This window comes from Diceros bicornis, chromosome 9 (genome assembly GCF_020826845.1).
Source record: "Diceros bicornis minor isolate mBicDic1 chromosome 9, mDicBic1.mat.cur, whole genome shotgun sequence".
NCBI lineage: Eukaryota > Metazoa > Chordata > Mammalia > Perissodactyla > Rhinocerotidae > Diceros > Diceros bicornis.
Genome location: NC_080748.1, coordinates 59,629,571 through 59,701,659, shown reverse-complemented (window position 1 = coordinate 59,701,659; position 72,089 = coordinate 59,629,571). Strand labels below are relative to the sequence as shown.

Here is a 72,089-nt window from a genome sequence, read left to right as displayed (position 1 = left end):
GAAAATACTTTTATATATTATGAATGATTTTTCGACTATTGAAGGGAAACAAGGACATTTGATGGCATATCTGGATTAAACAGCCAAACAAATATTTTAAAATACCAAAAGGAAAATATTTGTCATACTGCAACAGTTAGGGACAACGGGAAAACTAAGCTTGTTCTTATACAGTTTTACAGAGCTGTCTCTAAGCCAAAGTGTTCTGGGCAAGTTTCAGAACTTTTCAAACTGTTTGTAAACCGAACAAACAGAGCTGCCCAAGTCCATTCACAATCGATTCCTCAGTCTCTTTTCAGTGCTGAAGAACAACCCTTTCACAAGCTTATCTTCCACAGCATGCGAAAGGTGACGCCAGCTGCTTAGGTGGTGTCTAAACAGTAGGATTCCAAAGTGGCTGGTAAATTCATCTTGAACATTCAAATATTAAATGAACACTGTTTATAGACAATATGGAGAAATGAGAATTCAGTTAAATTTTTAAAAAAATGCGTGCAAAATGTGATTTTTTTCTCTGCTCTTGTTCAATCTCCACTTTGCTTTGTAACAGTCCTGATATTTATTCAAGAATCAACAGACCTAACTATAAGAGGATGATTGGCTTTTTGTATAGGTCCTTCTATTTTCAAATTTGAAATAAGACTTAAGTTTGTGAAATTATTATTAGAATTTACCTGCTCCGTACCTCTACCTTATTTCAATAGACCAGAGTCTAAATGGGAAATTGTACGTGTGATCACATTCTCTCTAGCAAATGTCTATATGAATGGTAGGATGCCAAATATGGAATGGGTGGTTATGGATCTGGAGGAGGGCTGAGGTTTTCTGTGCACTTAGGAAAAGAACAAACCAACTCCCCCATCATTAAATTTTAAGTTCCCTCTGGAAACATGTAATTATATTATTCATTAGAGAGGGAAAAAAATCCTACAGCCAAGCCTTGATAAGTCATAAAATGATTATCTAGCTTCTGCTTTATCTGTGCTCTTTGCCTCTTTCCATCCATCCGGCAGTCCAAATGTGTGTAAGAAATCTGTTAATGTTGCAGTTGTCTTAAAATGTATGCAAGTTTAAAATGTACATGTAACTAAATTCCACATATTGAAATATCTACATATCCGTATGGTATATACAGATATTATTTTATACTTATATATAATGAAAACAGTATATGGTATATGTAATGTAGTATATAACAATATATATTAAATATTGTTGTATGTTATAAATAACATATTATAGGAATATACATGATATATTAAAATATTTATATGTTTAAATATGTAAGATTCCTACATTTACTGTGCTCTCAGTAAATTTTTATTTTATTCAAATTGCATCACCTTTCATTTCTTGAAATAGATATTTATACTAGGAGTATAATGCATATTTATAATGTTCAATAACATATAGAATATTAAACCACTGAGAACAAAAGTGACTAAAACTCACAAGGATCCATGCAAAAATGGAAAAAAATGTAAAATAATTTCAATTTCAAGTTAGCATAAGCATATATTTCCCCATGAGGGGTTAAGGGAACTGTTCAGGGCTAATTCTGCTCATATCCAATTCTTGGATCCATTGCTATGTGGCCTAGGACAGACTATATAACTACTATTAGCTCCAATCCTCCCCAGTAAAATAGAGATAATAATGTATATACTCTCTAAACTTTTTGAGGATTAAATGAGATAATGCATGCATTATGCTCAATTAGATCCTAGTAAGGAATCCCACCAAAAGGTGATGAAAGTCCAGGTTATGAATAAATTATTTTGATTCTAGCCAATTACTAATAATTGAAGAATACGTCAGTTTTTGTAAAAGCCTGGTACTACAAAGGCCTAATATTAACAATACAAAGGCTTAGTATACAAATAAAATTGTATTTAGAAGAAAAATGTTATTTTCTATCTTTTCTCATTTTCTGTGAAAGATGATATTTTTCTCCATAGGTTAAATGGTTATGAATGAATATATTAAATATATTCATATACATATATGATGGCATTCTTGTGCTTCTTATTCCTCTTATTTTTCTGTTACTTCAGCCATCTGCTTTATATTGCTTCTTATTTACTGCAGTACTCTAACAGGAAGCTATTTCAACTTATATAAATTTTTAAATAACTTCAAATACTGAAAGCTCTGTGCTGATTTTATTAATGATGTAGTAGGTCATAAAATATCAAAGGAAGTAATGCTCATGGACGAGTTAGCAACAAAATCTTTCTCCATATACATTTTATGTTTCAAGATGGCATGGGATTGGGAAAGAGCAGCATGAATCTGAAAAATGGAACAGAAAATAAGTGTTTATCTGCTTCTTATGAATTATAAATTCTTTTTCTTTTAGAATCAGGCTTAAACTTGACTTGACTCCAATGATGTGGTAAACTGCAAATAATCCACAAATTTCTAAAAATCTTGCAGGCCAAAGTATTTTTCCTTTGTTCTGTGATTATCATTTATTCTAGAAACTCAAAAGACTAAATCTATTTCTCATTTATTTTATTTGAATTTTTAGTATTTATTTGAAATATTTTCAACTCACTCACACGGTGCAAGGGTAGTACAAAGAATTCTCATATACCCCTCACCAAGAGGCCTCACTGAAATTTTACCAACTGTCCAATTATGTCTTTTATGGAAAGGATCTAATCTTCAATCATTACACTTAGCTGTCATTTCTCTTCAGCATCCCTCACTTTGGAATCGTTCTTCTGACCTTTCTTGATCTTCATGAATTTAACAATTTTGAAAATTACTGTCCAATTACTTTGTAGAATTTCTCTCAATTTGGATTAGTTCAATGTTTCCTCAAGTATAATTTCAGGTTACGCATTTTCTGGTAGAGATCACAGAAGTGATGCCATATTCTTACTCCTGTGAGGTAGTCCATGATATCAAGTTGCCTATGAAAGTTATTTCAACTCTGATCACTGGAATACTGATGCCGGCCTTCTCCAACGTGACTTAACTCTTTTCACCTTTGGAATTTTAATTATTTTGGAGGATCTAATTTGAGGCTGTGTGAATATTGCACTCCTTATCAAAACCATATACCCTAGTTTTAGAGTCCCTTGATGGATGCTATTTGAATTAATTATTAATGATGATTGTCACATGGTGATTTTCTAATTGTATCATCCCTTCAAAATTTGTTAGTTCACATTCTATTTTAAGGAAGGCATTTTTCTCACTTTTTTTTTTTTTTTTTTAGGAAGGCATTTCTTGTCACATTTTTTTGCTAATTTGATCTAGATTTGACCCTTTACCTATTGGTAACTCCCATTTCGAAGAATGAGAAACGTAGCCTAACTGCTCCAGCTTCGTGAGTGCTACTGGCCCTTAGCTCTCGGTCCTCTTGAAAACTTCCCTCCACTGTAGATCGCTGCCCTGCTCATGGCCATGCCTACTTCTTGGAGGCAGCCTGCATCCGTTGAGTGGTAGATGAAGGAGTATAAAAGGCCGGTCTCCTTGCCACAACTGAAGGGCCCAGCCTGGGTTCAACATACTTCTTGAGGTAGACGCTGAGGTCTCTGTTGTGGCTGCATCAGAATCCAAATTCTCCCTCTCACTAAGTCTGTTTCCACAGGTGGTGTTACCAAGAGTACTCCCTCATAGACTTCCTGCAGGGCAATCTCTGACTCAGAGTGTGCTCCCTGGGGTTCCCAGCCCACAACAGAGTATATTTACATTTCAGTAATTAATCATTATGTTGTACGGTATTAAGGAAATATAGAAGTAGATTAATAATAAATACCTATATAACCAAAGCTATAAAATCTAAAATATCTTATTAGGATTTAATATAATTACTTCTGGAGTCCATACACTTACAGACTATAGGTGAATTTAGTACAATATTGTGTATATATATATATTTTTTAATTAACTCCAATCTAACTTTTTCTAATGAAATTGACAATTCTTTCATTCATAAGTTTGGTAAAAAAAAAATTATAGATAGAACTCATATTACCATGCACAAATTAATACAAGTGCTTCGTGAAAGGCTAGAAAGGAAGACAGTGGGCATTTTGGATATTATCTTCGGATTTATAGCTTAATGTTGAATGATAAGCGTGCTGGAGGCAGACCGCCTGTGTCTGACACTACGTTAGGTATAACTGTGTGATCTTGGGACATTACTGAACCATTCTTATCTTCGGTCTCCTTCAGCAGATACCAGTGATTGTCTCTTTAGACTATTCAAAGGATTAAGTAAAAATAATGCATGCAAAGTGCTTGCAAGAGTATGTGGTAGGTGTCAATACATGCCATCTATTATTATTGTTTGAAGCACCCTCACATCAGGTACAGGCATTGTTTTCATGTTACTAGCAGCTCCAGAGGCAGCTGTGATGTGGTGCAAATAGCACTACACTTGGAGTCTGGAGAATGTGCTGAGGATTTTGGCTTTTACACTTACTATGTGATCTTGACTACATTTTGCTCCAGTTCTCTCATCTCTAACACGAAGAACATTTTGCATTTGCAGAACATTATTATAAAGATTCAATAGATTAGTGCTTGGGAGACCCTCTAATGTCTGACACAGGAGGCATTCAGTAAGTGGGAGGATGAAAGAATGGGGAGAGGTAGCACAGTCTTGATATTTGCTTCACAAGGATATTGGTGAATTGTTCAGGTAGCAAAGATTATGTGCATGTCTTAGTACTCATCTGTGTTTTTACACAAAATAATCACTTCTGCATTGTCTTCTGACCTGTTTTCATTACTCACACTAGCCCTTATCAAGCTCGACACTGCTTGTGTCTATGCCAATACAATCATCATGGTGTTCTAACTTCTTTGTCAAAAATTACTCTAAACCTAGTGATTAAAGTGTACAATTTTCCTAAAAATACGTTCCAAGCCCTCAGATTATTTCTATTTTTATGAGCTTGTTCATAAACCTATGAAAACATGAAGGTGCCATCTCGTTCAAGACGAACATCCAGGTGATGATGACTTCCACCAAATGCCCTGCTGCAGAATACCCACAAATAAAAGTTAATGCCTTCTGTGGCTGAAGTGGAAATTTTATGATGCTCAGTGGCTTTAGGCTGGCAACAAAAAACTTTCTACTTACATAGGCAGGGAAATGTATCTTGAAATATTAATTATCATGCTTTGCTTTTTTTGCATTCCCATCTCATAGTCACTCGGCATCATCCACACTGCCTGGAGAAGAGTCAATATTATTAGCTTAAGCATAAAAAAACCCCCCAAACAAACAAACAAGACTCTTTTATATTTCACAAATATGTTTTCTAGAATCAAAAGGGAAATGCTGGAGGAAAGCTGGGGACAGAGGTCAACAATAGATTAAACAGAGAATCAGTGGAGCAACACCACCTGTATCTGCTCCTTGGGGAGATGAGATGAAGGTCACCTACAAGGGAATAGAGACTATGTCCTTAGAAGGGTTATAGAGGCCAAGAAATCAAAGGGCTTGCCCCGGGTGAGTCCTGGAGAAGGGAGTGGGGTCAGAATTAACAACTGCTGAGCACCTTCTCTGCCCACCCAGAACAAGGAAGTCTGATGGAAGTAGGCCAAGGTCAGTGGACCATCTCTCACGATCAGTGTTGAGGGACCTCAGGGCCCCATCAGTTGCCTTCTTGTTGTGGTCCATTCAGAGCCTCCCATGTTGAACCTACATTGTCCAGCAAAAAGTGAACTTGTCTTTTCTCCAACATTCTTCCCGAGCCACTTCTAACTACCTCACACAGACCACTCACGTCTTTCCCTTGATCATCCTTACTCTGGTTCAAGACAGAAGAACCAGGGACAAAATAGAGTTCTTGTTACCCTAGTGGTCCAAGTGGGGATGAAGGGAAGACTATCACTGGCCCTTGGATAGGACAGTGGAGAAATTCATTCAGATTTCAAATGTGTGTAAGATTTTCTCTATCATCACTCATCCTTGACTTCAAAAAGTAAGACTATGGTAGTTAAAGTAAAAAATTGCTCATGCATTGCTGTTCCAGAGTCTTGCTATGCAAAATTATGTCTCCTACTTACTTATATGTAAGAGATTAGATGGAAATAGAGATAGAAAGGTAAAGCAAATATATGTATTTCTAGATAAATGCACATAATTATGGTATACTTAAGAAAATTACTAATTAACAAACAATAGGTGTGACCTAGATCTCTTAACTAATTTCTTATTTTAAAATTGTTGAGATTGTGAGGAAAGGAGGGGACATGATAAGCTGCAAGATACTTTCCAATTTTAAGTTCTCCATCAGTGATTTAGGATGTAGGCTTTTATGGGAACTTACAAGATTTTAAACTATATTTTCATCATATAAATTTAAGAAACTAAGCAGTATATACCTGCTTTATTTTAAGGAATCTTAGAATGTATAAAACTTGAGTAGCCGTCTGAACACATAAAACAATAGAAGCCATTTGTCTTTAATAACTGGATACAAAAACTTTGCTTATAGAAACAACACATTGCAATATTGGTGATTATAGCTGCTTTAAAGGAACAGCATGAAGTGTATCCTGTGCAATAATTCTTGATTTAGTCAAAGAATTATAGGGGAATATTTAGTCTGCCCACGTGTCCTGAACTATTCATTTCCTGTTACTTTGCTGGAGGCAGAAGCCAAAGTCTTTCAGTTTTCCTGTCTTTATTATACATCTGCTGGTTATTGCTATTTAAGCTGACTTGGTTCCTGATGACCACAAGGTGACTTGCTATAGTTGTTTTGCCAAAAGACATTAGCAGCAACACGTGTTTCTAAATGCATTCAATGTTGTTTTGAGACTTTTCAAATAACTTGGGAGCAATCAAACGTAGACTACATACATGTAACCATAAGTTAATGTAAACTTCTTTAGAGAAAAAGGACATAGTTGGTTTCAATCTATAAATTGCTTTGATTTAAATTTTTTTATTGAAGTTATATTTCTACATTGCATTTGGATTTGGATATGGTTTATCTCACTCTCTATACTTTTCAGAGCACGTTACTTAAACGTTTATATCAACTACACAACATATCATAGCATTCTCCACAGAACTTTCAATAGACCGTGCACATGTTGCCTAGATTACTTCTTTATCTAGATTTGCTAGAGAGAACACCCACTTACAAATGTACAATGATTAGAGCCCAATTTTACATTCAGAGAAGAATTAATTTACTCCACATTCAGTGTTCAATAATATTTTAGTACATAATGTTTGATTTGATAAAAGGAAGCAGAATAGTTGGAGATTTTTCAGCATTCATTCAGAATTTAGTTAAGAATTTTATCTTTCTCAGTTACACTCAAAATTTTAAATGCACCTTTTGTATACATATATATTTTTTGCAGCTATAATATGATCATTGTTGCCGTTATCAACTGTGCATGTCTCTGCTCAGCATTGTGTTGATCCAGGTTCCTTTTCAGAGCACATTATCCCCTCAAGCCACTTAAAAAGTAAGGGATTTATCTGAGGATATGAGAAATAGACTCCAGGTTGAGTGTTCATAAATGATTACCAAGCCACGGAAGAGGCTACTGTCTTTTCTACAACTGATAACTGGACAGGGAATTGGGCAGCTATTCCTTCAGCCGCCAGCTGCAGAATCAGAAGGCCACTGCTACAATCAGGAATCCCATAACAGCTGAAAATCACCATGAGCAGCTATTGCCACCAGTTCCAGACCATGCTACCCTTTGCATACCTTTGTCACCAGTTTCACCTCTACCTCTCGTCATACACAAAGCCAGTGACTTTATACTGCACTTCTGCTAAGACTTCCACAGAAAAATCAAGGATCTCCTGGATAGTGGATAGCCCAAATTTCACCAGCAGCAGAAATGTGACCCCTCCTTCACTTCTGCTTGTCAAATATTGAGCGCCTCTGGGGTAGCCAAATTTGCATCATATCCAGATTTTCAGGAGTGACTGAGAAATCTAGTTTCAACTTTGCAGCCTTTGCGAGACAATATACATTACAAGGAAGTAGAAAGCCCATGTCCTGTATGACCGCAGATATTTAAGTATATTGTCTTACATCCACATAAAAACACTATTAGTCAAATTACTCCATTTGGCCCACAGGGAAACTAAAACTCAAGTCGTTTAAATAATTTGCATACAACCAAACTTTTGTGATTTCCACTACACTCTAATTTTACCTCCGCCTGAATTCTCCTTTTTTAAATGACTGATATTTTTCCCCTGCTCACCATAAACAGATAACTTTTGATAGACTGCACAAATTACTTAGGCTCTTCCTTATCTGAACTTACTAAACAGAGTACAATGATTAGAATCAATTTTTAAATCTTTTTCTCTTTATTTAGCCTCTTTAAAAGACAACAGAGCATATTTATTAAAATGTATTGTTAGTGAATAAATTTGTGTCAGTTCTTCTTGTTGTGAAGATAGTTAAGTTAAATATCCTACACTTATCTTTACGAAACAGTGAAAAATCACTGGTTTCGTTTTATTTCAGATTTCTATTTTTTTCTTATAGAATTAGGATTAAAAAAGGAACAACGTTATCATGGTAAAATTTAAGAAAAGAAGATCTGTGAACTTGAAAAGGCTGAAAATCCACAAGAGGACAAGAAGGAACGATTATGATACTTGAAGATATTGTAATTTCATCAAATACATTTTGGGAAAGTTAATGTTTTCTACTTTTTCCTTTAGCTAAAAGATAACAAAGGAAAAAATATTTTGTTCTTTATTTAAAGTTATCATTTATTCTTTTTTTTTTAAAGATTTTATTGTTTTTTCCCCCCAAAGCCCCAGTAGATAGTTGTATGTCATAGCTGCACATCCTGCTAGTTGCTGTACGTGGGACGTGGCCTCAGCGTGGCTGGAGAGGCGGTGCGTTGGTGTGCGCCCGGGATCCGAACCCGGGCTGCCAGCAGCAGAGCGCACGCACTTAACCGCTAAGCCACGGGGCCAGCCCTATCATTTATTCTTGATACTTGTCTTTAATAAGGTAAGTATGTTTGTTAAGGAGAAGATTCAGCAAGTCTGGTTACAGGTGTCATAACCTCCACTGTCCTTCAAAACCTCTCCCCAAATTGCTCATGAGTAAAGACATCCAAAATTAAGTATGAGTATGGGTCCTGTTAGCATTTAATTCTCTTAATGCCTTTTCTTCTCTTTGTACTAATTCACTACTTTCATCTAGAGTAGTTCAATTCCTGCTTTAAAATTAATGTTATGAATTTGCCATGACCTTTTTTCATTGACTATTCAAAGCTGAAAGAGTAAGCAGGGACATCTTAATTATTTTGACTTTATGTAGATTAAGTAGATTACATGGATTAAGAAAAGAAAGGAAAGAAAAAAGTGAAAGTAAGTATGATAGAATAGTAATATATAAACCTATAAATATATAGTAATAGTCTTTAATTAATATATGGTAATAGTTTCATCAGCTACTTGTTTGACATTAAATACTTTCCCTAATTGGAAATAATAACACAGACCATAATATACTGTCATATCTCAAGATGGCACTTCTACTCACTTTATATATTTTGTTATGAGGAAGATTTTCTTACATTTTTATGGGTCTTTTAAACTACAATTTTGATCATTTCTTCTTCCAGTCTTTATAAAAAATTGATATCTGTTCATTCTCCCATAGGTGAAATTTCAAGTGTTAAGAAGTCAATATAACATTTATGAGGAAACTCGCAACCAGCAAGATTAAAATAATCATGTGTGTTGTTTGGTGAACCAGTATGGAATAGGCTAACTATGTTAGTTCTTTGATATCTTTTGATCACCCATATTTCATTTCATCCTCTCCAAGCAGCAGGCATATTTCCTTTGATGTAATTCTCTCCTCTACTGTGTGGGATAGTAAATCCTTCTATTATGGATGCCAAAGGGTCAGATAGATGCTTTCTTTCACTTGGGACAGAGCCAGAGGTTGATCCTATAACTAGGCTCAGCCAACTGAATGCTCTCTTTTGGGTCTTTCCATGTTGAGCAAGTGACACACTAACCAATGTTTAGATTTTTTCCTTTTTTTAAAAATGGAGCCCTAACAAGATTGCTCCCGCTATGAAACATTCTGAATGTTCCATCATTCTCTTCACTTAGTCCTTGTTCTTGTTGATTTCCAAACCTGGATTCATGGTCTTTGATTGAATTTTTTTAGACTTCTAATAATTTCCTTTTTTTTTTCCAAGAAGTTAGCCAGCGTCAGTTTAAACTTGCAACCAAAGACCCATAAATGAATCAGATATGAATGTGAGAGAATGGAATATTAGCAACAGATCTTCAGAGAATATATAGTGTTTGGAATTACCTGTTCAAGAATGGGTGAAAGGAAGTATCTTTCATTCATTTTCTAGAATGGAAAGTAACAGCATAAATCACAGTGGTGAAATAATTAATATATTATTTACTGGAGCCACAAGTTTCTGCCACTATAGAAGGCTATACAAAACAGCCTAGGGATCAGAGGACTACAAGACAAGGTAGCTACTAATAGTAGACAGAGGTGAATAACTTGAAACAGAGACAAACAAGTCCCTAATTGTACAGACAGAAAATCAAGGGATTTCTGTGAACCTGCTGCAAAGGTCTCTTAAGCCTTGTAGAATAGAGCTAGGGTTGATGAAAACAAAAGAAAATCTGATTATCGTGGTATGGATTGACATATTGCAATACTAGTGAAATTCACAGTATACGAAATTACAGGCTTGATTAAGAAAGAGTGAAATAATTGAAGTGAGAGAATCTTTGAAAATTCCAAAGTGTAGGAGTAACACAATTTTTTTTTAACCCTTTTGAGTCACCCACCAATAAATTTCTGGACAATATTAGTAAATGCTGTGGCAAAGATAATAGGAGGACAATATCTTGTAGGCCTTGTGAATGACTACAAATATTTTGACTTTTACTCTGAATAAGATAATTGAGAGTAGAGAAATGATGTTACTGATTTACTCTTTAATATAATCTCTCTTATTGCTCTGTTGAAAAAATTGGAGGAACAGAGTGAAAGTAAGGAGACCAGTTAGGAGACTTTTTAATAATTCATGAAAGAGGTAATAATGGTTTGAATCAAGGTGATAGCAATGGAAGTCATGAAAAAGGGTTACATTAGAATATATTTTAGAGGAAAAGTTAACAGGTGAGTTGATGGGTGTGAGTTTTGAGTAAAAGTGGTGAAGGATGATCTCAAGGTTTTTGGTCTGCACAACAGCACAAATGGAATAGCCAATAAATAGAAATGGGAAACCCTGCTGGATGAGCAGCTTCTGTTAGTGGGAAGTGGAACTATGAGGTTCCATGTTGAACTTGTTAATTTTTGTAATGCTTCTAGACAATCACATGACCATGGCAAGTGGCAGTTGGATAGATGAGTCTGGAATTCAGTTAAATGTTTCAAGATAGAAATAGAAATATAGGAGTCATTAGTACACAGACATTTGATACAAATGATAAAACACTTTGGGACTGGGTCTCCACATCCACAAACACAGTAGTGAATGATGTAACAGGAGTGTCTTCATCTGCATGATGTGGAAAACCTTCCACTGTAGTCAGAAACCAATTTATTTATTTATTTCAAATAACAGGAAATCATAAGAGAGGGCATTCTAGCACAGATTTGGCTGCTTGAGAAAATCTCAAGGACTCAGAATCCTTCTTGCTTCACAAAAGTTATCCTTATCATGCAACATTCGTCCTTGTGGTTGTAAGATGTTCACTCCCATTCCAACCTCTTATTAAATTCCAGGCAAGAGAATAAGAAATAAACGTAGGGTCAAATTCAAGAAAGCACAACTTTTTCAGAAATATCCACAAGACTTTGACAAATCTTATTCACTAAAAATATGTGATCTGGCCACCTGTACCCGTAAGATAACCTAGAAAATGTAGTAGTTTAACTGGAGTTCACATATTGAGAAAAAGGATGGAACTAGATGCTGAATGGATAACAACTACCAATAGTTCCACAAACCACAGCAGTGAATTTGAATGGTGAGTGAGAGGGAGTCATGATCCCCTGGGAGTGAGAATCAAATTCATCTGAAATAGTTTTTCACACTAAGTGCACATACACACACACTCACTGATATTGAGAGTTACTGTTCTGGATGGCATTCTTCCTTTTTGAAACATACTCAAGCCTCAGGCATATGGAGACATCAGACATATTATGAACCATTAAACTAGATGATCTCTAAAATTTGGGATAGTGCAAACTCAAAAAAATCCCCCATTGCATGATTTAGAGCAAATAAATTATGTTTTTAGATACTTTTACTGTAATAAATGCCCAAAAGAATCAACTTCTACCTGTTGCTAAGCATGTCTTCTGTTCCATCTGATATTCTTGCTGGAAGCACATTTTCACACTGTCATTATGTGCCCTGTGATTATATGATGCATATCCCATACAGCTGCAGGAAGATTTTTCAACCTAGTATTAGAAAAGGCAACACCCTGGTTTTTAGAAAAAAAATCAAAGCGTCTATTCTTCCAAATTACATAATCTTCTTGAATTGCTTCCTTATAGCACTCACATGCACAGGCACAAACACACACAAGCTGGAGGTAAACTTTAGATTCCAAAGGAAGGGATTATCACAATCATAAAGGGAAATGCACCTTGTAGAAACTTGCCTGGACGGACCAAAAGACAGAATATTGTATTTTTTAAGTAGATTTTCTTTCCGTCAATGAGTGATCAGATGACCTACTTCTCAAAGAAAATATGAAGTTTAACTAGTTAAGAAAAAGGAAAAGAATGGAAATCTCCTTTTCAATGTATAAGACTATGATATTCTTGAGTTTTAATACAGCAATAAAGGGATTTCACATATTCAACAGGTATTTATTGAATACTTATCATGTGCCAGACACTATAGATACAGTAGTCCTATTACAGTGTTGAAATAATATGATTTCTAAGATAATATCATATTTTTGGAAATGGGTACTAATGGGTTTTTGTGATTCCTAAAGACATTTTTTTCTTTTTTTAAAATTTTTTGTTTATTGCAGTAACATTGGTTTATAACATTGTATAAATTTCAGGTGTACATCATTATACTTCTATTTCTGCATAGATTACATCATGTTCACCACCCAAATACTAATTACAACCCATCACCACACACATGTGCCTAATCATCCCTTTCACCCTCCTCCCTCCCCCCTTCCCTTCTGGTAACCACCAATCCAATCTCTGTCTCTATGTGTTTGTTTATTGTTGTTATTCTCTACTACTTAATGAAGGAAATCGTACGGTATTTGACCTTCTCCCTCTGACTTATTTCACTTTACATAATACCCTCAATGTCCATCCATGTTGTCACAAATGGCTGGATTTCATCGTTTCTTATGGCTGAGTATTATTCCATTGTGTATATATACCACATCTTCTTCATCCATTCGTCCCTTGATGGGCACTTAGGTTGCTTCCAAGTCTTGGCTATTGTGAATAACGCTGCAATGAACACAGGGGTGCATGTATCTTTACGCATTGGTGTTTTCAAGTTCTTTGGATAAATACCCAGCAGTGGAATAGCTGGATCATATGGTAGTTCTATCCTTGATTTTTTGAGGAATCTCCATACTGTTTTCCATAGTGGCTGCACCAGTTTGCACTCCCACCAGCAGTGTATGAGAGTTCCCTTCTCTCCACATCCTCTCCAACACATGTTGTTTCCTGTCTTGTTAATTATAGCCATTCTGACCGGCATGAGGTGATATCTCATTGTAGTTTTAATTTGCATTTCCCCGATTGTTAATGATTTTGAACATCTTTTCATGTGTCTGTTGGCCATCTGTATATCTTCTTTGGAGAAATGTCTGTTCAGGTCTTTTGCCCATTTTTTTATTTGGTTGTTAGTTTTTTGTTGTTGAGATACATGAGTTCTTTATATATTTTGGAGATTAAGCCCTTATCAGATGTATGGTTTGCAAATATCTTCTCCCAATTGTTAGGTTGTCTTTTCGTTTTGTTGATGGTTTCCTTTGCTGTGCAGAAGCTTTTTAGTTTGATGTAGTCCCATTTGTTTATTTTTTCTATTGTTTCTCTTGCCCGGTCAGATATGGTGCTTGAAAATATTTTGCTAAGACCGATGTCGAAGAGCATACTGCCTATGTTTTTTTCTAGAAGTTTCATAGTTTCAGATCTTACATTCAAGTCTTTAATCCATCTGGAGTTAATTTTTGTGTATGGTGTAAGGTAAGGGTCTACTTTCATTTTTTTGCATGTGGCTGTCCAGTTTTCCCAACACCATTTGTTGAAGAGACTTTCTTTTCTCCATTGTATGTTCTTGGCTCCTTTGTCAAAGATTAGCTGTCCATAGATGTGTGGGTTTATTTCTGGGCTTTTGATACTATTCCATTGATCTGTGTGTCTGTTTTTGTGCCAGTACCATGCTGTTTTGGTTACTATAGCTTTGTAGCATATTTTGAAATCAGGAAGTGTGATACCTCCAGCTTTGTTCTTTTTTCTCAGGATTCCTTTACCTATTCGGGGTCTTTCGTTGTTCCATATAAATTTTAGGATTCTTTGTTCTATTTCTGTGAAAACTGTTGTTGGAACTTTGATAGGGATTGCATTGAATCTATAGATGGCTTTAGGAAGTATGGACTTCTTAACTATGTTAATTCTTCCAATCCAAGAGCATGGAATATCTTTCCATTTCTTTGTGTCTTCTTCAATTTCTTTCAGCAATGTTTTATAGTTTTCCGTGTACAGCTCTTTCACCTCTTTGGTTAAGTTTATTCCTAGGTATTTTATTCTTTTTGTTGCTATTGTAAATGGGATTGTATTATTAATTTCTCTTTCTGCTACTTCGTTGTTAGTGTATAGAAATGCAACTGATTTTTGTATGTTGATTTTGTATCCTGCAACTTTACCATATTCGTTTATTACTTCTAAAAGTTTTCTGGTGGATTCTTTAGGATTTTCTATATATAAAATCATGTCATCTGCAAATAGTGACAGTTTCACATCTTCCTTTCCAATTTAGATCCCTTTTATTTCTTTCTCTTGCCCCATTGCTCTGGCTAGGACTTCCAGTACTATGTTAAATAGGAGTGGTGACAGTGGGCATCCTTGTCTGGTTTCTGTTCTTAGAGGGATAGCTGTCAGTTTTTCACCATTGAGGATGATATTAGCTGTGGGTTTCTCATATACGGTCTTTATTATGTTGAGGTACTTTCCTTCTATACCCATTTTATTCAGAGTTATTATCACAAATGGATGCTGCATCTTGTCAAATGCTTTCTCTGCATCTGTTGAGATGATCATATAATTTTTATTCTTCATTTTATTAATGTGGTGTATCACGTTGATTGATTTGCAAATGTTAAACCATCCCTGCATACCTGGAATAAATCCCACTTGATAATGATGTATAACCTTTTTAACGTATTGTTGTATGCGATTTGCTAGTATTTTGTTGAGGATTTTTGCATCGATGTTCATCAGTGATATTGGCCTGTAATTTTCTTTTTTTGTGTTGTCCTTCTCTGGTTTTGGTATCAGGGTAATGTCGGCTTCGTAGAATGAGTTAGGGAGCTTCCCCCCCTCCTCAATTTTTTGGAAGAGTTTGAGAAGGATAGGTATTAAGTCTTCTTTGAATGTTTGGTAGAATTCACCAGGGAAGCCGTCTGGTCCTGGACTTTTATTTTTGGGGAGGTTTTTGATTACTGTTTCGATCTCCTTGCTGGTGATTGGTCTATTCAAATTCTCTACTTCTTCTTGATCCAGTTTTGGAAGGTTGTATGATTCTAAGAATTTATCCATTTCTTCCCGATTGTCGAATTTGTTGGTATATAGCTTTTCATAGTATTCTCTTATAATCTTTTGTATTTCTGAGGTGTCTGTTGTAATTTCTCCTCTTTCATTTCTGATTTTCCTTATTTGTGCCTTCTCTCTTTTTTTCTTGGTGAGTCCAGCTAAAGGTTTATCAATTTTGTTTATCTTTTCAAAGAACCAGCTCTTGGTTTTATTAATTTTTTCTATTGTTTTTTTGGTCTCTATTTCATTTATTTCTGCTCTGATTTTCATTATTTCCCTTCTTCTACTGATTTTGAGCTTGGTTTGTTCTTCTTTTTCCAGTTCCTTTAGGTGCATTGTTAGATTGTTTATTTGAGATTTTTCTTGTTTGTTGAGATAGGCCTGTATTGCTATAAACTTCCCCCTTAGAACCGCTTTTCTTGTATCCCATAAATTCTGGCATGTCGTATTTTCATTTTCATTTGTCTCCAGGTATTTTTTGATTTCTTCGTTGACCCAGTCATTGTTCACTAGCATTTTGTTTAATCTCCACGTATTTGTGGCTTTTCTGATTTTTTTCCTATAGTTGATTTCTAGTTTCATACCGTTGTGGTCAGAAAAGAGGCTTGGTATTATTTCAATCTTCTTAAATTTATGGAGACTTGTTTTGTGGCCTAATATGTGATCAATCCTGGAGAATGTTCCATGTGCATTTGAAAAGAATGTGTATTCTTTGGTTTTTGGATGGAATGCTCTGTATATATCTAGTAGGTCCATCTGTTCTAGTGTATCATTTAAGGCCAATGTTTCCTTATTGATCTTCTGTTTGGATGATCTATCCATCGGTGTAAGTGGAGTGTTAAAGTCCCCTACTATTATTGTGTTACTGTCTATTTCTCTTTTTATGTCTGTGAATAATTGCTTTATATATTAAGGTACACCTACATTGGGTGTGTAGAAATTTACAAGTGTTATATCCTCTTGTTGGATTGTTCTCTTTAGCATTATGTAATGCCCTTCTTTGTCTCTTTACACAGTTTTTGTTTTAAAGTCTATTTTGTCTGATATGAGTACTGCTACCCCAGCTTTCTTTTCATTGCCATTTGCATGGAGTATCTTTTTCCATCCCTTCACTTTCAGTTTGTGAGTGTCTTTAGGTCTGAAGTGTGTCTCTTGTATGCAGCATATATATGGGTCTTGTTTTTTTATCCATTCAGCCACCCTATGGCTTTTAATTGGAGCATTTAGTCCATTGACGTTTAAAGTAGCTATTGATAAGTATGTACTTACTGCCATTTTTTAACTTTTTTTTTTCCTCAGGGTTTTAGTAGTCCTTCTCTGTTCCTTTCTTCTTCTATACAGAATTGATGGTCCCTTTAGTTTGACCTCTGTCTGAAAGCTCTACTCTTTAACTCCCCTCCTCCCTCCTTTTATGTTTTTGGTATCATATCTAACCTCTTTTTTGTGCATTTGTATCCATTACGTTCTTATCATGGATATAGATAATTTTTCCTATTTGTGGTCTTCTCTTTTTCCCTTAAATCAGTCCCTTTAACATTTCTTGTAGCACTGGTTTCTTTTTGACGAACTTCTTAAATTTTGCTTGTCTGGGAAATTTTTGATCTCTCCTTCCATTTTGAATGATAACCTTGCTGGGTACAGTATTCTTGGCTGTAAGTTTTTTCCCTTTAGCACTTTAAATATATGGTGCCACTCTCTTCTAGCCTGTAATGTTTTTGCTGAGAAGTCAGCTGATAGCCTTATGGGGTTTCCTTTGTATGTAACTTGACTTTCTCTTGTGGCTTTTAGGATTCTCTCTTTATCTTTAATTCTGGACATTTTGATTATGATGTGTCTTGGTGTGGGCCTCTTTGGGTTTATCTTGTTTGGGGCTCTCTGTGCTTCCTGTACCGGGATGTCTGTTTCCTTCCTTAGGTTAGGGAAGTTTTCATCTATTATTTCTTGAAATAGATTCTCTGCCCCTTTGTCTCGCTCTTCTCCTTCCGAGACACCTATAACATGGATGTTAGTGCGCTTGATGTTGTGCCTGAGGTCCCTTAGACTGTCCTCACTCTTTTTAATTCTTTTCTCTTTTACCTGTTCACCTTGGGTAATTTCTTCTAGTCTTTCGTCCAGCTCTCAGATCCGTTCTTCTGTATCCTCTACACTGCTTTTGAGTCCCTCTAATGAATTTTTCATTTCCAGTATTGTATTCTTCATTTCTGATTGGTTCTTTTTTTTTTTTTTTTTTTTTTTTTTTTTTTTTTTTTTTGTGAGGAGATCAGCCCTGAGCTAACATCCGCCAATCCTCCTCTTTTTTTTTTTTTTGCTGAGGAAGACGGCCCTGGGCTAACATCCGTGCCCATCTTCCTCCACTTTATATGGGACGCCGCCACAGCATGGCTTACCAAGCAGTGCGTCGGTGCGCGCCCGGGATCCGAACCAGCGAACCCCGGGCCGCCGCAGCGGAGCGCGCGCACTTAACCGCCTGCGCCACCGGGCCGGCCCCTCTGATTGGTTCTTTTTTATATCTTCCATTTCTTTGTTGACATTCTCACTGAGTTCATCTATTTTTCTCCCCAGATCAGTGAGCATCCTTAACACTCTTTGTTTGAACTCTCTGTCAGGTAGGTTGCTCATTTCTGTTTCACTTAGTTCCTTTTCTGGGGTTTTGTCCTGTTCCCTTACTTGGAATGTATTCCTTTGCCTCCTCATTTTGCCTCTTTCCCTGTACTGTGTCTATGTATTAGGTAGGTCAGCTACGTCTCCTGCTCTTGGATATGTGACCTTATGTAAGTGATGGCTTAGGAGGTCTGCCGTGTGCTTCCCTCAGTTCTCAATGTTCCAGGGGTGACCCCTATGTGGGCTACATGTGTCCTTCTGTTGTGGCCTGTTTGCTCTCCCTGTAGGCGCCCAGGGAGACCGAGTTATGCTCCTGGCCAGCTGTTGTAATGCTCAGCTGCTTGTAGTTGTTGTGGGCCTTTCAGTCTCTTTATCAGGTGTGGGGAGCCCCAGCACAGTTGGCTGCAAGTTCTAATACCACATTTGTGTTGCAGTATTTCTTTTAAGTGAGTGGGCCCCCAGCGTGCCAGGTTGTTAGGCTCAGGGCCTTACAATTGCTATAAGCCTCCAGCCTTGTGTCTCTTGTCAGCCCTCTGAGGATTGCAGCTGGGTGGGGCTGGCCTCAGGCACAGGAGCACCCAATTGTTTCAGGCTTTGGAAGGTGGGGCAAACCCCCTATGTGGGTCTTTGAGAAGCACAAGTCTTCTGCAGCTGACAAGCCCTGCTGCCCACAGGTCTACACACACAGTCAACACAGTCCTGCCCCATGTGCGCGCCCCACCCTCCCGAAGCGGACCCAGTCTCTCCACGGCGGCAGCCCCACACACTCCACCACCGCCCCACACTCTCCACCTGCTCCTTGTGCACACCCTGCCCCACTGAAGTCGGCTCAGTTGCCAGGCTGCAGAGAATCCAGTCACCAATCTATGCAGACCCACAAGTTGCCTGAGGTCTTGTTGTTGGGTGGGTCCAGTCTCTAGGGTGGGCTGCCTGCCCTGGCTGAGCTGAATTAAATTGGTGCTCTAGCGGGTGGGGCAGACCCTGGGCTAGCAGGCCTCAGGGAGAACTCCAATGATGTCTGTGTCAGCACACCCACATCAGGCCACAACAATGGTGACTGCCAATGTCCCAGTCCCTGTAGAGGTCTCACCCCTCACCGAGATGCACTCAGGGCCTATCAGGTGAGTCTCTTTTCACCACAGCACTGTGCACCTTTCTTTCTAGTGATTTTAGGTTGCTTTCTGAAACAGGTGAGTTTGCACGTGGGACCTTTAAGAGCTGGTTTTCATTTCTTTGTGAACCAGCTTTTCTAGGGGTGCTCCCCAATGCTTTAGTAGCAGGCAAAGGCAGATATTATGCCACTCGTCTCGATTGTGCTGGGTCCACAAAATGCCCACAGCGGGGGCGCTCCTGGCTCAGGGCCCTGCTCCTCCAGGGAGGCTGCGGACCTGTGGGCTGCTCCCGCGTGGCCGTGAGGCTGGCCGCTTGTGAAGGTGGCATTTTTCCTCTCCAGAAGGGAGTTTCTGCCTCTTCCACCTCAGTTAGGATTGTCCGTTGTTGCAGGAGTTCCTCTTATCCAGTTTTCAGTTCTGTCTCAGGGGTAATTTTTCCACGAGTAGTTGTAAATTGGCTGTGTCTGTGGGAGGAGGTGAGTTCAGAGTCTGCCTACGCCGCCATCTTGACTTCCTCCAAGATCTCCAAGACATTTTTTCATAACACAAAGTATTTCCTATTATTTTCAATACACTTAATTTTGTGGGAAATTACTTTAGTATTTTTTTGTATTTCTAATGACATTTATAGCAGAAATTATAGTTAGTAAAAATAATAGTTAACACTTTGTGAGCATTTACTCTATAGAGGCACTTGTACTTCATTTCAACCTCCCACCAATCCTGTGAGATAGACATTGCTATTGTGTCCATTTTACAAATTTGGAAACTAAGGCTTAGAAATAGGAAGATAGAAGTTCTTAATCATACAGTAAGTGACGCATCTTAGATAGAAAAAAATACTCATTCTCATTAGAACCCTAGCTCCTGAACACCTCACTTCTGTTCTCATACCTAATATTTACTGTATTTATTGTTTTTGTCATATTGTTTCTCCACCAACTAGCTTAATTTCTGCCACCACAGACACTTAGTACATTATGTTGGCATATTCTGTGGCAAAATGCTGCTAAAGACCACACAAAACAATGCTCAGGATAAAACCTGCCTGTGGTCAGAGTTTACCTTATACGTGGACGAGACATGCACGTATAAAGGCAATTGTGATACAATGTCTTGTAGGCAATAATTATTCAAGTGCATAGGCTGGCACAAAACTCAGACTTGGACTTATCAAGGAAGGCTTACTGGAAGAAAATGGCTAAAGTAAGACATGAAACAACAGTTGACATTTTCCAGAACTCCTACTTATCCAACACACATAACATTTCACTCCACACATAAAATCTGTCCTATGATCTGATTGCATTTATTATTTCTTCGTTTATTCCTCTTTGGTAAATGTGTGATCTACCACAAGACTTGATTTCCAGAAATCAACATTATTTTCAACTCTCTCTCTTCCAAAATCTGTGTCCGCAACAGTCCCTTTTATAAGGGAGTAATGAAGAGTAGTAAATACGCCATCATTCTCACTCGCCCCCAATCCCCCCAGCAGGCCCTCCTTGACTTGTTTCTTCCTCTCTCCTCTCCTAAACACTCATCTTCATCCTCCTAAGCAGGTTCAACACTGTTTCCTAGGTCCATGTAAGCATTTGGAAGTCTAAAATGATTAACGAAATCATTTTTCTCACTACTGAAACATGTTTCACGAATATCAGATGCCTCGGGACCCATATTTACATATGCAATATTACCAAAATAATGGATTAAAATACAAAGCATTCAATGCTGTGTCAATTATTTACACACTTATTAAAAACTAGTTTTGGATGTATATTGTATCACTTCATATTTTCCTGCAACCCTAGATGAAGACACTGTTTACTAAAAGCTCCCTTGGCGCATTCATACATCTTTACATCTTCTCCTTATTTTCTTTCTACTACTGTTAATAAAATATTTTCCTCAAATTTTAAATAGATTTTGATAAAATGTTTTTTTTTTCCTAAGAATCTTTTTTTTTTTTTTGTGAGGAAGATCAGCCCTGAGCTAACATCCATGCTAATCCTCCTCTTTTTGCTGAGGAACACTGGCTCTGAGCTAACATCTATTGCCAATCCTCTTCCTTTTTTTTTTCCCCCAAATCCCCAGTAGATAGTTGTATGTCATAGTTGCACATCCTTCTAGTTGCTGTATGTGGGACACGGCCTCAGCATGGCCGGAGAAACAGTGCGTCCATGCGCGCCCGGGATCCAAACCCGGGTCGCCAGTAGCGGAGAGCGTGCACTTAACCGCTAAGCCACGGGGCCGGCCCGATAAAATGTTTAACTGTTCAAAAAATTCTTTCTTTTTCATTCTAGCTTCCACCTTTCTCCACTTTTCTCAGCTTTTTAAATGTAAGTATAAAGTAATTTTTCTTTAAACTTCAGATCTCTAAATGCTTTTTAGTATTTTTTTTTTTTTTGCACATCCTTGGAAATTGCTTACACAGAAATGTTTTGCAGTTGATCCACTAATGCATTTTTTCATCTTCCTCTTCTAACTTTTTCTTTTAGTCAATTACCCCATTACCTCTAAATACATGTCAAAACTCCTCTGCAGCTTTCTATAAAGGTTAAGTTAAAGCTAATAGGGATCTTAAAATGTATCTAGTCTAACGATTTTATTTTGCAGATGAGAACGATGTTGTTGAGAGGGAAAATAATTTATTCAAGGTTACATAGCTTTTTCATGGCAGAACTAGGGCTAGAAATAACTTCTGAATTTTCTCATATCATATAACATTCACGATGCCATCTGCCTCCTTACTATTGGATCTTCTTCCCAACAAGCAAAATGAAGGAAAAGATGAGGGGTTTTAACATAGAGTGACTGGATTTCTATCTCACTGACAGTATTTTAGGATGTAATTCTCTTGGCTCTGCATTTATGTTCTCTTTGGAGAAGATCCTGTCAACCAAACATAGGATGAATACCAGGAGAGAGAATTAATAATAAAGAATAAATAATCTCTCTACCATTTATGATAATATTTTAAAATAACATGGACCTTAAATAAATGTTTTCTTGCAATATTTTTTGAGACTTAGGACTCCACTTAGTGAATTTAGAGGAACTGCATACGTTACATATTTCTTAGACTATGTTAAAATCCATAAAACCTATCCTCACCTCCTTTTGAGTATTTTTTCTTATATTATATGAATGTGTCTAAATTTACTATAATTTACTCTCAATTTTACTCTTAAAATCATATATTTTAAAATGTTTACTCAGAAGAATAAGAAAAAGGATTTGAACTTTGTTAGATGTATTTGCTTGGATAAGTCACTGAACTGCTTTCAGTCGGAGTTACATTATCTATTAAAAATATAATAATCTATAAAGATGTTTGAGGATTAAACAATGTAATGTATGTGAATGCAATTCTAATTTGTGAAGATATATAGTAAATATCAGGCTTTATTACTGCACAGTCCCCTTCCCCAAAATGCTGTGCCCACATATATAACTATACTTTTGTACATGTTTTCTCTTTTCTACTATGTAGTAACATCAACATCTGGAAAGTTCCAAGGTCACCTCCTCAGTGAAGCTTCTGTGACATCCTCCTCTCTACCTTCTGGAAGAGAATACAGAACTTTCACCACTTTAGTCTAACAGTGAATTGTCCAGTCCTTTACTTAGGCAATTATTTTATTCTTTATTTTAAAAGACATCTCCTTGAATTGGGAGGTTCCTGGTGACTTCCTTACCTTGTTTTCCTGTGTTGTAATGTAAAACTTTGCCAGGACTAGGTCCCTGAAGCAGACGTTATTGGGGAATGTAAGAACACGTTTATATCTCTTTCTTCTTTACAAACATAATCCTGAATTTAGTGCCCTTTCTACCAGTTTGTAGTTTAAAATTAATATTTATTTCATACTTAATCCCAATTACATTTCCATTTCATCCATTAAAACAAACAAAAATAATACCACAACCAGAAGGAAAGCACACAAAGTCCCTCTCCTTTTTTTCGCTTCTGATCCAGAGCAATCCTTCACTTTCTACATTAGTATATTCTCAAGTCTTTCTTCAGTTCTTACCAAAATCATATAAGTGACGATAAAATTTTCGAACAGTGGTCAGTGCAAGTTAGTATAGCAATGTGAAAGATTGGGATAGAGTTGACAAAAAAGAGATTATCATATTCTTCACCAATATGCTACTTAAATTTGGAACATTTAGGAAAAAAATCCCCAAATTTCCTACCTTTAAATATTTAATACCAGTCAAATTATCATTAGTCATACTAATAACTACATTTTATTCACATATTCTGTGTCTCTTTACTAAACTCTTTATACATAAAATGACCTTATCTTGATATCTGCCGTGTGAGTTAGGTGCTACACTGTCCTTTTGTAGTGAGAAACTGAGGATCAGAGAAGTTGGGAAGTTGGGACCAAATCCACACGACTGTAAGTAGTGGGAGTGGGTGGAGCCAGGATTTAACTCAAATCTTTCTGATTCCAGATTTCAAGCTCTTAATCACTGTTCTTTATTTTCTCAAGTATCAATAGAAAAATAAAGTATACTGATTAAGCGCTCTGAGAAAATTCTAAAACATATATGATTTTTTAAAATAAGTTTTCTTACAGTATGTGTTTTAAAAAATTAAGCTCTCTTGGTATGACCTTCTATATACAAGCTTGTATTAAACTATCCTTCACATTAATTACTTTAACAAAAAGTACTTTGTAAATGGAAAAGTTACAGCACAGAAATGAATACTTTACTTCATGTTTTGGTTCAAAACTTCTACTCTTGACTTTTTAACCTATGTTCCAAAATACTTTATTCAGCCTCACTAGTTCATCTCTAACTGTGGTTTATACTGGCATGGAATTTGGCAATTGAAGTGAGCTTATTGGTCAGCTAGTTCAATTTTCCAGAGAGAGGCGGTGAGCGCTCTGAGTAGTAGGAGAGCTGTGACGAGACCGCAGCTCTCCTGCCCAAGGGCAGTGTGCATCGGGGATGCCATCACCCTGCCAGCTTCCACTGAAAGAATATGTGCAACCTCATTGGAGAGTGCGGAGCACGCAATGATAGCACGCGTTCAGTGTTTCAGACAATTGCCCATTCTGCATTTTCACTTAGAAGCCTCAGATTTGAAATGTTATATTCTGTGGAGTGATATAAAAACTAGGGACAAAAGGAGTATGAAATGATGTTAATAATAATAGTGATAGGCAAAATTTAAGAACCCTTTTTATTTGTAGTGAGCTTTTCCTGACATTTTAATGTAAGATCATACCAACCCGATACTGTAAATAAAACGTGTTTTTAACCCTATTTTTTTTTACAAATAGGAAAACTAAGAGGTTAACTGACTTTCCCCCTGGTAACATATCCAGTAAGTTGCTTGAGCCTTAAAGCATATGTGTTTACTTCCTGTTCTTCTCATGAATCCCCTCTACTTCATATTCTGTTGCTCAAGATATAGAAATTCAGTGATCTCCTCTTATCTCTAGACCTCAAATGGGGCACCAGAATATTAGATCCTACAATTATTAGATATTTCCTGAGGTAAAATGCAGCCATTGACAATAGCCCTCTACTGGGTCAATTTTGCTATTTACTATACTCCTCTCAGAATATGTAAGCCAGGTACATATCTTCCTTCAAATATGCATTCCTGATGATGGCTGAAAATTAAAAATATAGTTATTGAGAAAATATAGAAGAAAAGAGAGTTAAAAAAATGAGTTTCATATGTCTTAGATAGGATGTAGGTGAAATATCACACTTTATGCTAATTGACACAAATAGGGCTTTTCTCTAAATGTGTGGTTTTCCTCAGTCATTTAGCAATGTACTTTCTGACAGAAAGAGAAGGAATAACTCCATCTTTAATAGTCCAATCATTTTTCCAACTGTTTTCTGTCTTAACAGCTTCTAGAAGAATTGGCTATACATGAATGAACTATCTGTATGATTTTAGAAGTTAAGCTGAATATTTTCAATATGTATGGGAAGTTGGAAATAGAGACAGTAATGTTTTTTATTTAGTTCATGAGATTTTTCAAGCTTTAGTTTTTTCTCTATACCAACTAACAAGGAAAGAGCAGGAAAATAAAACGAAGTGCACGGTAGCACCAGGAAAGCAGTGCAGTTTCAAGCATGCGTTCACCTTGACGTCTGTCATCTGGCAGACACTGACGGCAGCATATAGTTGTTGTCATATTGTTGTTGTATATAGTTAACATATAGTTAAAGGTTGTTTTGGGAAGGAAACAGTTAAACATCAGTCATTTCTAACTCTGTGACTGGCCAAGTCAGCATCTCAATTCTTCACATTCTATTCCTTTGAAAACATCTTATACAAAAACATAATGGGGCTTTCAAACTGTCACTTTCTTGGTGACAAACCTGCTGCCTCTGAGAAGTTCCCTGGCGTAGAGGATAGAACACAGAACACAGACAAATTCTTTTGACACTCAGTTCAACAACTTACCGTCTTGAGTTTCAGCTCAGTGCCTAGAACATTGAATATATTTACCATAAAGTAAATCAGTGATTAAAGAGGGGAAAATAAAGATGAAAATAATTTAATCTAACCAACAGATAAAGATGAAAATAATTTAATCTAACCAACCAGTAAAGATGAAAATAATTTAATCTAACGAATCCTCTAGTCACACTCAGAATACATGCCTTGTATTTTATTTCTCTACCACAATGAATAACTTCATGAAAGCAAAGCTATTCTATTTCTTTCCATATCGCTTAAAAGGTTGTATAAAAAAATTAGGGATAGTACACATGAAATGTACAGCACAAAGCTTGAAAAACGTAGTGAATTTCCAATAAATGGTAGTCACTACTAATAGTATTCAGTATCCTCCCATTGCTTTAGGAGAAAGTTCAGACTACTCAGAATGCCTGGTGCAATCTGCATTCTCTGCATTCACTCCTAGTCACACTCCTATAAAAAGTCCCTCAGATCCTGGAGTCTTTACTATTCCAAATGTATTCGTATATCCAGGCTATCCTATCATTCCTCACTTCATATAAAACACTGCCAGCTCAGGTCCTACGACTTATGTAAAGACACTCCTGACTCAAGCTCCTTGTTCTTAAAATTTCTACTTTCTTCATTGGTCCATGTCATTTATTTGGCACTCTTTTTGCCATTCACCTTGGGCTTATACATGATTTGCTGTGTGTAGGTCTTTTTTTCCCCAGAGGGCAGATATGCCTTGTCTTATTCTTCTATTTAAGACAACAAAATTCCTTTTAAAACCAGGTGTGGGTGTAGGTAAAACTGCCACCATCACCCCTACTTTCCTCCCCACCACAATCTCTGCTATATAGTTCAGTTGGATTTCCTACATCACTTATGACAGTGTTTGCCCCGTAATAAGTTTGTGATATTTATGTAATTGACTGAGATTCAATTTCTCTATAAAAGAAGCAACATGTATTTTCCAGTTGCCCCAATACTACTGAAAAAAATGAAATATATTTATGAGAAATCAAAATTAAATTGATACCTGAGGCAACAATGAGCTATCACACATAAAAATGTCACACGTAACGGTATCTAGAGCTTGTTTTATGAATTTGAAATTCATTTGAAAAAACATGCTAAGCTCATAAAACCAAAACTTCAGACACTAGACCACATTCCTGGGCAAAGCAAATGTCCTTTTCTCATCTTTGTTTACAGCAGGCAATCCTAGACTAAACTCCATTAAGTAGAGAGATTCTGATGGTCTTCGGCTGTACACAAACAGTGCATTCACTATAAACACAGTGAGGGAGGTAGGAAGTGGACATCACCAAAAGCTACACAAAAAAGTATACTCATCACTACGTATTTTGACAATGTAGATAAATAGATCAACAAAAGTTAAAGATGTTTTTAACACGTAGTGAATAGGCTAAACTAAAAATGATACTATCTCATTTCTGACTTTGCAATATCAAATGATACACAGATTTAGTTTTCGATCAGAAACAGAAGCTCATTTATTAACTCTACTTGAGAAAAACATCTGTGTTTGCATATATAATTGATAAACGACCTACGGAACTATCCAGAGTCATTTGGGTTTTTTCCTCCATGTTTATAAAACTTTAAGACTAGTTCCTATGCACTAGAAAAGCATTTTTATATTCCATAGCTTTCTGTTGTATAGTCTTTACATCTTTGCTGGAGTACAAAGTGTGTGTCTGTGTAATTTATAATCTTTTCAATATGTATTAAAATGCCCCCATAAGCAAGTCACATCATTTAACTTCAACTTTCAGTGGGTGTTTTTCAAAAATATTTTAAAAAATCTATCCATTACCTATGTTTGAAGTTTAAATGATCAGTCTTTAATGCCACTTTAGCATATCAGAAATATATCACTTTATGATTATAATTTAGCTGACCCACCTAGATTACTGCTTTTCTCTTTCAGGTTGATATAAAGAAATGTTGTTGACTAATTAGGAACATTAAAGCTATGTGTTGCTATAGGCCCATCAAGATGATCAGACCCTAGAAAAGAGCATCCGTCAATTTCCCTTGCCCCTGATAGATTTCTCATAGATATGCTGGAGGACAGAAAGTCAGAGAGGAGATTTTAAATACGACTGTTTCAAACTCTAGGAAAACTGAGTACTATTTACCACTAGAAGAGTTATATTCTTGAGTTGGCTTTCAAAGCCAATTTATGATTTCAGAAGTCATATCAAATAGAGTCCCATAAATGACTGGTTGATTAAAAAGCTTTTTCTGGAGCACCATAAGACTCATTAAAGAAGAAGGGAAAAAAGCAAAGGAAGGAAGCAAAGATGGAAGGAAAGAAGGAAGGCAGGGAGGGAGAGAGGGAGGAAAAAGAAAAGGAAGAAAGGAAATGACCTTTGTTTTTTTATCGACTTGAGGAGAGAAAGAGATGATGATGTGTGGCAACTCCATAGCAGCGTCAGTTAGGCCCCAGCTTCTGTCAATATTATGAGACTAAACACGAGGAGAGGGGAATGGAAAGGAAAGGGAGTGAATTTTGTATCAATAAATCTGTGTCTTCTGTTTCTGAAGGAGAATATTTAGCTTACATACGTATTATCAGACCCATTATATTCCGCTTTAATTTCCTCAGGAAAGACCTCATTCTTATTGCTAATACGCATCCAAGTGGTTAAATTCATCTATGCCTTGGGTATGTTGTTGCTTTCATTTTGCCAAAGGAAAGTAAATATTCTTAATTAGTAATAATACTAAAAGTTATTACTAAGTATTTAAAACCCTCTTCAGTTTGAATTCCTTGTGAGAATCAACTCTGGCTTCAATGGAGGGTGCTGTCCTCACAGTTATATGTTCCCATCTCTGTTCCTCAGGCTACTATTTTGAAGCTGAATACAGGAGTTGGTTTGTAGAAGTTTGAGCTGACAGAATGGAACAAAAAGGAATAATATTGTGAAATCCTGGAATATGTTTGGATGGAGCACAAATTAGAAGGGAAAGTTAGAGAAAGATATTCATGCCTTTATACATGAAAAGCACACACACTTTTAAAAAAGCAACATGCTGTATCTCAATATCTGTAGAAAAAAACAAAAAGCGAAATATACTTTACTATAAACAATATTATATAGAAGTCTTCTAGATAAGCACATATATGAATGAGTAAATCAAGGTCATTACAAGTGTCCTAAAAAGAAACAAAAACTCAAAACCCGCAAAAGTACCCAATGCATTAAAATTTTTGAAGTTAAGATTTACTGTTATTTTGGTAATGAAGGCAACTCCAAATTATTCATCACTGTTGAATAATAATAATTCATATCAAAATATTGAATTGCTTAATCTTAAAAAATTGGATGCCATTATTGGTATCAACACCATTTTATCCAAAAGTAATGCAAATGGACATTGACTTCAACGACTTAATATCCTTGTCTTCACCATTCCCAGTCCCAGGTTATCTCGCAGGGTACCTGCAGGGTAACATGTATGGCTCTTTCTCTATAAACCTAAAGCCAAAGTGTTTCAAGTTTTTCTGTTACCAAATAATGAGAAGCATCCAGGGATTCCTTCTTTCTTGTTTTTAATAGTGAAATTGCTTTCTATTACCTGTATTTTTCAAAACCCCCATATGACTTATATTGCAAATACAATTAAGAAAATGAGAACAGAGGAGCCGGCCCGGTGGTGCAGTGGTTAAGTTTGCGCACTTCGCTTTGGCGGCCCTGAGTTCGCTGGTTCGGATCCTGGGCGCTGACCAACGCACCGCCTGTCAAGCCATGCCATGGCGGCATCCCATATAAAGTGGAGGAAGATGGGCACAGATGTTAGCCCAGGGCCAATCTTCCTCAGCAAAAAGAGGAGGATTGGCATGGGATGTTAGCTCAGGGCTAATCTTCCGCACAAAAAAAAAAAAAGAAAGAAAGAAAATGAGAACAAATACACAAAAAATAAAAGAAAAAGAAGAAAATGAGTAGGAGAGAGATTTTATAATTTAACATAGCATAAATATCAGAACAGTTCTTTTTATTCAAAATGTACTGCATTTTGAGTGCATATTATTTTAAGGAAATATCTACTTCTTGATATTCAAGAAAGAGGAAACAAATTTTGGTAATAAACCAGCCACAGAGAAAGAACCTTTACACAATCTCCCACCCTCAAAAGCTACCTAGAGAGAGAAAAATTTCATCTTCTTAATGTTTGAACTTATGAAATTTAGTGTCTATATTTCAAACTTAGGAATCTAATAAATTAAGAGTAGTTACAATCAGGGAAAATTTCAATTCTACAGTGGATAACTAAATACATACATTTTAGAAGATTCTGTCAAATCACAGCTTTAGGTATTACATTGTATAAAGACAGACCAATAAAACTGCAGGTTAAATGATTATGCAAAATTATATCACATAAAATAATACATTACTCAATTCTGTTAATCATACCATAGCTAAACATTATTACAACAATGGCAAACACTAAAATATTTTCTTTGTTTGCAAATTAGCTCTCAATTTTAGGAAATGAATATTTTTGTTTCCTAAGTTTGAATAAGTGCTACAGAAATATAAATTTTCCTGTCAACCTAACTTTTGTAATTCCATGTTATTCTTGAAATATTCCAAGCATCACAATATTTTGGTATGCCTGACATGAAATAATGAAGGGCAAGGTTTACAAAATAAAATTTTCATCTTTTTTTATTAAATTTACTTTTGCCATTTAATTCCATTTAAATTAGCATGTCTCAAGAAAGATATATATTCATGAAGAATCACTTTACAGAAATCAATCAAAGAGTAGAAGAGGGAAATGAGCCATTTTTACCAAACTGAATAAATTTAATGTTTTGTTTAAGCAATTTTTTCCAGATTTATTGAGGTGTAATTGACAAATATAAATTGTAAATATTTAAGGAGTACAATGTGATGATTTGATATATATACATTGTGAAAAAATTACCATAATCAAGCTAATTAACACATCCATCACCTCATATAGTTATCATTTGTGTGCGTCTATGCGTGTGTGTGTGTGGGGGGGGGTGTGTGTGGTAAGAACACTTCAGATATACTCAGCAAATTTAAAGAATATAATAAATACAGTATTATTAACTATAGTCACCATGCCGTATATTAGATCCCTAGATTTTATTCATCTTATAACTGAAAGTTTGTACCCTTTCACCAATATCTCCCCCTTTCCCCCAGTCCCCAGCCCCTAGGAACCACCATTTTAATCTCTGTTTCTGAATTTGAGTTTTTTGATTCCACATGTAAGTGAAATCGTGAGTATTTCTTTTCTTGTGTCCAGCTTATTTCACTTAGCATAATGTCCTTCAGGTTCATCCATGTTGTTGCAAATGGCAGGATTTCCTTCTCTTTTTACGAATGAATAACATTCTATTGTGTATATATATCACAACTTTTTATCCATTCATCTGCTGATAGACACTTAGGTAGCTTCCATATCTTGACTATTGTGAATAATACTGCAATGAACATGGGAGTGTGGATATATCTTCAAGATATTTATTTCATTTCCTTTGCATATATGCCTAGAAGTGGCATTGATGGATGATATGATAGTTAGATTTTTAATTTTTTGAGGAACCTCCATACTATTTTCCACAGTAGCTATACCAGTTTACATTCCTAACAACAGTACTGAAGTGTTCCATTTAGTCCACACCCTACCCAGAACTTGCTCTCTTGTTGTTTCAATAATAGCCATCTCAACAGGTGTGAGGTGATATCTCGTGGTTTTGATTTGAATTTCCCTCATGATTAGTGATGTTGAGCATCTTTTCATATGCCTTTTGGCCATTTGTATGTCTTTTTTGGAAAAATGTCTGTTCAGGTCCTTTGCCTATTTTTTAATTGGATTATTTGGTTTTTTCACTGTTGAGTTGTATGAGGTCCTTATGTATTTTGGATATTAACCCCTTATCAGATAGATGGTTCACAAATATTTTCTCCTATTCCTCAGGTTGCCTTTTCATTTTATTGACTGTTTCTTTTGCTGTACAGAAGCTTTTTAGTTTGATATAGTCCCACTTGCTCACTTCTGCTTTTGTTAACTATGCTTTTGGTGCCATATCCAAGAAATCATTACCAAGACTAATGTAAAGAAGATGTTTCCTATATTTTCGTCTAGGAGTTTTACAGTTTCAGGTCTCACATTTAAGTCTTTAATACATTTTGAATTTTTGTGTGGTTTAAGATAAGGATATCCAGTTTTCTCAAAACCATTTATTGAAGAGACCATCCTTTCCCCATTGTGTATTCTTAGCCCTGTTGTCAAAGATAGTTGACCATATTTCCATGGGTTTTTTTCTGGGCTTTCTATTCTGTTCTACTGGTCTGTCTGTTTTTATACCAATACCATACTGTTTTGATTACTATATCTTTGTAATATAGTTTGAAATCAGGTAGTGTGATGCCTCCAGCTTGGTTCTTCTTGCTCAAGATTGCTTTGGCTATTCAGGGTCTTTTGTAGTTTCATATGAATTTTAGGATTGCTGTCAATGGAATGTTTAGTATATGTCTGTTAGGTCCATTTGGTCTAAAGTATAGTTGATGTCCAATATTTCATTATTAATTTTTTGTCACGATGATGTATCCATTATTGTTATTGAGATACTGAAGTCTCCTACTCTTATTGTATTACTGTCTATTTCTCCCTTCAGATCTGTTAATATTTGCTTTATTTATATATTTAGGTGCTCCAGTGTTGGGTGCATATATATTTACAATTATTATATCCACTTGATCAATCAATTCTTTATCATTATATAGTGACCTCCTTTGTCTTTTATGACAGATTTTTACTGAAGGTCTATTTCATCTGATATGAGTATAGCCACTCCTGCTCTCTTTTGTTTATCATTTGCATAGAATATAGTTTTCCATCCCTTACTTTTGGCCTATGTGTTTCCTTAAAGGTAAAGTGAGTTTCTTGTAGGCAACATATTGTTGGATCTTATTTTTTTATCCATTCAGTCACTCTATGTCTTTTGATTGGAGAATTTAATCCATTTACATTTAAAGTAATTATTGGTAGGTAAGGACTTACCCTTGTCGTTTTAATTGTTTTCTGACTGTTTTGTAGTTCCTTCGTTCCTTTCTCCTTCTGTTGCTGCTTTTCTTTGTGATTTGATGATTTTTTGTAGTTTTTGCTTTAATTCCTTTTTCTTTATCTTCTGTATTTCTGTCAGAGGTTTTTCTTTGTAACTACCATGAGGCTTACATAAGATGTATACTTATAAAAGTCTATTTTAAGCTGATGACAATTTAACTTTGAATGCACGCAAAAACTCGACACTTTTACTTCCCCCCACCACGTTTTATGTTGTTGATGTCGCTATTTACATCTCTTTGCAGTGTGTATCCAGGGCCTGGAGAAGGGCTGGAGTCAGATCATGGACTGCTTCAGGGTTCACAGCGGGGACCAAGGTTGGCAGGCCTGTTACCCAAGGCACAGGCAAGTGTAGCTCCTTTCAGATCCCTTGGTGGATGGTGCTGATGGCAGGACCAAGACCAAATGGGGCTGTAGTCAAATTCATAGAGGATGTGGCTGTTTCTGAGTCTGTAGCCAGGTTCATGGTCCACAAGCCCACCATCTAGGTGTTGGCCAACCTTCTTAAATGACCCCCCTTTGTCTTAGGGGGTCTTTGACTTAGAAAATCCACCATGGCTTCAGTCTCCTACCTGGATCCCAAAGCTCCCACAAAAGCACTTTTCTCCACGGATGGCTGCCAAATTATTGTTGGTGTGGGGGGATACGAGCAGGGGACCTCCTATTCTGCCATCTTGCTGATGTTCTGCTTAAGTAATTGCTGAAAAGCACATCTAAATAAAACAAAATAGAATCTCATAAGCATTTTACAATCTTCAACCCTTAGAATAAACAATTCAGCATTCAAAAGAAATTACAATGAACCATATTCATAAATATCTTACTAGATGCAGATTTTTCTCTTCCAATAAATTTAATGAAGTAGTTACAATAGAAAATTAATAGATTTATGCTGAAATCCCCCTTGTGCTTCTCTACATACCACCCAGTTACAAACTATACCAAGTTCTAGGAAATCAGATTAAATATGCTGAAAACTGGATAAATCATCTCCAAATAATAGAGACATAGTGTTATAAGAAAATCACACTTCTAACTTCTTCTGTCCATAATCAACAAACTCAGAGCCAAGGAAAAAGTCACAGTATTTATTTCAATGCTACTCATCTGTGTCTTTTGGACAGGGATACAAATACTCACACATGTTTTACTTGTTTGTTTAGCTAGATATTGAATAACATTTGAAAGCAATAAAAAATAAATTAAGAAAGGATGCTTCAAAATTATTACGTAATTGAATACACAAGTTGTTGTTGTGATTTCTTGGTCAAATTATAAAATCAAACAAGTAAGGTGTGAAAATTAGAATGATTTTTACCTTACTGTTTGAGAGAAATTGAGACTCTCAACTCTGGCTGCACTAAGAAGAATTTTAAAATGTTGTCACCACGCCAAAGCAACACCGGAACAGCTCTGTCTGTAGTCTCAGGCCAGGGAACATTTTCCATTTCATAACTCATTCCCCAGATGTATGATCATACCTCATATACACAGAAAACAGAACAATAAGCCCTTAAATATGCTTGTGGGCAGTTTTTCACAAGGGCAAGTTTACGAGATAGCGTGTCTGCTTAAAGAATTATTCCCTTGCTTTCACTATTTGTTCTCAAATTGTCCATTTCCCATAAAATTAAAATGCGTGAAGATATCCCTCACATGGTCAGTTTGTTGGGAAATCCTTTTTTCTGTGTTTTGACACTGAGTTTTCACAAGCTTAAACTTAAAGTGGGCTTTAATATTTTTTTCTCCATAAGCAATTTTTGCTGGTGGGAAATTTACTAGAAGGCTTTCTATCTGTTGCTTCTGTGTTACAGCTAACTGTGTCCAAAGAAATAAAAAATTTGCCACCCCATAACTCCTTAAGTTAATGCTATAAAGTGAGTAACTTTATCACAGTCCCATAGGGAGATTGTGGATTCATGTACAATGTAGGCATTCTGGGACTCTAGTAAATGTGTTTCTGGAAAGGATGCATATGAGAGAACCCAGATCCACACTGAGGGTTCTTAGGGCAGTCAGCATCTAGACTAGCAGAAACCACTCCTGTCAAGGAAGAAATATTTTCTAGATTAATTAAAAAAAATGCTTTCTTTAAGAAAACTTTTTTGTAACAGGGACCGATAAAATATCAAATCCAAGAAAATGCTATCTACCTAATGAGCTATACCTTTTGGAAAATATTGAATGTAATTAAGGATCAATCATTTTGCACAACCACATGGTTTCACTCACATAACATACAAAGTGAATGCTGACTCCCTTGAACTTTGCAACATGTTGATACTAAACTAACTTCATTTTCAGGAAGTAATTTGCAATAGCACTTTCTTCTCAACCATTGTTCATTACACACTGAAATGTTTTGAAAATGTATATACTCTTCCAAGTTATGGTTGGTATTTTTACATTTTAAAGTCCAAATGCCACATTTCAGTGAAGCTGTTTAATCATTTAAATGAGGAGTATATGTATGTTTTTATTAATAACTCAATGAATTGGAAGAACTGTGAATTAGAGCTCATTGGTGAATATTTGTGCTTGCCTAGTACCCCTTCCCTTTGGTAACAGCATCTAAAATATCCTTTGTGGATCCTTGCTTCTCTCAGTCCATGTGACCTTGCTCTCAGATATGAGTGGGCATATGATCTGGGCCTGTCCAACCAGAACATCCAGGCTACAAGGATTAGTTTAGGCTGGGCATATGATCCGGATAAAATCGATTAGAGGTATCCCAAAATTACAGGCAGCCTTCTGCCTGCACCAAAGGAGAACCTACTTTAGAATGGAGCAGTGGTTCTCTAAGTATAGTCCTTGGACCAGCAGTATCATAATCCAATGAATACTTGTGAGATATGCAAATTCTCAGGCTCTACCTCAGACATATTGAAACAAAAACTCTGGAAGTGAAACCCAACAATCTACTCACGCTGTTGACGTTTTTGACAGCTTGACTTTATTCACTAGGCTCTCTGTGCTTACAATGTATTACCCTCTTGATGTATGTTTGCGTTTGTTTCTCTCTTCAAGGACTATTCGAAAGTTTTCTCTTCCATGAAGTCATTCTTCGTTGTGTTTTTTATTCATTATCTTTTTTGAATTTCCTTTCACTTTATGTGTGCCACTTCCAAGCATTTAAAATGGGTCAGTCTGCATTATTGTTATTTATGTGCATATCTCATTTACCCTATTAGCTTAAAACTACTCAAAGAACAAAAGACAGGCTCATCCATAATTGTATCTCCAAATGTATGTGTTAGTGAAGGAATACATGAATATATATCCAGAGTTTAAAAGAAATTAAGGTGGATGGATGAATTCAAAGAGCTCGAACTTCTCATTGATGATGTCATCACTTCATCACTGAGGAAGTAAAAACGCCAATTATTCCCACATTGGTCCATGGAGTTAACGCAATCCAAATAATCGCAGCAGATTTATGTGTGTGTGTGCAAACTGACCAGTGTGCTTGGTGTGTTCACTCTGAAAATTCATCAAACTGTACACATTAGATTTGTGGACTTCTCTACATATATATTTCAGTATTCTTTAAATCTAAAATATATATACTTCTGAGAAAGAAGGTATTTTATTTCATTCATAATAAATTTTCTCTATTAGTACTTTTTTTCCCAAATACCTGAGAACATGGTTTCAACTTTCTATAATCTTTATTGCAGCAGCTTTTAAATAAGGTGTGGAACATAGTCTTCTTTTCAGTCTTGCTCTAAAATGAGATTAGGTGAGATATGCTTTTTGGCATTTATGAATGGGAACCAAAGAAACTTTTAATACAAACATGTTCTGAAACAAGTCATTGACCTGTTGAAAGCTCATAAGACAGATGTTCCCATTTTATACAATACTTCTCCCATTTTCAAACCTGTTCATCCTATAAATTGTCAAATTTAACAACAAAGCATTTTGCAATCTGATGTCCTGGAAGAATTTTAATCGAATAAACAAGATAATTCTAATTTAAATAAATAAATTAGTCAAAATTTAGCCCAGATATCAGCTGAGGTTTCCTTGTGGTTTGAGATTTAGATCAAGCTGGCTCAAGTCCTCACAGCTACTGTTATGGAATATCCAATGTCCTTAGCAAAGTTTCTATGAATTTTCTGAGGAATTGCGTTTTCACCCTGATTTCATGCTTTCTTTGGCCCAATCTCTTTGGTGTCTTGAATGCTGTAACAGTTCTCTTTTATTCAGTCTGCATTTTCCAATCTCCTTGTTAGCTGCATTAATTTGCATCCAAATAATGTATTCATTTTATTTTTAATGATTAACTATGATCTCTTATTAAAATTTGTCTTGAATTATGAAATTATCTAAACCTGTCTCTTTACTATTTTTCCTCCTAAAGGATATAGAGGCTCAATCTGGGTCACTCAGATAATTAGATGCCCTAAAATAATAAAGGCCGTGTTAAGGGTTACTGTATTTTCCATCTCTACCCAGCATTTCTAAGGAAGATCAATAATCACGAGACATATTCTCTAACTATATATGTTCCTCTTCAAAATATCACATTCTGAGTATCATTTATGATTTAGAATGGAAGTAAACACCATTGAGGATGAGAACAAAACCCCAGTTCCTTTCACATTCAGTACCTCACATAATTATCATGTTCACATAACTAGTGTATTTATCAGAGCTAGGATTTTTAAATCTACCTTTTAATTGTTATCTCAGATAATTTGGATTTTTAATTGAATCTCTAACATAAATTTTTTATAATGAAATATATCAATAATCTGGTTAAAATTTTGTCCAAACACCAAAGAAAAATTCATAAGAATACTCAGGTTAATTGTTCATCTCCAGGTATGATGTCATTCTAAAACCAAAGGTCTTTCAGGGTGGTCTCCTCCAGAAAGTGGAGGACATCAAAACTGACACATAGGACAGCTTAACCACCTCCCCAGAAAATGGAGTTTTCTACAAATGTTTTAATTTCCTCTTCTTTGTTTTAACGATAGTTGAGCAAATATGAAAACATTTAAAATATGAAAATAAGTAAAATCAATTAAGTGGTCAAATGTTCTAGTTGACTTTTTTATATTATTATTTTTCCAAACTGTCCATGTCTGAATTTCTTAGCAATTGCATTTATTATACATGTAGTTAGTAAATTCATCCTAAGGTATAGAAAAATATGAGAAAACACTGCAGCTCACAGAACAATATGTTCTGGACTTTAAGAATAAATATGACCATTTGCTTGATCACTTTATAATCTCCCTATGTATACCAGTGTATCCAACAGACTCTTCATTCTTGCTGGATTCCTCTTGGAAGGGATCTCCTGATAATGATGTCTTAAAAGTTGAGATCCATCTGATTCCTCTCACTCTTCCCTCCTCTTCCTCCTCCTCCTCCTCCTTTTTCTTTGACTTTTCTAATCTACTCCAGGATAAACTGGGACTAGTAATTAGCAGATTTTGTTTAACTCAGCTTTCTCAAGCAATGACCTAACAAAATACAGACACAGAGAACACTGATCAGAATATTCCAAAACCATTCACTCACCTTTAGGTATTTGTTTATCACTAGTGTTGAACAAATTCAGACAGGTTCTCCAAGATCTGGTGTTTGGGAAACCCCACAGCAGCTACAGAAGATGAAACATGCAGTTACAATAACACATACAAAGAACCCAACTGCTATAGAAACACTGACCTAATACATACCTTATGTAGCTCCATATAATTGAGGTTTTTTCCCTTTATTCAGTTGAATACTTTTTAAAAACAACAACAGCAGCAACAGCAAGAATAGCAGCTTTATATTGGTTACACAGAGACATTCGAAAATATAAGTGTGTGGAAAGTTGAAATACAAAGGGATGGAAAGCTACAGCAAAGAGTAGCAAAAAGGAAGCTGGCAGAGCTTTGTTAAAATTTAACTAAATAGGCTTTCAGGCACAATCTTTATTTAAAATAAAAAGGGCCACAGCATAATGATATTTTTTTCCAATTTCCTAGGAATATATAATAATTATAAATGTATTTGCACTTAATAATATGGATTGAAAGTATAGAAGCCAAAATTCAATAAAACTAAAAGAAGAGATAAACAAATCCACAATAACAGTGAAAATTTTTACTAAATATTTGCTAGAATATGCAAACAATTAATAAAGATATAGAAGTTTGAACAAAATATTTTTAAAATATATCTCCTGGATCCATATAGAATGCTACCCATCAAAAATACAGTATAGCATTATTTTCAGGCACACAGGTAAGAAACATTTGCAATTATTTACCAAAAATAATAACCATATGGTAGACAATAAAAAGTCTTAAAAAATGCCAAAATATTGAAATGATACAAATTTTCTCTGACCATAATTCATTATATTTGAAATCATAAGCAAAAATATAATTAGAAAATGCCTATAATTATTGAATATAGAAAGTAGTTTTCTAAATAGCCTACACAGCAAAAAAGACATCATAGAAGAAAATAATAAAATTTTGAAATAAATGACAATAAAATACTACATACCAAAACTTGTTCAATGTACCGAAGCAGTACGTAAAGGAACATTTATGTTTTTAAATGCATGTACTAGAAAAAATGAGAGGCTAACACTAAGGCACTAAGCATCTATCTGAATATATTATAGAATGGACAAAATAAAATGAAAAAAAAGTGAAGAAAGTAATAACATAAGAGCATAAATTAATGAAATAGAAAATAAGGCAAAGAGAATCAAGAGAAGAAAAGCTGTTTCTTAGAACACAAAAAATTGATAAATCTCTGGTAAGACTTATAGAGAAATTTTTAAAAATAAAGAGACAAGTCAGAAATAACCAGTGTCAGGATATCGGACATTTAAAAGATAATGAGAGAATGTTATAAACAACTATAGGCTAACAAATTTGAAATGGACAAATCACTAGAAAAACACAACTAACAAAACTGAAATCAAACAGAAAACCTGAATAATCCTATAAATCCTTTAATTAATCATTCTACTATTTTGTTTTCTAACTCTTCTCTTTAAATTCTTTTCTAACTGTTACGCATTTTTTCAGTCATACTCATAAGCAAAATATGTGTATCTACGAACACAGTCTATGTAGTTTGACATTTAATGAAAAGAAAGAGTAAAGACTAAAGAAACCCATGAAAAGAATACAAATGATACCATAATCAATAAAGGAAATGACGTCATGAGAGGCATGTTGCACAATATTTTTATTGCTTTGAATTTGTAAACTGTGAGCCATCAAATGGAAAACTTGCCCCAAAATGCATGAACTATGAAACTTTGTATGAGTGGCTCTCATGTGATGGTGCCCATCTGTTCCTGAAGCAAAGGAATTCTTAAGAATCCTTTTAAATAATAAGAATACTTTGCATGACAAATAGGGGTAGTAAATGAAACTCCTTGTAAAGTTGAGCTCCTATAACCTGACTTATCTAAACTCAAGTTATAAATCTACATATTTTATATGAATGCAGAAGCGTGTACAAGAGTACTTTACAGCCATCTTTACCTTGTTATTTGTGTTAACGTAGTGGGGTTGCAGGATACAGTTGTACAGAAAGAAGAGGGGGAAGAGGGAAGTAAGTTAAAGAAAAAAATAGGGCCAGCCCCGTGGCTTAGCAGTTAAGTGCGCGCGCTCCACTGCTGGCGGCTCGGGTTCGGATCCGGGGTGCGCACCGACGCACCGCTTCTCTGGCCATGCTGAGGCTGCGTCCCACATACAGCAACTAGAAGGATGTGCAACTATGACGTACAACTATCTACTGGGGTTTTGGGGAAAAAATAAATAAATAAATAAAATTAAAAAAAAAATTAAAGAAAAAAATAAACTTTAAAAATAGTCAACCACGTATGACACAATCTAATTCATGTAAAATAATACATATGCATAAATTAATTTAAAAATACAATTTGATATATGATATACACTTAGCGAAGAACAAAAAGTTTTATAGTAGTTTATAGAATATTATTATGAATATATAAATAAAAAAACAAATTATCTACACATGTAGATAAGTTTTATAAGAGCAAGAGGAAAGTTCTGAGAAGATACACAACTACCTATTAGCACTGGATTGATCAGAGATGGGAAATTGAAAGGGGGGATCAGATAGAAGACGATTAAGCTGTGTCATCTATGTTTATTTTCTTTTTTAAAATTTTGTATTTTTCTCACTTAATACAAAAAAAAATCACATGTTAATTTAATCATGGCATGTTATGTCGTATTTTTCATGTTAAATGTCATATAAATAATTATTTTAAAAAAAGAATAGTCTTTAGAATCAGACAGAACTGAATTTGACACTTAGTTATGTCCTTTGGCAAGTAACTAACGTCTTTGTGTCTCAGTTTCCTCTACAGTAAAATGAGCCCAAGAGTAGCAACCATGTTAGATTGCAGAGGAGTTAAAAGACATGGTGTGTGAAAATCATATAAAATAGAGCATGGCACCTAGTAACCAACCACTAATTGGTAGCAAATTTTATTCTTGTTGTATAGAGGAGAAAACACCTGAAGGTCAGTTAATCAATTGGGATCTTGGAGGCAACCCTCATTCTAATTCTCAGACCATATACTGATCACTGTAAGAAATGAAACAAAGACGGAAGCCAAAAAAATTCCATTTATCACAGATAAAACCAAGTTACATAATTTTTCATGAGACCCAAATAAATAAAACAAAGGAGACTACCCCAGACTGAACCCTGGGGCAGCCCACCATTGGGAATTTTGTCTTCAGATTCAACACAACTATTTAGGTTATTGGTCTGAATGGAGAAAGAAGCAGGAAAGCAATCAAATCCCATACAATGGACTTCTGAGAGCTTAACTCATCTCGTTGAGAATTGGGCACCAGTTTTGGCACCGATCAGCCAAGTAACTCCAATCAACTAGATAACTCCAGGGTAGAAATAGAGGTGGGATGGAGTCAACAGTGTGTTTAGGGAAAATCCTTCCTCAAGAAAACCAGAGGTGGAGAAAGGATGTTCTCTTTTAACATTATGCAGTAGTTTTCAAGCACTGTATTACAAAAACTCTCTTATCAAAATTAATCGTAAGGCAAATCTCAATACTTAAAACTACTTTACTTAAACGAATAGCTGAGGAGGAGATGAGTGCCTTAAAAGTTTTTTCTGGGTCACAAATCTCATTAATCCATGCTAATTAATCAATTACAGTTCCCACTTCATTTTTCCAAAAATAATGCTTATACTAAAAAAAAGTAAACAGAAAGTTTGTAAAATGCAAATAGCACATATTTTTAATTATTGAACTTATTCAATATATTTGAATTTTCCCTTATTTTGATTAATAAATATTAAACAATCTTATTCTGAAAACTGTAGTGAAAGTGCATTCCAATTAAAGTTAACAGACAACACTCTGGTTATTTTTATTACATCACTTATTGCCCCATAATATTGGCTTTCCAGGCAGAGATTTTGTCATTTATTTTGATGTAATATAACCCATAGTAGAAACTGGACAATTGGGTGCATATGGTTACAATCTTATGCATGTGTGAAAAAATCATTTTTCCTTTATTTCATACACTAAGAATCATCCATTAACTTAAAAGAAAGGTTGTCAGGGAAAAAGAATATAGCTTCACCAAAGGAAAATTTATAATAAATTTAAAAAAATAGCCTATTAAAAAACAGAAACTTTTCTTCTATTTAGTTTAATAATTTGTAGATATGCAAAATTTATCTATAAAATTATTCAAACTCATGCTTAGGATTCTATGATGTATATTCTAATTTAATATGTTGCCTCGGTTTCAAATTTACCCTGGGAAAAGCATCCTATGTGCAGGAATGTCTTTGCAAAGCCATAAAAATGGATTGTATAAAAATAATTATTTCTAGTGATATCTGTTCTCAATATTAACAAGACAATGGTTAACAGGTTCTTGGAATTTTTTCTAATATATTATTTTCTAATAGATTATTCTTAGAATCATTATATTGGCTATATTGGCTTAAAAATCCATCTAAAGTTGGTCATTGTCATATAGTGACTGTTTCAGCCCTTGTAGGTAAAACCATGTATGTATGCATGTATATATAAACAGGTGTTATATACACACACACATGTATATGTCAAGATTTATATATATCGAGAGGGAGAGACATTGTGTATGGAAACTCAGGTAACAAGGATGATCAAGAAATTTTTTTCTTTTGGTATTTGACATGCACAAAGATAAAGGACAATCCTGATAGATTGAACTGCACATGATAAGACTGTCAGTGTGGACATGGAAAGCCAAAGTGGGGTTCTAGCCAGGAGCCACCATGTAGAGCTCTGGAGTTTGGTCTTCGATATGCATAAGGATGACTGAGAGGATGGGGAGACCTACGTCTTACATTAGAATACACAAATGCAAGTATCTAATGGATATCACTTAAGCTATGTTTATATGATGAAATTAAGTGAATAATTCCAGAGAAAATATATAGTAAAGGCAAATGTGGCTAAACAGACTAGATATTCAAAAATAGATCGTTTGTGTAGTTAAGGTGGTAATATTAAATTTTAGACCATTTAATTTGATCCCAGTGAAGTATTTGGTTGTAATGGAATATATCATTTTTCTTGCTGAAAAGGAATGATTTTAGGATGAAATGATTCATGGTGGCTACATTTAAACTGATGTGAATTAAAATCCAGAATGGAATTTCTTATGTTTAAGAGTTCCTACATTAAACCGTTTTTAATATTACTTGAATTTCCCCAAAACAATGATATTTTAACATTGTGTGTACAACCTTTGATAAATGATAATTTTTGTTGTATTGTTGTCTTTTGGCAACTATTGTATCCAGCACAGAATTAAAGGGAGTATCCACAGGTCTATAACATTTCTTTCTAGGATATGCTATCTACTTCATATAAAGAAATAAATGCAGTAATTTACCTTCTATACCCTCCACCTGAAGTTCTGAGAGCTTCCAGAAAAATTCACACTACTCTCCAGATTGTTGTCAACACAGATGCATTTAAACTTAAATTTAAAAGGCGTCCTAAAGAATTGGCCTAACTCTTCCTATAGGAAGAAGAAAATGGTAATCTGCTCATTCTCAAGAGTTCTCGGGTTTGTGCCCTCGATGGCAGTCTCCATTTTTCTGTGTGCAGGAGGAAGGAAGGAATCTTCTCATTGCGCTGAGCATATGTGAATAATTTCCCTATATCCTCAGGGCGGGGGACAGCAAGAGGTTATACTCCAGACATTTGCCTGAAGATTTTAGCCTTTAGTTCTAATCTAATCATTCCCTAGATATAGCACTTCATTTGGGGATATACAGGATAATAAAGATATAATTTTACTCCATAAGAATAGTTCAAATTCATTTCTGGTTAAACAGTTTGATGGAGATTTCCCTGAAAACCTCCCTCTTCTCACCCTTCCTCATAACTTTACAGCAGTCTGCTCTTCGTTATACATATCCCTAAGAAATGTTTAGTCGTAGGAAAAATACTTAACATTTTTTCCAAGGTAACAAAGAAAGCTGTAGAGAAACCTCACAACACGAAGTGGGCAAAAAGTCTGTGAATGTCAATCTTCTTGTGAAAGACAGTGCTTTGGGGGGCAATGCCTTGGATTAGTGGACGTTAGAGGAGGTAGTGGAATAGGAACCAGAAGCCCTTTGAAGCTATTGCCCTAAGCACACCAGCCCAGGGAAGGTGAGCCTTAGAAACGATGCTCACTGCGTGATTTTTTTCTTAATGGGAAATGAGGGTGTATGTGAATCCTAAATACTTGGTTTCTGTATGACAATAAAAACACAGACCTGCTCTGGCAGCAATTAAACTAGAATTCACAGCTTTTTTGTATCAGGTAGTGACCACCCAGTGCCAGTGGAGGCAGATGGAGTATAGTTTCTGATCAAAAATATGCAGTCTAGGGGCTGGCCGGGTGGCCTAGTAGTGGAGTTCACATGCTCCCTTCGGTGGCCTAGGGTTCGCAGGTTCGGATCCCGCGTGCAGACATGCGGACGGCTTGTCAAGCCATGCTGTGGCAGTGTCCCATATAAAGTAGAGGGAGATGAGCATGGATGTTAGCCCAAGGCTAATCTTCTTCACCAAAAAAAAATATATATATATGCACTCTGTTAAAAAACTTCTATAGTGTGAAAAAAAGTCCTCTCTCACTCTTAAGACTAATTTAAAGCACCTTTCAAAATTCATAAAAGAGGAAAAACGACACAAAGGATACTGATTAGTAAAGAAATCAGGGCAAATTGAATATAAGGATAAGAAAAGGAAAGAGGCAGCCAAGGGTGAAGCTTAGTACATGAAGTTTATCCTATAAATTTCTGCTACAGAATCGCAAGCAGTAAGCCATAAGTCTGACTATGACTATTCCAACAGTCAAGGCAAAGAGGGAGATGTGATCAGTTTTGTCTTTCACAACACACATAGAATAAAAAGAGTTACTCAGAACTACTCCCCAGCAGGACCCCCTGAGAGAGATTTGTTGTGGGAGTCTCAGGAAAAGAGCACAACACAAGTTGGCAAATGCATGCGCATCTGCAGGCTTGGCTCTGGCCCTGCAGGGAAGCTCTTGAACATCTGTTCTCTTGTCAGGAGAGAATCAGGGGAGGACACTGCCAAAGCTCTGTGTGTGTCACTGCACTCGGTTGGTTCTGAGAGAACAATCCCGTATTTGGTGTTATGGGGGCACTCAATCTCAAAGAGGCTGCTGAGAGAAACTGCACCACATCCATGTTGTTATTATGACAATATAAACTCCCAATCTTGAGTAAGTGATTCTTCAATAATTAATATTTCTACTGAATATTGTGCCTAGTATCTTGTGGTAGTGTAATATCTTTTTCTCAATGAATAAACAAATGTTCTATGCGACTTCTTTTTTCTGCTGCTACCCTGTGTGACCATTACAAAAAGAGGCAGCAAAATTAAATAAAATGAAAATTAAGAAATTAAAATAGAAAGTTTAATAATCAAGGAAGATATGTGTTTTCAAGAAAATAAAATGTAAAAAGAAAGGTAAATAATAAGGTAGTGGACAAAGAGGTCATGGAATAAATATAATAATGTAGAAGAAATATAACAAGATAAAGTTATATAAAGTAAAAAGAATACAAATTTTCCAAATTGAAGGTTTAAAGTAAAGGTATAAAACACAAGAAGTAAATAATCACGAAATTCAAAAGTTTTGATATTAAAAAAATAATAATATTTAAAAATTAACAATTCATGGTAATGAATTGAAATGATTTTAAAATACTGAACTACAAAGCAAGACTTGTTCTTAGTAAATATGAAAAAATAGGAAATGAGAAAAGGAATAGCAGGTGACATGAGTCTCTGGAATGTACTGACTCAAGATGAAGAGGCAGAACCATAAGAATCCCTGTTACTCTTGTCACTAAGTTAGTCTCCTGAGTGCCTTGTAGACCAAATGGTCCTTCAAAAGTAGACAATTATTTAACCAAAGGGAGAAGAAATTGCTTCTATTACCTCCGTCAAGGGCAAGTTATAACTTGCTGTTCTTCAAAGAGCTCTGATCAATAGCAAATTGTGATTTTTGCATTTGGAAAAAAGGGAATTAATACTTTTCATCTTGAGATGTTTCCTCAATACAAATCATCTTTTTTTCATTTGATTATATCATGTCTCCACAACTCTAACGTTCTTGAGTTATGGACACAGTAACTCATTGATTAATTGATTTTTTTTAGAACCACATCAGGCAATAATTGAATATTGATCTGAATCCATTTGCCATCAGAAGGAATTTTTCATCCTTTTTACGTTTTTAATTTTATGGGAAGAGGTGTGATTAGATCGAACATTGAATCTCAGATGTTAAAATTATATGAAAGACCTCAGAAATATTCACTGATACAGGACACTTAAAAGTAGATACTCCTTTTCTAATAAGTAGTAAATTTAAGAAACTTATCAATTTACACTCGCACTAAAATATTACATACAATGTTAAGAAAAATTTAGAGACATTTCATGAGTAGTAGATGTGATAGTCTCAGATATTTTTGTAATTCTTAATTCTAACACATTATTCTGTATGAATTAAATCTATTGTGATACAGATACATAATAAGGGAATAAGCTAAACTATTTGCGTGTATATAAAACTAAGGACAAATAAATAAAATTTTTTGGCATTAGAATGTGAAGATAGGCTAGGAATTTTGAGACCTTTTTCTCGAGTACTGTGTAGACAGTGTTTATCTTTGTTAACCACCATACCTCTAACTAATAAGTTTACCAAATGATCTATGTGCATGTTCTTGCCCTTGTTCAAACAAACAGGCTAGAGCTTGTGGTAACATGATGACCTTACAAGTACAAAATACACACTCCTCAGGCATATTTGAGACATTGTGATAAGCAGAGAGCTCAGCTTTGTGTAATCTGTCAACAAACTAATAAATTACTTTGGTCAACGGAGGAGGCACTTCCTCCCCATGACCATCTGCGCAGGGGAATAGGTTACTAATTAGGATTGCAACGAAACTGAAGGTTTTGACAAAATAAACCAAGGCTTAATACTTAAAGGTGAGGTCTAATCCCTTTAGGAACTGATTAACACACACAACTTTTTTGGCATTCTATCTACAAATATTAAAAGATTACTAAGAAATATGATCAGGCAGCAGGAATGCCCATTTAGAGCCCTACCTGAATTCAGTATAAAGTTCTGTTTCCACTGATGTCAAAAGGAGTTCTATTTCTCTAATAGAACCACACTTGGGTGCTTTCTTGATTATTGAATCAAACCCAAATTTACCTAACTCTCCTGCAAAGGATTAGTTATTTAAGCCCTTTAGTACATATTTTGGCTATGGAATTGGAGTCAGGAGGCCTAGATTCATATCTTAGTTCTTACACTTAAGACCTAATTGACTTAAGGTAGCACCTCTTTCATCAAGAGCACCCAAGATACCCCACCACAGCCACCTGTTGGACAAGCTAACTAAAAAGGAAGACAAACAGCCTAGGACTTGGTTGGGAATGTGAAGAAACTTCCCACGTACCTTCTTCCTTGGAAATTTTGGCTAAAATTCAACATTAGTCTTCTACTAAAAATCAATATTGAAGTTTGGATCACGAGCTGATAGAAATAGGTTGTAAGAACCCCAGGGATACCATTCTTCATCATGTGATGTGCCATAGTGCTGTGTTCTTGGTTTACTTTTATGCTTCTTATGTGTTTAGGGTTCCAAATGATTCACCAAGCTGCAGAGGCTTCTTAAGAGAAGGATTAACTGACTATATCCCCAGGCTGCTATAGTCCTGTATAACATATAGACATGTATATAAACTGAATGTCTTTTGAAGAATTTCTAAAAACTTGGAACTTAGCCTAAGTTTACTAATGAGCCTTAACATGAGACTCATCAATCGTTAGTATAAAACATGTTGCTAGGTGATGGGAAGACAAAGCTTTGCACAGACTTGTTTTTTATAAACAATCGTAGCTTTAATTTTATCATTTGGAACATATTTTTGTTCATAATCAAAAATGAAAAGATTCATAAAGAAAATAAAACATATCTTCTGTGAGTTATGAGATAAATATGTCCAAGTCATAAAGGTTATAGTGAAGTGAGATTACACATACATGTATCCAGCTATTATTGAGCTATTTACAAAGTGAGTCAGTCCTATTCCATTAATTTTCCTTAGAGTATGAAGGAGAAAACAGGTATTCAGATGAATGAAGTAAAGGCTTTGGATAAAAATATCTGAAGACATCCTTCATTGTTGAAAATTGAAGTTTTAGGATAAAGCAGACTTCAGGAAGAATAATGTTTATCATTTAATTTAGATAAACAAAAATTCTATTTTTGTGAAAGTATTTATCTTTCGTTACAAATTGCCAAGAAGTTCAAATTCAGCTCAATATGCCTGTCGCATTTTAAGGCCAGCCATATTTTAAAATAGCTATTTGAAAGTTAAATTTTCTTCCCTGATTTTGTATATCTTTAAGATTTGCCGTTCTTCTGGAAATTCTCCGCCAAATGTGTTAGAAATATGAACCTAAATTATAAGACAGTCTATACGTGTTTATACATCTGCCTTTTTTCTGGTTTCCCCTGGAATTTGAATTATACAGTATGTCCAGTTTTCCTCCCTGTCACCACAGGCTTTCTCATTTTTGTCCCTGACAGAGAGAGCCCAACATTGCCCAGGAGGGAACCACATCAACAACCCTAGCCCACCTCTCATACTCCTTATCCTCTCCTAGGTGGGTAGAGATTAAGGCCCTGCCCTGCCTTCTATTTGTTGGTCTCATAATGACTGCTAGACTCTTGCACTGCTCTCTAGGTCTCTCTCTCTCCATCAGTCTTCAGATTCAAGTCCCTGTAGTGATATACTGGACTCCAAAGTTGCTCCTACCAATTTTCTCCTCTTACTCTCTATGGAGAACCAGTAGGACAGAGATTCTGCTTAGGTCCCTATACAACCTAGTTTCCACGTCTCACACTCCAGCATTGCTCTAGGAAACGAGTACTAGGCACCAGCCAATGACAGAAATGATCTGCCTTGCTCTTATGCTAGAGCATTGCCCAAATAATTCCTAAATATTCACCACTATTAGGGAACGTAACAGTTTGCCCTTTTCATGAACTGGAAACCTTAGTACTATTGCCTAAATCATGAGTGAACTTGCCATTTGCTTCATTTCTAAGGCAACCTCTTCATTTAGGTCAGTTTCTTCAGCAGATGCCTTACCCCAAATTTGTAATTATTCTGTTCTATATGCCCTATTCTGAGTTTATCATCCATATTATTCAATCTACTTACTCCCATTTAGATTAGGCATTGTGCTAGACTTCTTGTATATGATTTTACTTTTATATTAATAAATATAATTAATTACTCAATTCACAGAGGAGAAACTGAAGCTCAATGGGCTTAAGAAAATTTCTTACATTTTCAAACTAATAGTGAACAGAATTTGATTGAAAGCCATGTCTGTCCCACTCGAAATTCTGTTCTCTTTCAGCATACAGCATGCTGTACGACAATTCAACTGTACTTATTATAGTACTGTAATAAGTACCATAGTTGAAGTTAGATCCAATGTGTAAGGGAAGGAAAGAGGAGAGAGTGACTAAATTTCTTTCTCTTAAATTTTTGCTAAGTGCCATCTAAGTGTCAAGTACTCTTCATGGCCTAGAAACTTAATGATGACCAAGATAGAAATCGTCCCTGCCTCCCCGGAAGGACACATTTCTACCAGCCCCCCTCAAGTATTCCTGTGTTTCTCAAGGTCTGTCTCATCACTGAAACCTTCTGGAGACTAGTGGTCCTTTTTCCAGGGACACATTAGCCCTTCAATGGCATCTGTGCTTCTACCCATCTTTTTCAGCAAACTTTTATATCTTTCTAGGTTTGCACTAAAGAAACAAGCCAGTAAAACCCAAAATTTGTCACCTAATATTGCCCCTTTAGCTGTCCTTTGTTCTATTCGAAGGGAGACCTAGCGTCAAAGATGTCTACATTTTTAAAATGCTTTTTTCCCCAAAATAGAGAGTCAATCGTTATTTCTTAAAAGTATTTAAACTCAGATAAACTCAATACTTGACAAAATCCCCAAATACCACTTCAAATATTTTTATCTTATTCAAAACCTCCAATGCTGAATGTGCATATTACATTTCCAGGCCAGCCCCCAATATCCTCGAATTTACAAATGATAACTAAATTTAGTAAGGACCCAGGTATCTGGTTGTATACAAAATATTCTGATTCATTTGTGATTCTGTTAATCAATCTTCTGTCAGTTTATTTTCCTGCTTCTTATTGGATCATTCTTGCTCAACGGGCTGATGCAAAACTTGAATTAAATCAGTACAGTGCCTATATTTGACCTCAAGAGAACTCCTTCTCCCGCTGAAAGTTTGGGATTTGGGCCCAAATTGTTTACTCTAACTCTCAAAAAAGGCAACTCATCAAATAATAAGGGCTTATTATATGTTACAAACTTTAGCTTTAGAATATTAGCTTAGTAAAATACTGCTTGATTTACATATACAAGAAATACTGCAAATAGTAATTTTTATTTAGCTTATGCAGCATCAACAACCTTGAAAAAAGCTAAGATTCATGCTTCTATATATTCTTGTAATTCATTTCCCTTTAACAGCTGAGGTCAAATTCCAAGCATTACTTTTATATATTTTTCCCTCTCGAGTAGAGACTTAAATCACTGGTTGACTTTATTTGCTCTTCATCATTAGATATTCTTCTTAACAAAGGCACCTTGCCTCACAAGTATACAGATTTAACTTGCAAAATAAATTGATATTTAGGACATGTCAACTGAAAATCTTCTTTATTTCCAAAAGCTGCAGGTGCTGTGAAATACAGCCAACTAGAATTCATCTTCCAACTGACACTGAGAGTGACAAAACTTTGCAAGGATTACTTCCAAAAATGTTTAAAAATTAAAATATGACAACGGTTACCTTTACCAAGTACAACTGAAGTTTAAATATCATGAACCTATTTTTAACCCTAAACAACAGAAAATTTTCCAAAACCATTTGTACTCATCTATATTGTTCCTGATAATTATCTTGGCAGGAAGAAAATTTGGAATGAAAATATTTGAAATCTGGAATTAATCAGGCAGCTTACTCATCTAAATTCTGACCATCTAGATAAAGATTTCCAAGCAAAGTTATTCATTTAACTGGTCAAATTCCAACCGGTTCAAACTATGGAATAAGATGTTATCTTCTCTTCAGCCTTATACGAAACATGAAGTGTAAATATTTTATCTCAATTCTAATATTGCCTTCACGTGTACCAAATGCCTAATTGAGGATAAATGTGAATATAACTATGTGGAATGTTCAAAACACCAGTATGCTCTGTTCTTTGCCAATCATGAGAAATTGCTACACAGTTTATAATTTACTCTTTGTCTGAAACACAAACATTTATACATAGATTCTTTGCCAAATAAGTCCTGCCTATAAAAATTATATACTGGGATAACTTTATTTGGAAAAGATATGATGATAAGGGCCTGTTCTATTTTAGTACTTCCTAATCTGTCCTTGATTTTTATTCGACTATGAAAAGTTTAGGTAAAAGACAGGAAAAAGTAACACATTTTAAAATTATAAGCTACAGGTAAATCCAAATCTGAATTTAAAAATTAATCATGTAATTGTGGTAATAAATTTCCTTAAGACATTTTAACTTAAAATCCATTAGGACTAAACACAAACATTGAATATTGAACTTTATATTTTATACAGTGTAACTCTTTTTTTATATAAAGCTCCAAATATTTTGGTATATTTATACCAACAAATTTGAATTTATACCAACAAATTTATACCAACGACAATGTGCAATCAGGTTGCAATTGGGAGTCAGAAGAACACTAGTGACTTCATTTATTTTTGCTTTTTTCACCTTTTTATTTAGAAATAATTTCAGATTTATAAAAAAATGCAAATATAATACAAAGAGTTTCTGAAAATCCTTTACCAGTCTCTCCAAATGTGAACAAATTACATAACCATAGTACAATTATAAAAATTAAGAAATTAATATTGATACAATACTATCGACTAATCTAGACACCTTATTCACAGTTACCAATTGTCCCATTAATTTCTTTTTCCCATCCTAATATCCAGTGCAGGATCCCTCGTTGTGTTGAGTTTACATTTCTCCTCGAGTCTGAGTCATGCATTTTTTGGCCAGAGAAACACAGAAATTAGTTACACTCTTCTCAGTACATCATATATCAGGTATGTAATGACAGCATGTCTTATTATTAGTGATGTTAACTTTAATAACTTTGTCAAGGTGGTGTCTGCCAAGTTTCTGCCCATAAAATCACGGATTTTCACTTTTAATTAATAAATATCTAATGGAGAGATACTTTGAACTTTGCAAATATCCTTTTTCTTATAATATTTACCCAACTAATTTTAGCATACATTGATGATACTTGCCTAGGACAATTATTACAGTGTGTCTGCAAAATGGTGATTTTCTATTTCCGTGATTCTTTCTCTATTGATATATTCAAATGGTACTATAAGGAAAAGTTGTCCACTTTCGATTATTTATGTATCTATCCATCTATTTATTTATTTATTTATATCAGTGGAAACTCATGGATATTTGCTTTAGTTTATGGGCTATAATACTAATGTACTATTATTATTATTGTATGGCATTATTATTTTGTGGCTAAAAATGTCCCAGCTTTGGCTACTGGTAGCTTTTTGAAGTTCGCTCCTGAGTTCTTTTCATATGGCATTATCCTTTTTGAGCACATTCTTACTTGGACTGATGTTCATATGATTGAGGATTGATGTTCCAAGTTCATCTTGTACTTTCCCCGCCTCAGGCCTAGAAACACCCATTTCCTTTCATTGGAAAATGGTATTTATAAATGAATAGCCAAGCACAACTTTGTTGTTATTTGGGTATGATTACTTTTAGAATAATCTGACCTAGGAAAGAAATATATGAATGAATACATATTCACACACACTTATATTGATATCTAACTATACCTATTTAAAAATTTTAAAGATGATTTTATATTAATATTTCTGATTCCAGTAGGCCACCACAAGGTTTATCCTGGCCTTGTCCCCTCTTTATTTTTAACGCCTGTCTCTGACAGTGAGAAACCTGGCTCTCATTACCCACAATATATTTAGCATTTTGGATAAAGTGTAAAAACCTGTCCTATTTTAACATCCCTTTACTCTCTACCATTTATAACTACCTTCAATATTTCCTCTAAACATATCTAGAACCATATCAAATAGTGTCATAAAATTTATTTCAACAATGAAATATAAATTGGGAAACTCAACAGGAGAAGGAAAATGTATTTACGCATATTTTTGCCCTTTCCATTGTTCTTTTTTCCCTCTCAATGATCCAAGATTCCATCTTCTATCATTTCCTTTCTGTTTAAATATCTTCCTTTGGTCATTCTTTTAGATCTACTGATAACAAATTTTCTTACTTTTTCTGCATCTGAGACTGCCTTGATTTTTCCTTAGTTCCTGAAGAATATTTCCCCAGGATGTAGGATTTGGACTTGAGTTCTTTTGTTTCAGCACTTGAAAAATGTTGAATTTCTTTCTGGTCTTCATGGTTTCTGACGAGAAGACTGCTAATCATTTTTCCCCTATAGGTAAGGTGACTTTTTTTCTCACTACTTTCAAGGTTTTTTTCTTTGTCTTTAGTTTTCAGAAGTTTGGCTAGGGTGTTTCTTGGTGTGGGTTTGTTTGAGTTTATCCTGTTTGGAATTCCTTCAGCTTTTAAAATGTGTACCCTCATGTCTTTTGGCAAATTTGGAGAGTTTTCTACCATTGCCACTTTGAATACTTTTTCTGCCACTCCCTCTTTCTCCTCTCCTTCTGGGAATTCAATGACACAAATGTTAGATCTTTTATATAGTCCCACGGGCCACTGAGGTTCTATTCATTTTTTTTTCAGTCTATTTTCTCTCCGTTCTTCAGATTGGGTGATTTCTATTATTCTGTCTTCAAGTTCACTGATTCTTTCCTTTGTTTCCTCCATTCTACTATTGATTCCATCCATGGAGGGTTTTGATTATTATTATTATTTTGATTGTTCTATTTTTCACTTCTAAAATTTCCATTTTGTTCTCCTTTATATATTCCATTTTTTAGCTTAGACTTTCTACCATTTCATTTATTTCATGTGTGTATTTATTTACTTGGTGAAACATTTTATGATAATTAAATATCTGTCAGAGAATTCTAACATCTGTGTCATATTGGTGTTGACATTCAATGACTGTCTTTTACCATTCTGTTTGAGATCTTCCTGGTTCTTAACATGATGAATGATTTTCAGTTAAATCAGAGGGTATTATTATATGAGTCTCTGGATCTTATTTAGCCTTCTATTTTAGATGCTTCTTTTGACACCACTCTAGCAGAGGAAGAAGGGATACTGCCTTTTTACGAGGTTAGAAGTCTAGATTTCCCAATAGGTCTTTGTTGACACCCAAGCTGATGAGGGGCTCCTTATTATTACTGGGTATAAGTGAGAATTCTGGCTTCCAGGTAAGTTTCCATCGATCCTTCTTAAGCTTGGTGGAGAAACAGCTCCTTATTACTGCTTCCTGCATGGCCTCCAGTGATACCATAGAGGGAGTGGCCTCATTATTGCTGGGGGGTGGCCAAGGTCCTGACTCACCACTAGGCCTCCTCTGACACTCCCCTCAGCATGTAGAGGGCAGGGTGCTTCATTACTGCCAGGTAGGAGTGGAAGTCCACTCTTTCAGGAGTATTTTAAAGTTTGTCATATATAGATTTGCATATTTTTAATTTAGCTTATCCTAGATTTTTAATCTTGTTTCTTGCTAATGTAAATGGAATTTTCCTCACCATTATGTCATCCAACTGGTTTTTTTTTTTTTTTTGGTGAGGAAGATTAGCCCTGAGCTAACATCTGTTGCCAATCATCCTCTTTTTGCTGAGGAAGACTGGCCCTGGGCTAACATATGTGTCCATCTTCCCCTACATTATAAGGGATGGCACGACAGCATGGCTTGATGAGCAGTGTATCGGTCCGCACCTGGGATCTGAACTAGAGAACCCTGGGCTGCCCGAAGCGGAGCACGTGAACTTAATCACTATGCCACTGGGCCGGCCCCACAACTGGTTATTTTTTATGTGTGTGAAGGCTGTTGATTTGTGTATGTTAGTTTTATACACTGCTACCTTATTAGAGATTGTGGGCACGCTTGCCTTGTTTCTTATTTTAGTGGAAATGTCTCTATTAATTCCACACTAAGTAAGAAACTGACTTTAGGACTAAAGCGTGTGCATTGTGTCATGTTAAGAAAGGCTCTGGAAACTTCCATTTTCTTGAATCTCTTTTAAAATCAGGAATAAATGCTGAATTTCTTGAAGACGTTTTTAGCATCTAAGGAGATAACTTTTTATATACTTTATTATTATGTGAGATATTAATGGATTTCCTAATATTGAACTAACCTTGAATTTCTGGAACATATGCAATTGTGTCATAGTGTATGATTTTCTTTTTCTTTTTCTTTTTTCTTTTTGGTGAGAAAGACTATCCCTGAGCTAACATCTGTTGCTAATCTTCTTCTTTTTGCCTGAGGAAAATTGTCACTGACCAAACATCTGTGTCAATCTTCCTCTATCCTGTATGTGGGACGCTGCCATAGCATGGCTTGATGAGTGGTATCTAGGTTCGCGCCCAGGATCCAAACCTGTGAACCCCGGGCCGCCAAAGCGAAGCGCGCAAACTTAACCACCACGCCACCAGGCCAGCACTATATGATTTTCTTAATGTGACTTTCAATTCTGTTTGCTAATATTGTACTCGGTATTTTGCACCAATGTTAATAAGTTATATTGGTCTGTAGTATTTCTTACCTATAATATCTTTTTCAGATTTAGATATCAATGATATATTTGCTTTACAAAAATAATTAGAAAGTGTTCATTCATTTTCGAATCTCTAGAACAGTTTATAGAGCATTGAACTAGCCAGATTTCAGAGTCAAGTAGCCTAGAGTTATCAAAGTTACAACAATCAGGTTGACTTAGGTGAAACTGGGCCCAGCAGAATCCTATAGAATCCTGACACACCAGAATCAACAGTGTTTCAGGAAGAGAGAGAAGTCTCAAGCTTATTTGGTTGAAACACTGAAGAAAGCGGTAAATAAGCACTTATTTGAATTGAGGTCTCTTAATGATGTAGATTTTCAATTAAGATTTCTCTTAATGATGTAGATGTAGCTTTTTCTTTTCTATCTAAGATGTTTTGATATTTATATACAGAATTAGGGCCATATCCTCTATACATATTATGTATAACAACTCTGGGGTTCCTGAATTCATTTAGAATTATTGGACATAGTGACAAAGACATGAGTGAAGATAACAAAAAAACAAAGAGGCCCTAATTCTTACTGTCCAGTCACTTCATGGATTACCCCAAACATACTGATAGTGGGGTTTATGAAGTTCCCAGAACATCAGTTTCATCTTGTATTAAATGGAAAAACCAACAATCTACCTTAAATATGATATATGAGATAATTTGTATGAAAGTAGCTAATACAATACATAGCTTAGAGCAGGTATTTGCTGTGCTATTGTATAACCTTCTTTAGTTTTAGAGATTCAGCTTGAACCAAAGATAAATTAAAAAGTCAAATAACTTGAGAAAAAGATTTGTAACATATTTCAAAAATATTTAATATATTTATTATAGAAAAAATTTATATAAATTAATTCATAATTTGGAAAGATTACATAAAGAGCAGTTACAAGCCCAGATTTCCTCTTAGGTTATGTACAGACAGGCACCTGTCTCACTCTTTTTCTGTCAGAAGACAAGGCATCTGCTTTCGTAAGAATATTGAAAGAGAGAGGATATGGAGTCAGTCACCAACTATGGCCGAAGGGGGTGAAGGGGCACAGTATATTAGAAATAAAAAATCTCTATATTAAGATACCAGTGTCCAGCCCCTTTCTCTTCTGGGCTCTCTGAATGCTATAAGCCAAGTTAATATCTTTCCCTTCTCTAAGTCTCAAGTAGGAAATCGGAGGGAGTTTCTTGAGGGAATCTAGCCCAGGAAAAATGACTTACAGATACCAATATGTGTGTATTTTACAATACAACATCCGTATCCACATTTTCTCCTTCTACTATATAGACATGAAGAGCACCTGTTGAAGTGCCTTGCCCCACTCCAAACAAATCTTCCAGTTAACATTTTAGCACCTCGTTCTTAAAAGTGAATAGATGCAAAGGGACCAATAGATATGCAAGTATGTGCAAGACAGATACCAATGTCAATGAACAGAAAAAAATTTGGATTAGAGACAATAGAAGCAATTCTAGGAGCAAAAAAAAAAAAAAAATGCCAGCAAGCAAACAAAAACTATTATTAACATTCTAGGAAAATAAGAAAAATTTTGAGTTGCATGAAAAAATAGCAGGATGCAATACAAAATTCAGAGAATAAGGAAAAAAATTAAAAAACTAAAATAGTTAAAAGATTAAGTCAAAGAATTATATCATAAATTAGGTAATATGATAAAGAAACGTAAAATAGAAGAGAAAATATAAGAAAATTAAAGACTCAATACAGGAATCCAAAATCCAACTACTAAGAAATTCAGATTTAAGAAATAGGAAAAAGAAAAAATATAGGAAATTGTCAAAGAAATAATCAAGGAAATTTGCCAAAACTGAGAGCATCCATTTTAAAGGGCTCCCTAAATGCTCAGAATAATCAATGAAAAAATAGTTACACCAAGGCAAATTGTCATGAAGTTACAGAATCCCAAGGAAAAAGAACAGATCCCAAAGGCTTCTAAAAAGGAGAAAAATAGTTAGCATACAAAAGGTTAGATTGAAGATGATGTTAGATTTCTCAATAAGAACACTAGATGGCAAGAGAAATTGAAACATCATCAATGTTCTGAGGAAAAAAATCTCCAATCTCAGCTTCAGTACTCCATCAAGCTATTAATCAATTATAAGTATAGATCAAGTTCATGTCAACTTAACAAAAATCATCTCCCTTGCATTCTTTTAAAGGAAACTAATAGAAGATATGCTCCCAAGAGAAGCGTACCAAGAAAAAAGAAGTCATGGCTTTCAGAAAATAGGAGAGCCAATACAAGAGGGAGACAATGATTTATGGTAAGGAAAGCTTCAAGAAGAGAGCTGTGCAGCAATGCTCAGAGAGAGACCAATTCAGATCAGAATGGCAGACACAAGAACTCAAAAAAGACCTCAAGAAAAAATATGAATTAAACAATTGCCTGATGTAGAACTCGATTTTACACTGGTGATGAAGAGTTTGTTGAAAAATTAGTAATGGGTACAGGAAAAATCAAGCAGAAAAAAAGAGAAGGAGAGAAAGTTATTACCTCCAGAGAAAACAAAAATTTGTGCACAAGGCAGGGAAACATAACATGTTACAAGAGTCAATTTTAAATAAGATAACAATAGTTTTTAAAATATAATGAATAAATATTGATTAAACTAGAATTGTTCCACGACACTATAGAGAGAATGGTAGTGGGTGATGTGTCAGGAGGAGAAATAAAGTAAAAGTGAGCTAAATATACAACTTCCATAATGAGAATTCAACAGATAACGTGTAAAAGTAAACACTCAAAATATAGCAGTTTAATGTGTCTTTTTGATGTATAGAGGTAAATCCTAAAAGAAACAGCTAAAATAACATAATGGACTTCAGAGTGGCTGAAGTCAGGACATGGAAGGGCAAAGCAAGGGGCTACTATTGTTCATTCTAAGATTTATTGAATTATTTAAATATTAAATAATTGAGCACATTAATTTGATAAAAACAAAATTTCAATTTCAAAATAATATACAAGGGAAAAACACACATACTTTCATTCAAAAAGAGAACATAACGAAAATTTAAAACTAAAAGGGCAAATGGCAATACACATTTAAAAATTATAAACTCTATTAATGATCATCATATGCTTTTTATTTTTATTTTTTTTATTTTTTGTGAGGAGGACCAGCCCTGAGCTAACGTCCGCCAATCCTCCTCTTTTTTGCTGAGGAAGACTGGCCCTGGGCTAACATCAGTGCTCATCTTCCTTCACTTTATATGGGACGCCGCCACAGCTTGGCTTAACAAGTGGTGCGTCGGTGCGCGCCCGGGATGCGAACCGGCGAACCCCGGGCGACTGCAGCGGAGCATGCGCACTTAATCGCTTGCGCCACCGGGCCAGCCCCTCATGGTTTTTAAAACAACAAAAATAGTTTTGATTATTGACCTGATATAAATTTCTTGCTTCAGTTTTTTCAGTTGTTCACCCTTGTTTCTGTTACTAATAGAGTTTTTGAATTCAGGGGTTGTCATCTTCACCTGGCGACCATGGTATTTCTCAGAAGTTTGAATTGCCATTGGCGAGTTCTGACATTCCAGGCTTACTCATGCCCCTTGGAGATTTGCAACTTAAAGTGTAAGTTTACACCCCACTGTGAAAGTTGTAGAGAGAGGAGCCAAGGTGAATTATATGAAGACATACCTGCACATCTGTTTGGACAACTCTAAATGCATAATGGCGGTTTTAGTGGATGTCGGATGCCATGCACAGAGGGCTAAGTCAGCAAATAGCTAAAGTCCTCTGCTTTCCAGTTCTTTTTGAACAAACATGTGCATAGACACACATGAATTCATTTATATATAATTATGTATATACAATTATTGAAAAAATTGTGTATATAATAAATGCTTAAATATACCAATATATACATACTTTTTTTGTCCAATGGCTGCCCCCCTCAACTGCCAACTTGGTTCTTTTTTTTTTTTTTTTAGTGAGGAAGATTGGCCCTGAGCTAACACCTGTTGCCAATCTTCCTCTTTTTGCTTGAAGAAGGTTGTCCCTGAGCTAAAATCTGTGCCAATCTTTCTCCACTTTATATGTGGGACGCTGCCACAGCATGGTTTGATGAGTGATGTGTAGGTCCATCCCGGGATCTGAACTTGCGAGCTTTGGGCCGCTGAAGCAGAGCGCGTGAACTTAACCACTATGCCACTGGGCGGGCACCCCCCCCAACTTGGTTCTTGTTCTCTCTCTCCTATCCCTTTCCACTCACATCCCTCACCTACCTCCAATCCATGAAATCTATATTAACAATTTAGTAGATATTATCCTCTATTTTCCTCTATGCACATACAACATCGTACAAGCATATATATGTAAATATATATATCCTTATACCCATATACATATATACATATGAGGGAGGTTGTGTCATTGACTTATAGAATTGATTCTTACTGTACTCACATTTATTTATTTTTTATCACTTATTATTAAATCACAAAAACATTCCTAAATCAGATAAATTATTCTTTTAGTGGCTACATAAGAGTTCACTATACAAATGGGCTATTTTTACATAACCATTTTCCTATTGATGGGCATTCATCTATTTTACTGTTTTGCCTCTAAGAGCACGACTGAAATAAAAGCCACCTTTCATTAATAATTTAATTAATAATTTGTCTTTAATTAAATTGGTTAAATTAAATTTTTAATTCAATAATAATTAATAAAACAATCTTTTTATTATGTGTCATTGGCTAAGTTTGTTTCTGTTTGATTTTTAGTGTAAAAGTACCTGTGCTTTCCTTTGTGGCAGGAAAAGAAAGACTGAGTTAAGAGAAGGGCTTAATATTGACAGTATTCCCGGAGGAATATAAGCAAAAGGAGGAAAGGTGTAACTGTGAAGCAACTGCCAAAAAGCGTGCCACAGAAAGGAGGGAGAAATCAGATGCGTCTTCTGGGCTTTCCATCCAAGCTCTTCTCTAGTTCTGCAGCTATAGAATAAGGATTTTGATTTGTTTGGCATATAATCTATACCACGAATATTTTACTCGAGTGAAGCTAATGCTATTCCTATTTTCCCTCCCCTCCCCTCTCCTTCCTTCTCCTCTCCTGTCTTCTCTCCTGTCCTGTTCTCTCCTTTTCTCCCCTGTCTTCTCTTCTTTATTTTCTCCTTTTTCCTTTTTTCTCCTTTTCCTCCTTCTCTGGATATTTCTTCCAGATACTTTTTTCCATCCCTCTTCACACAACCTTCATTTAACCTTGCCCTTTCAGCAAAATGAAAGGATATCATCTACTTCCTCCTCACAAATGTTTTAGAGATTAAAATTTGTGTCAAACAGATTCCATATGACACATACTTAATTCATTTTAATTCATTCCCTGATGCATAAGTTGCTGAGCAGCTATATCTGAATAATGACTTATGTGATGACTAAACCCTTCTCAAATTAAATGTGTATTACATTTACCTCCTTTCTGCAGACAAAAAAAGCCATCATTTATCCACTGATATAAAATGAGGTTGGGAAATGCTAATGTAGAACCATGCCAGAAGCTGTCTGACTAGAGCTGTAATAATACTAACCATTTGTCCACACCAGAGCAGGCCCCAGAAGTGGTGGTGAGTGGGAATAAAGAGAATCTATGACTAAGGGAAAGAATCCAGATGACAAAAAGTCTAGTTTGAGGGGAGTAGGAGGAAAGTGATACCAAAGGGAAAAGTGGAAAAAGATATCTGAGATGTAATAAACTCAGGGAAAGACAGGTCAAAAAGATAAAGCTAAAAAACTCATTAGCAAAGAACTGAAAAGGAACAGCTTTGGAAAGTGTTCTAGGATGGAAGTTGAGGAAACTCTGTCGAAGAGTTTGAGTTCATGAACTAGAATAGTCAGAGTAGATTTGAGTTCCAGGGTTGGGTGGCAACTGAGTGAACTTAGAGTTTTAGCTCTAAGTTTTGAGGTATGCCTGAAACCCAGACAGAAGAACCTTGCATGCTTAAATGGCCAGAAGTTGAGAACAATGCAGTTTAGGCCACCTAGCTATGAATCTGATTGAAAACCAATATATTTGGATTAATTAGTATGTCTTCCAGATCTGTACGAAATGGGTTCTCCAATCAGAGAGCAGAGATAACATCTTCATAGTCACATCAAGTGAACGATCAACTCTATTTTCTACCCTTGGCATTTGATGGAAAATGATTTGAATGATTTCTTTTAGCATGCTGACTTGTCTATGATTACAGTAATTGAAGAATAAGCCGAATGCTTTATCCCTTTCACGGTGACAGCATGAATGAGAGCAGTGGCCCACCTAAGTACCTTTCTGCTGGACACGAGCTCTAGATTTAAAAAAATATTGACTGTTATTGCTTTCTAAAAATGAGCCATACTATTTAAAAAATGCAACTTTAAAGCAAAAATTATAACATTTTTACAAACTTGTAAAATGTCAAATTAGAAACTTTGGTCAATAGCTGACTAAGAAGGGGAATTTATGGCCTGAAGGCGTATTTAAGAAAACTGTTTTCTGTGTGGGTAATGCTATTGATGGGAGCATTTGGCTAATAATGGGTGCTTAAAGGGCCCGTGCATGAGTCAATAAGACTTCTTAATGTGTTCTCTTAATGGGCCATTTACTTTCTATTTTGAGGATTATCAAGACTGCATTATTTATTTAGTTATATATTGGATTTAGAAAGTAAGCTCTCAGAGCCTATGCGTTGCTTGGGGTTTATTGAGTACCTACTCTTCTAAACTCTTAAATGTAATGCGCTCATGACACGGCCCTTCCCTTCTAATAGCATGATTATATACTGTTTTTAATATACTTATTATTTTTCTATTTGATAATATAATTCTTTAATAGCCATATGGGAACCTCCATGCAGCTAGTTAAACCTGGAAAAACTCTTAAAGGGAGCAATGTGGGTGAGCTTTTTCTCCCTTGAGCCACAGGAGGTTGTAAACTTCTTTTCTTTCTGTTAAAACTCATTTCCCTTCCTGGTTCCCACTTTGTCTAACATTTTATTGTAATGTTCCTGGAATCTATTTTGTAGATTTTTTTTTTTTTTGGCTGTAACTATTCATTGCAGTTTCCATTAATATTGTTTTCTCTTAATGAATTCTATGCCTTTTAGAAAACTATTATACTTAATCTTTTATGTTATTATTATGCATCCTTTTGTATATAACAGATTAATAGAAAAATAGAAAGGATATATAAGATCAAAACATTACAGCCTCGGGACTAAATAATGTTTACATTTTTAGTTTTGTAAAACTGTAATTTGGGCCAGAAACTGTCAGAAGAATAGATTTTTTAGCTTTCTTCTAGAATTTTATCTCTGGGAAACTTATTCCAATAGCTGCCATCTCTCACTCAATTCCTGCTTGTAACCATCTGAAACTTAACTTACAGACTTTATGCCTTGGTGAGATTTTTTTTGGTTCTTTGTGTCTCCTTTAACTGTTTTTCCCTGTCTTCTGCTTTTCTGCCATTAATCAAACAATTAGCAAATACTTTGCCCACTTTGCAAAGCTGCAGGTGCTATACAAGACAGTAAAAAATTCAATAAGTGATTTAAAGGGGCATAGAGTCTAATTAGGGAGATAAAAATATCTTAAATGAATTGATTAAGTAAGAACTAATCACCACCATTACCTATAATAATATCTAACTTTCAGAGCACTTTATATTAGCAACTTTGTACACATCATCTCATTTAATGACTCTGAGCCTGGGAGAGTCCCCACTCCTCTCTGAGCTGAGGGTTCTGCCTTTAGACAATTAAGAGATCTTATTGCTGAATAATATAGCACGCGTCCCAGAGTAGTTCAGTGAAGGGACATATTAGTGTTTGATGCAATGGCCAACGGAGACTACATGGGGAGATAAAATGTGAATTGTTATTGAAAAAATTCATAAATGCTTGCTATAAAATACATGAGAAAGTAATGAAACATGGATATAAATGCATGTGCGTGTATCTATGTGTGATTTTTAAGGACAAAGCAGTGAGAAGACTTACCTACAGAGAGTTATTTCTGCCACATCCTAAATCAAGCTTCTCTGAATGTGCGACTACATTTAAAAGAGCAGTAGTAGCCTCAGGAACACTACGACCACACACTAAACAAAGAAAGAATGCAGTGTTTCTTCAAGGAAAATGGTCACATGAAATCACTTGATCCAATGACAAATTGGAATTCAATGAAGGTGATGAAACAAGCCCCAAACACACATGAAAACAAGTGGGACAGGAAGATATTGGGTGTATAATCAGAACCAGAGCAGCTGGACAGAGCCACAGAAAGCAAGTGTTGGGGTTGGACATCATGGAATGAGGGTGATGGTGGGAGGCATTAGGAAGAAGATGCTTTTGAGCAGCATTTTAAGAAAAGATGAAAAAAAATATGTTAAGTGGTGAGCATGTGGTAGGCAGAAGTGGAAGTTTTACCTAATGAAGATGATCCAAGTCACCAGTCATTATCATGGGAAATAAATTAATATATTTAATTTATTTTGCTGCCCTCCATGTTCATGAAAACGTTACCTACAGGAAATACTGGTTTCTAGTGACTTTTAACATTCAGTTAAAAAACACTTTACATACATTCAGTTAAGAAGAGGCAAATTAAAGAATATTCTAAATTTGAGTTACAGTTCCTTTGGACACTTCTCTTTGGTTTACATTATATCTGGAGTGTTTTCTCATTTCACGTCGTTGCACCATTTTATTTCCCAGTTTCAGAAGTTCCCAGTCATTCTGGCTTTTGCCCCCCAGACACTCACCCTTTCACGTTACAGACCTTTCTTTGGGGTCCCTTTCGTCCTTCCTAGAGAGCTCTTTCCTGCTGTTTCATAAGACAGCTGTTCTTCGCCGGTGGTCTCTGCTGCATCCTCAGAGCCAAAAGAGAAACGTGGCAACAACTTACTTTTTTTTCACTTTTATTTTATTTCGAATTATTTGTTAGACTTTGCATATCTTAAAATTATAATTCAAGAAAAAGTTGTGTTAGAAAATTCTCAAGAAAAGACACTAAGAACCTAAAATGTATACCTTCTGTCAAAAAGACACTTTTGAGGAAGCCCACAACTGATCTGGATTCAATTCCTTATTCAGCTAGGCTGTTGTTTCAAACTATTCACAACTCATAATAACCAGATACTAGTATGATAGTGTAAAATGATTCTTTGAACCATGCATGGATCTTAATTAAACTCAATTCCTTGATAAAATATCTCAATATGTTATTACAATGCCCTTATTATCATTAGTATTCTTATCATTATTATTATTGATTCATTGAAAAGTTCAAAACACTTTTGTTGCATTTGCTTATATAATTTATCCTTGAGAAAGATTAAAAGAAACTCTATTTTCCTCTACTTAGGGATGAAAAAACTTGAACAAGAAGAGATCAAACAACTCTCTTTGCTCTTCGTTATAGCCCAGATCAGAATCTGGGCATTCACAAAGCAGGATAAGAATTACAGCTGCTCTCTAGGGTTCAAGTGCATTTTCCTTTCTTTTTTGGAAGTCAGAAATTTCCACCTGTTCCTTTCTTATAACTATTAAATAACAAATATGATGTAGCCACATGTGTAAAGGTATTACAAAAGTAAAAATCTGACTTTTATGACAATAGATAAAAAAATAAGATTACTCATGAATAGATATAAAACAATGTTTCTGCTATTTTGGTATAAAATAAACATAAGACAAAAAGATCTGCAGTGTTGTTAGAATAAATATTTTTAGGGTAAAAAATAAAGAGTTTTTCAATGTGAAAATGCTTTACATATAGGGGGAAAAGAGAGGAAAACATGAAGAAGAGCAGCAAAAGCAAAGACAGGGAAGAAGCAAGAGATAGAGTTGAAAAGAATCACCTGTAATTTGATCTTTGTGTAGAGATGCATCGTCCAACAAATTACATGAATGAACTAAGTGGTCATTCTTAACATGTTCATTCATTCAATGGATATTTATCAAGGGTATTCAGTCCCTGGGTCCATGCTAAGTGCAATGCATCCCAAAATAACCACACAAGTAAGCTCTCAGAGTCCCTTTTCTATTATTCTTGAACCTGAGGTAAAACTAAATTAGTATACTAAATTAGAGATTCCCACTTCAAGTCCCGAACCTGTGTTAGCCCAAAACGAGATTTCCACATGTCCACATCAAAAAGAAATCAAAAATCAAAACAAACAGAGAAGAATTTTAGTCAAATTTTCATGTATATTATTATTGAATAGAAGATTTTTTTTTTCACTGAGGGTATATTCTTCCAACTTTTGGTGTAAAAACAGCCTTTATTTTATAATATAATGATGATGACAAACTATAGAATTTTTAAAAATTTTCTTCCCAGAAAAATTAAAATTTGGTAACCTTAAAGGAAAAAATATATTAAAAGTCAGACAAATATCCTGCCTAATGCAGCTTCTAGTTCAAAGGTGGAAAAATAAAAACAAACAATTTCAATAGAGTGTGGTAAATGCTACAATAGAAGTGAGTATATGACACTGTGTTGGGACAGAGGAAAAAGGAATGGTCTGTTCTGGGGTATAAAGTAAGAATTCGACAAGGAGATGACACTGATCTGGTTCATGAAAGATGAGTGGAAATCATTGTTAAGGAAAGGAAGAATATGCCTGGCAGAGGGAATAATGCAAAAGCATGAAGACACAGGAGCACACGGGCACTTCCCAAGAATGGCTAGCAGTTTGGTATGGCAGCAGTGTGGGAAGGAGAGGGGGGAAGAGAGAAGGAGAAAGGAGAGAAAGAAGAGTAAAGCCAAGATGAGGTCACACAAACCCCTTATAATACGCTGAGGAATTTAAACTTCATTCTGTAGCCAATGGGGATGTTGATATAAGGCAAGTTTGCACATTAGAGAGATCATACTGACAGGGTGGAGGACAGATTTAAGAGGACAAGACCGAAGTTTGAGAGAACAAGGAGAAATGATTATGACAGTTGAGTACCAAAGAGGATGAGGGCCTGAACCAAGGCATCAGGAAGGAAAAAATAAAAAGTCTCTAAGAGCTGCTTAGCGGGGAGAATACATAGGAATGTGTGATGAAGTCAAAGTAAAGAACGAAACCCTGGCAGATAAAAGAAAATCAATAGTTGTTGAAGATAATTTAAAAAAATAGTTAAATCTAGCAATGTCATGGTAGACATACCTTAAAAAGGAAAGTTTGTGGGGGCTGGCCTGGTGGCCTAGCAGTTATGTTCGTGCATTCCGCTTCAGCAGCCCGGGTTTCGCCAGTTCAGATCCTGAGTGCAGACCTACTCACCACTCATCAAGCCATGCTGAGGCAGCGACCCACACAGAAGGACTAGAAGGACCTACAATTATGACATACAACTATGTACTGGGGCTTTGGGGAGAAAAAAGTAAAAGAGGAAGGTTGGCAACAGATGTTAGCTCAGGGCCAATCTTCCTCAAAAAAAAAAAAAGAAGAAAATTTGTAAGGGAAGTTTTGGACATACTGAGTTTAAGCTCTGGGATATCTGTCATATATTACTATGCTAATATATGTCGTACAGGTAAAGTGGAGGAAAATAACAGAAAGACGTGTGGCCTATGAAAGCTCTCTAAAAGAGGTAGAAATGTTAAACATCACTCTTGCATGTACTTGCATTTTTCTGATATTCTAAAACACAAAGGAACATTGGCCACCTCTTGCTATCTCATTTGTAGTATATTAGTTAATTGGTATAAGTCATCAGGCATTATGTTTATGACTACATTTTGCCTTTGAAAGACTGATTCAAGTTCAAAAGCACAAAAACGTATTTTTAATATCTAATCATGAATTACGTACGGAAATGTTTTGGCATGTACAGGAGATTTTATATATTTGATCTCCTGAGATCATCAGAAACCCACGAAACATGAAACAACAGAAATGTCATCGATAACTAACAAACAGCACTTGATGTATGCCAGCACTTGACTTAAATAATTTAATTCCTAAGTCAATCTGGTAGGTGTTAATATTATATCCACGTTAAAGATGAGCAAAGTGCAGTACAGATAGTTTAAGAACATTGTCTTGAGTCATACAGCTTGTAAGTGGCAGGTTTTGAACCGGACCCTTCCTGTTCTTAACCACTTTGCATACCGTAGTGACTAGACACAAAAAGAATATTTGTCCCATTTTACACATACAGAAACTCCAGTCCAAATATTTTTTCAGTTGCTTTTCTATGAATTTTAAGCAAAAGGTTCAACTTTTGCATAGGTTTTATGCAAAGCAAATGGTATTTTAAAAAGCAGTTTTTAATAAAATTATTAGAATAGGGACAATAACGATTTACCATTTCCATCATATAATTATTCTCTCATCATTTTTAAATGAAAAATTTACTAACATCAATGACAATATTTGATTTAATATTATAACAATAATTATATTAATATCATTAAATTACCCTTCTTTTAAGAACAAATGTACATTCTGTTTTTTAATGTGTTTTCATGTATGAGTGAAAGTATATGATTATTTTCTACCCAAAGCATTTAATACAATCATATCTTCCAGTGTGGACTTAGTCTTTTTGTAAAACAGTGTGATGAATGCTTTTCTCCATTAATTTTAGAAATTTAAAATTGGGAAACAGAAAATTTAACATTGATGCAATAATTTTAATTATTTTCAAATGTTTATATCGGAAATCTGGAAGACTGTGCTTGAAAGACTATCTTGAGGAAAGAAATGATCAGTTGGAAGATTTGGAAATAGTATACAGGTATCTCCAAGATCATTATTCCTAAGTAGAGAAAGAATTCATTTTTCAAGTTTTAATATCATTTATAGCCCAAATCTTGGTGAATACAATGAGCAGTCTAATCAGCAATGGCAGGAATTTCACAATATCATTAATGATCAAATTTTGTGTGAAATAAAATTTACTTTTGGTCCTTTAAGAAATAAAAAAATAGATCCTTACTATTTATAAATAAAGGACAAACTAATCGAATGTTTATTATATCAGGAACTTTTATTCTTTATGCTCACACATATCAAGTAACTATATTTTCATCACAATCACTCATTCACAAAAATGCACCTGTATTGTAAATACCAGACTTGTAGAAAAACTTCTGTTTAATCTTGGGTGGTCTCTTTGCCCAGGTTTGATTAAATATGTCTTTTCACAACAGGTGACTTTTTAATTGTTTTCTTATGGCAACCCATTTATTCCTCAGGCTTTGTTTGCCTTGCATTAGTTTTCAGAGTTAATGACCATGTGTGAGAACATGCTGAGTACAGGTGGCCAATGGTTATGCTGAGAATGTGGATGTTATAGCAAATGCAGCGGGCAAGTGATTTAACTTTACCAATTAATACAGTGGTGAATAGTTCCCTAACCCTCAAGGCCTTTCAAACAGAAAATAAGCTCAGAATAGGCACTCAGTAATGCAAGTAAGAAATAAAGAATAAAGCAGCTTGTTCTTTGTGTTTATTGGGCTTGCCTTCTTTAATGGGTTGAGTTTTTTCCCTTGAGCAGCTTAAGGGCTCAAATCAACTTTTTCAGAGTGGCTTCTTTTCTGTGTGGGCAGTTCTATTAGCTAACTTGGCATTTTCCTCCTTCTGACTTTTGCATCTCATGGTTGTTCTTCTGGAAGCCTGTCAGGCTAGCAATTTGAGTCCTGGGGCTGCGCTGTTTATTTCCTCTTGGCCAACAGACATGGGAATTACTATAATGAGGAGCACCATAATCCCCAGCACACAAAATAAATTCTAGTTATTAAATATCCTTAAGGTAAGTTCAAGAATAGTAGTTGAATTAGGAGTAAAATAATTATGCCCAGGCAGTCCTGACTGAGAAGAACCGAAAGGAATAATGAGATCTTTGGATGACCTAGGCTGCCAGAAACTAGCACCAAATGCAGAAAGAGCTTTCCAACTGGGCTTAACATTTTTTTCTTTCCTTTCCGACAAAAGGAACATTTGTTTGCAATTAGCTTAGGTAAAGGAAATAACATCTGAAGTCTTGTTTTCCAATTGGAATGACCCTTGTGACCTCCTATGAAGACACTTGGAATATTTGTTCCATCTTGGTTAGGTATGCATGGGGGTGGGGCAATTTTAACAAATACAAACACATTTGCCAAGTAAGTTTCAAAATTATGCAAGTACCAAATTATTAAAAGATTAAATATTTAAAAGTGGTTTAAGTAAAATGTACAGTCTCAGGATCATAAAAACCATTGATATGTGCTAAATTGATAAATACCAATAAATATAGCAGGTTTCTACAAGTGTCAAATGATGACCTGCCAAGAAATAGCAAGAAGAGAGTTACAGACAGTGCCTACAAATTGTTGAGCTTCATTTTAAACCAAAAAGGAAATAATAAACAAGAACCATGTAATCTACAAGGAAATTTACCTAGGTTGTACTGCATCTAGTTTCCTTTCAGCACATCAGTTAATTCCTGTAATTATTGTCTAACAGAGAAAAAGGAGGGGTTGGAATTTTATTGGCCTTTTTCATAAATAGTCAAATAGTTATGGAATGATTTTAAAATGTTTGATTATCAGACGTGGCCGTTTCAGATTCTTCATATTGTTTTGGCCAGACTTTAAAACTTTGAACACAAGTAGTATTTATATTATTTTTTTTAACATTTTTCTTTTAATATAGCCTTGAATTCTGACTTATAATCAATTAACTTTTGTTGGTTTATTTATGTAAAATTGAACCAATATGATTTAATGGGGAAAAGAAGTTCTCAAAACTAAAATAAAGAACCAACCTCCTTCCCACCTTCCACCGCTTCATCCCTCTTAATCCAGTGTTACATAAAATATACCTGTGCTTCTGAGTGTCCTCATTTTAGAAACAGGAAGTAAATAATAAGTTGAGAACAGGAAGGGGATGGTTCTTCTTCAAGCTTGGAAGTGCTCACCAACGGGACCTCACAAGTTCAAAGTAAAAAAATGTTTTCCTCCCACGTTGTTCATAATAGCTATGCTTACATCTTAATGCCCTTGAAAATTCACTGTAGTAAATTGGTAGCCAAAAGAATCCTTGGTTTGAAAAATAACTGGTAGAAATTCAGGTTTCTACCAGAAATTAAGATGAGAGTGGGATGTGAGTGGGTGGCAGGAAAGATTTAGCGGCTGAATTGAACACCTGAGACAAATGTTTTTTAAGTGTACTCTGCCAACTCGTCCTAGATCTTCCTTCCTCAATTCTACATTTCCTTTGATATTTATTAGCCTTATAAACGTCACCACGTTGGCCAAGTCAAGTGAGAAGACCTCAAAACTTTTCCCGTTTTTTTCCATATGCCAAATACATTGCTGGTTTTCCATATACATAATAGAATTAACTAAGCAATTTCTATGAAAAACTAGGTATTTTGAGGAGGGTTTTATTAATTTTATGGGCCAATTTGAAGAGATTGATATCTTTAGAATACTGAGTTCTCATAGTTAATGATGTGCTATATCTCTCTATCAATTAGGTCTTTATTATTAACTTTCAGTAAAGTTTTAATGTTTTTCAAAAAGGCTTGTGCATCTTTTGTTAGATTTATCCCAATGTTCTTTATGTTTTGTCCTATTTTAAAGAATATTTTCTAGTTATATTTTCCTATTG

At 35.2% G+C, this 72,089-nt stretch overlaps 1 long non-coding RNA gene across 1 annotated transcript; it reads left to right on the top strand.

Annotated features, from left to right (window-relative positions):
- The first annotated feature begins 19,404 nt into the window (after positions 1-19,404).
- On the top strand, positions 19,405-33,400 carry LOC131409962 (uncharacterized). Its single transcript, XR_009221093.1, has 3 exons — positions 19,405-19,489; positions 21,784-21,819; positions 33,308-33,400. It is a non-coding gene; the product is annotated as an uncharacterized LOC131409962 (long non-coding RNA).
- Positions 33,401-72,089: the final 38,689 nt, after the last annotated feature.